Source organism: Lolium perenne, chromosome 1 (genome assembly GCF_019359855.2).
Source record: "Lolium perenne isolate Kyuss_39 chromosome 1, Kyuss_2.0, whole genome shotgun sequence".
Lineage (NCBI taxonomy): Eukaryota > Viridiplantae > Streptophyta > Magnoliopsida > Poales > Poaceae > Lolium > Lolium perenne.
The window spans coordinates 90,375,561-90,447,649 of NC_067244.2; the positions used below are offsets into that span (position 1 = coordinate 90,375,561).

General features: G+C 43.5%; 1 protein-coding gene across 1 annotated transcript; it reads left to right on the forward strand.

Annotated features, from left to right (window-relative positions):
- Positions 1-23,366: 23,366 nt before the first annotated feature.
- Positions 23,367-24,866, forward strand: LOC127305184 (uncharacterized). Its single transcript, XM_051335569.2, has 3 exons — positions 23,367-24,067; positions 24,147-24,279; positions 24,375-24,866. Exons 1-3 carry the CDS (start codon positions 23,619-23,621, stop codon positions 24,471-24,473), a joined length of 681 nt encoding a protein of 226 aa, XP_051191529.1. The 5' UTR covers positions 23,367-23,618; the 3' UTR covers positions 24,474-24,866.
- Positions 24,867-72,089: the final 47,223 nt, after the last annotated feature.

Here is a 72,089-nt window from a genome sequence, read left to right on the forward strand (position 1 = left end):
TTATAAGAACTAAAAATGCATAAGACATAATACTTGCCACAATAGTTTTTTAGACTACTTTCCCATGAGCTATAATTTACACAAAACAGGTGATAAATTTTCAAGATTTAAAGGTAGGACACATGCAATTTACTTTGGAGTGGCGGTAAAATACCACATGTGGGTAGATATGGTGGACACAATTCGCAAATTTGGTTTTTGGTGGTTGGATACACGACTAGAGCTCATACTCAGTATAGGTGAAGGCTAGCAAAAAGACTGGAAGCGACCAACTAAGAAGCAATAATGGCCATAAATCATGCATAGCGACAAAACATTATCAATCAAAGCATAAAGTGATATTAACAAGTCAAAAACTAAATGATCATAGAGGCTTTAGTTGACTGGTTATAGTCATAACATGGTATAAGCATGTGCCAAGTGAAAGTGCATGGAGCCCCCATGTGTGGTTTTGGTAATTAATGACAATCCCTATGGACTAATGTTTGCATTGAGTTATATTTGTAGGAGTTGTCCATAGGCAGTTCTTGAACCATATGTTGGCTTCAAGGTTGCAATAAGAAGAAATTGATGAAGGATATCAAGTGTCAAGTATGTCTTGAAGATGAAGATGAAGATGAAGTGAGCCCTCAAGTTACTTCAAGACATCAACATGATGAAGAATGAAGAAATGAAGTGCAAGTTCGAGATGAGCCAACTCTAAGAGTTCATAAGCTTGAAGCTTGCCATGGAGAAATGAAGTGCAAGTTAAAGATGAGCCATCTCGAAGAGATCCTTTGCTTGAGTCTTGCCATCCATATGGTGATCATGGATATGTGAAGTTGCGCCGAAGAAGAAGCTCTCCCATGGTGGTTTATGGGGGAGCAATCTACAAGACTTCGTCAAGCAAGCACAAGCAAGAAAGGTGTTCCATCTTGTTGCGGTCAAGATCGTCATCATCGAGCTCAAGTGGAATGCGCAAGTATAAGGTTTGCTCTTGATAGGGTTTCTTTCTCACCGGTCTCATAGTGTAGTTGGAGAAAAGTTTATAGTTAGTTGCCGTACTATCAAGAGGGCTCTCGAGTAAGTAACTCGATCGTATCCTTCGGAGAGCTTGATACGTCTCCAACGTATCCATAATTTCTGTCGTTCCATGCTTGTTTTATGACAATACTTACATATTTTGCTTGCACTTTATAATGTTTTTATGCGTTTTCCGGAACTAACCTATTAACAAGATGCCACAGTGCCAGTTCCTGTTTTCTGCTGTTTTTGGTTCCAGAAAGGCTGTTCGGGCAATATTCTCGGAATTGGAAGAAATCAACGCCAAACATCCTATTTTTCCCGGGAGGCTCCAGAACACCGAAGAAGAGTCGGAGAGGGGCCAGAGGGCCACCAGACCATAAGGCGGCGTGGCCTGGCCTGGGCCCGCGCCAGCCTATGGTGAGGAGCCCCCAGGCGCCCCCTTGCGCCGCCTCTTCGCCTATAAAACCCCTTTCGACCTAAAAACGCAGTACCAATTGACGAAACTCCAGAAAGACTCCAGGGGCGCCGCCGCCATCGCGAAACTCCAATTCCGGGGACAGAAGTCTCTGTTCCGGCACCCTGCCGGGACGGGGAAGTGCCCCCGGAAGCCATCTCCATCAACGCCACCGCCTCCACCATGCTCCGTGAGTAGTTCCCCCATGGACTACGGGTTCTAGCAGTAGCTAGTTGGTATACTCTCCTCCATGTACTTCAATACAATGATCTCATGAGCTGCCTTACATGATTGAGATTCATCTGATGTAATCGGTGTTGTGTTTGTTGGGATCCGATGGATGATACATTATGATTAGTCTATCTATAAAGTTTGTGAAGTTATTGTTGCTGCAATCTTGTTATGCTTAATGCTTGTCACTAGGGCCCGAGTGGCATGATCTTAGATTTAAGCTCTATATGAATTGCTTAGATTGTATCTACAAGTTGTATGCACATGTCACTGTCCGGAACCAAAGGCCCCGAAGTGACAGAAATCAGGACAACCGGAGGGGATGGCGGTGATGTGAGGGACACATGTTTTCACGGAGTGTTAATGCTTTGCTCCGGTACACTATTAAAAGGAGTACCTTAATATCCAGTAGTTTCCCTTGAGGCCCGGCTGCCACCGGCTGGTAGGGTAAAAGATGTTGTGCAAGTTTCTCATTGCGAGCACGTACGACTATAATTGGAAAACATGCCTACATAATTAATAATCTTGATGTTCTATCTTAATGCTTTGATTCCTATCAATTGCCCAACTGTAATTTATTCACCCAACACTTGTTACTTGTTATTGGAGAGTTGCCACTAGTGTAGATCGCTGGGAACCCCGGTCCATCTCTCATCATCATATACCCGTTCTACATGTCATTGGAAGTAGTATCAACTATTTTCTGGTGCCATTGCTCCTGTGTTACTATTACTGCTGCTGTGTTACTGTTACTACTGCTCTCATATTACTGCTGCTTTCACATCACCCCTGTTACTAGTGCTTTTCCAGGTGCAGCTGAATTGACAACTCAGTTGTTAAGGCTTATAAGTATTCATTACCTCCCCTTGTGTCGAATCAATAAATTTGGGTTATACTACCCTCGAAGACTGCTGCGATCCCCTATACTTGTGGGTTATCAAGACTGTTTTCTGGCGCCGTTGCCGGGGAGGCATAGCTCTACTCATAAGTTCACCTGGGGAGTACACTCTACCTCTCTCTCTGTTTTTATTTTATTTTGTTTTGTTTTGCTTAGTTTATTTCTGTCTAGTATTACTTTGTTTAGTTTACTTTTGTTTAGTTTATTTGTGCTTAGTTTATTTCTGTCTAGTTTTATTTTGCTTAGTTTACTTTTGCTTAGTTAGTTTTTGTTTTGTTTTATTTTCCTCATATATCCAAAAAATCCATAAAAATTTGAAAAATCAAAAAATTAAAAACTGCTGTTATGGGAGAACCAACAACCTACTTGGAGCTTATAGAATGTTATAATAATTATAGAGAATCAAGAACTGGTAAAATAATGAGTGCTATGATAGAAAAATTGAATACAATGGCTAGAATCTTGCTTAGACGCCATGATATAAACTGTTGCTCTCAACAGGATACTAAACATCTTAAATTTCAATGTGGCTTTAGTGAGGAATTTTTAATTACGAACTATAATCGGAATTGCTATATTCATTATGGGTTCGAAGAGGTAGAACAATTTGTCTTATTTATGGGAGCCTCCGAGATAGAATCCTTCATGGTTGAGAATTATGAAACTTGTGCTATTTGTAAGGACCTTAAAGATTATGTCTCTACTATCCTTAATTCTTGCATAGAATGCTACAGTGGTAATCCTTATATCATTGATTATAAAGAGAGACTCATTAATGCACAAGAATGCACTCACAATTTGCAGGAACTGGTGGAAGAAGAAATTGATGAACCTGAAAGCTCATTGGATGAAAAAGAGGAGGAAATTGATGAACTTGAAAGCTCATTGGATGAAAAAGAAGAGGGGAGTGATGAACAAAAGGAGGAAGAATGGATTAGCTACCCATGCCAACCTTCTAATGAGAGTAACTCTTTATCTCTTACACTATTTGATTGTCCTCCATGCTTACCGGAAGAGGTTGAATGTTATGTTCCTGTGGATTCTCTTGAAATATTCCCTATGAGTAAAACTTGTGAGAATAATTATGCTACTGTTATTTATGATAATCCATGCTACTTTGATAAATCTTATGATAATGCTTTGTTCGTGCCTGATGTCGAAATGCATGGTACTAAAGAATTTTGCTTAACAAATGTTTATGATAAAGCTCTAGATGATGGTCCTATGTTACTTGATAATATTAATTGCACTACTAATGAAAATGGGATTGGAGAAGTATTGACTTTATTTAGGAGTCCCATATCTCTTGAGATTGATCAACTACCTTGTTATATTATTAATAAAAGTAAGTTTGAAAGTTTTAATTCCACTATTCTTGAACTTGATAAAAATTATGTGTTTGGAAATCATGAAAAGTATGCTGCATGTGATAGTTATATTGTTGAGTTTATTCATGAAGCTACTGAAAATTATTATGAGAGAGGAAAATATGGTTGTAGAAATTTTCATGGTGCTAAAACACCTCTCTATATGCTTAAAATTTTGAAGTTACTCTTGTTTTATCTTCTTATGCTTGTCACTTTGTTCTTCATGAATTTATTTGTGCACAAGATTCCTATGCATAGGAAGTGGGTGAGACTTAAATGTATTTTGAATTTGCTTTTTGATGCTCTCTTTTGCTTCAAATACTCTTTCTTCCGAGTGCATCATTAAAACTGCTGAGCCCATCTTAATGGTTGTAAAGAAAGAACTTCTTGGGAGATAACCCATGTGTTATTTTGCTACAGTACTTTGTTTTATATTTGTGTCTTGGAAGTTGTTTACTACTGTAGCAACCTCTCCTTATCTTAGTTTTGTGTTTTGTTGTGCCAAGTGAAGCCTCTAATCGAAGGTTGATACTAGATTTGGATTTCTGCGCAGAAACAGATTTCTATCTGTCACGAATCTGGGCTGTTTTCTCTGTAGGTAACTCAGAAAAATATGCCAATTTACGTGCGTGTTCCTCAGATATGTACGCAACTTTCATTAGTTTTGAGTTTTCTGATTTGAGCAACGGAAGTATTTATTTAAAATTCGTCTTTACTGGCTGTTCTGTTTTGGCAGATTCCGTCTCTGTTTTTTGCATTGTCTCTTGTGGACTTTAAGCAAGGCTTTCTAGACGTAGAGGGCTGTAGCTAATGTTTTATTGAGTTCTTGCAATGTGCCACTACAGGACCAAGGTGGATTCAAATTTTTTGAGTACTACCCCTCTAATGAAGTTTATGAGAAGTTTGGTGTGAAGGAAGTTTTCAAGGGTCAAGAGAGGAGGATGATATATGATCAAGAAGAGTGAAAAGTCTAAGCTTGGGGATGCCCCCGTGGTTCATCCCTGCATATTTCAAGAAGACTCAAGCGTCTAAGCTTGGGGATGCCCAAGGCATCCCCTTCTTCATCAACTTATCAGGTTCCTCCCCTGAAACTATATTTTTATTCGGTCACATCATATGTGTTTTACTTGGAGCGTCTGTGTGCTTTTATTTTTGTTTTTGTTTGAATAAGATTGGATCCTAGCAATCCTTGATTGGGAGAGAGACACGCTCCACTTTTTCATATGAACACTTGTTCTTTGTTTACTTCTAATGTTCAATGATAAAAGTTGGAAGCTACAATACTTATGGTTATTTCGTTGGAAAAAGAAAATGCCTCATATGTCTTGGATAATTTGACACTTGGCAATTGTTTTGAGCTCTCAAATAGATCATGATTAAGTTTTTTTCATGTAGTTTAAACCTATTAGTGGAGAACTACCGTAAAGCTTGTTAAAATTGGTTTGCATAATTAATCTCTCTTAAGGTCTAGATATTTTCTGGTAAAAGTGTTTGAGCAACAAGGAAGACAGTGTAGAGTATTATAATGCTTGCAATATGTTCTTATGTAAGTTTTGCTGTACCGGTTCATACTTGTGTTTGCTTGAAACAACCTTGCTAGCCCAAAGCCTTGTACTGAGAGGGAATGCTTCTCGTGCATCCAAAACCTTGAGCCAAAAACTATGCCATTTGTGTCCACCATACCCACCTACTATGTGGTATTTCCTGCCATTCCAAAGTAAATTGCTTGAGTGCTACCTTTAAACAATTCAAAATGCTTCTCAATTTGTGTCAATGTTTTATAGCTCATGAGGAAGTATGTGGTGTTTATCTTTCAATCTTGTTGGGCAACTTTCACCAATGGACTAGTGGCTTCATCCGCTTATCCAATAATTTTGCAAAAAGAGCTGGCAATGGGATTCCCAGTCCCAAATTAATTAACAAAAATAGACACTCCTCCATGGTATGTGATTGTTGGACGGCACCCGAAGGATTCGGTTAGCCATGGCTTGTGTAAGCAAAGGTTGGGGGGAGTGTCATCATAATAAAACTAAAATAAAAAGGCACTCCTTCATGGTATGAGATTGTTGACAGGCACCCGAGGATTCGGTTAGCCATGGTTTGTGAAAGAAAGGTTGGAAGGAGTGCCACCCAAAAATAAAATAAAATGGGAGCCGCTCTTTGAAGGTTTGTCTGGCGAGGGGGTTAGAGTGCCCACTACCATTCGTTGACAACAACAAACACCTCTCAAAACTTTACTTTTATGCTCTCTCTATGTTTTCAAAATAAAAGCTCTAGCACAAATATAGCAATCGATGCTTCCCTCGTAGAAGGGCCATTCTTTTACTTTTATGTTGAGTCAGTTACCTAATTCCTCCCACCTTAGAAGCAAACACTTGTGTCAACTGTGCATTGATTCTTACATACTTGCATATTTGCATTCATCATATTACTCTATGTTGACAATATCCATGAGATATACATGTTGAAAGTTGAAAGCAACTGCTGAAACTTGTATCTTCCTTTGTGTTGCTTCGATGCCTTTACTTTGAATTTATTGCTTTATGAGTTAACTCTTGTGCAAGACTTTTGATGCTTGTCTTGAAAGTACTCTTCATGAAAAGTTTTGCTATATGTTATCTATTTGTTAGCAACTATAGATTATTGCCTTGAGTCACTTCATTCATTTCATATGCTTTGTAATAGTATGATCAAGGTTATGTAAGTAGCATGTCACTACAGAAATTATTCTTTTTATCGTTTACCTGCTCAGGACGAGCAGGAACTAAGCTTGGGGATGCTGATACGTCTCCAACGTATCCATAATTTATGTCGTTCCATGCTTGTTTTACGACAATACTTACATGTTTTGCTTGCACTTTATAATGTTTTTATGCGTTATCCGGAACTAACCTATTAACAAGATGCCACAGCGCCAGTTCCTGTTTTCTGCTGTTTTTGGTTCCAGAAAGGCTGTTCGGGCAATATTCTCGGAATTGGACGAAATCAATGCCAAACATCCTATTTTTCCCGGGAGGCTCCAGAACACCGAAGAAGAGTCGGAGAGGGGCCAGAGGGCCACCAGACCATAAGGCGGCGCGGCCTGGCCTGGGCCCGCGCCAGCCTATGGTGAGGAGCCCCCAGGCGCCCCCTTGCGCCGCCTCTTCGCCTATAAAACCCCTTTCGACCTAAAAATGCAGTACCAATTGACGAAACTCCAGAAAGACTCCAGGGGCGCCGCTGCCATCGTGAAACTCTAATTCGGGGGACAGAAGTCTCTGTTTCGGCACCCTGCCGTGACGGGGAAGTGCCCCCGGAAGCCATCTCCATCAACGCCACCGCCTCCACCATGCTCCGTGAGTAGTTCCCCCATGGACTACGGGTTCTAGCAGTAGCTAGTTGGTATACTCTCCTCCATGTACTTCAATACAATGATCTCATGAGCTGCCTTACATGATTGAGATTCATCTGATGTAATCGGTGTTGTGTTTGTTGGGATCCGATGGATGATACATTATGATTAGTCTATCTATAAAGTTTGTGAAGTTACTGTTGCTGCAATCTTGTTATGCTTAATGCTTGTCACTAGGGCCCGAGTGGCATGATCTTAGATTTGAGCTCTATAATTATTGCTTAGATTGTATCTACAAGTTGTATGCACATGTCACTGTCCGGAACCAAAGGCCCCGAAGTGACAGAAATCGGGACAACCGGAGGGGATGGCGGTGATGTGAGGGACACATGTTTTCACGGAGTGTTAATGCTTTGCTCCGGTACTCTATTAAAAGGAGTACCTTAATATCCAGTAGTTTCCCTTGAGGCCCGGCTGCCACCGGCTGGTAGGACAAAAGATGTTGTGCAAGTTTCTCATTGCGAGCACGTACGACTATAATTGAAAAACATGCCTACATAATTAATAATCTTGATGTTCTATCTTAATGCTTTGATTCCTATCAATTGCCCAACTATAATTTGTTCACCCAACACTTGTTAGTTGTTATTGGAGAGTTGCCACTAGTGTAGATCGCTGGGAACCCCGGTCCATCTCTCATCATCATATACTCGTTCTACATGTCATTGGAAGTAGTATCAACTATTTTCTGGTGCCATTGCTCCTGTGTTACTATTACTGCTGCTGTGTTACTGTTACTACTGCTCTCATATTACTGCTGCTTTCACATCACCCCTGTTACTAGTGCTTTTCCAGGTGCAGCTGAATTGACAACTCAGTTGTTAAGGCTTATAAGTATTCTTTACCTCCCCTTGTGTCGAATCAATAAATTTGGGTTATACTACCCTCGAAGACTGCTGCGATCCCCTATACTTGTGGGTTATCAGAGCTCAAACCTTTGCATCCTTGCATCATCTTTCTTGGTTGTTATTTGGATCTTATCCATGTGGTGTTTTAGAGCTTGTGCTTATTCTCATGACAAGCTCTAGTTCATCGAAAACGGATTCCGCATGAAACACTTGTTGCGTTTTCGATATTGGAGTTTTTCTCGGTTTCTCGTATTGAGAGGTTTCACTCTAAAATACATAGAAAAACCTATCCCACTTGTTCTTAAGCTTTTCACTCTTTGTGGGGTAGCTCTTTTCATCTTCTTTACAACAAAATTGGTTTCACCTAAATCCGAGTTTCCTAACTCAACTTGTTGCATTTTCGAGGTTGGAGGTTTTACCGGTATGTCCTTTTTATATATGTCAAACCTTTCGTGTTTTATTTATATCCTACCTTACTGGACTATGATGGTTCCCTGCATGATCTTGTAGAGCTTGTTACTAGCTTCGAAACGAGCCCAAGATCATCAAAATCGGAGTCCGGATGCAAAAGTTCTTGAGGTTTTCGTATCGGGTGTTTGGGAAAAAACAGGGGGGCCAGAACTGCCGCCGGGAACACCCCGGCACTGCCGCCGGGCCGGCACTGCCGGTGGAAAAAGGCTGGCACTGCCGGCCTGTCGCGATTTTGGCCCCAACGGGCAGAAATCTAAGACCCATATTTAAGGCCTTCTTCCTCCTCTTTCTCCCCACTTCTTCTTCCTCCTTTGGCTCTCCACCATTGCTGACCTTGAGAGCTTTCCACATCCCTCTACTCCTCCAATGATTCTTGAATCCATTTGAGGGAAAAGGAAGAGGAGATCTAGATCTACATTTCTACCAATCAAATCCATCTCTTTGTGAGTGGAACTCTCTAGATCTTGATCTTGGTGTTCTTTGTGAATTCCTTTGTTCTTCCTCTCTTATTCCCCCAATAGCTTTTGTAGCTTTGTTGGAATTTGAGAGAGAAGGACTTGAGCATCTTTGTGGTGTTCTTGCCATTGCATTTGGTGCATCGGTTTGAGTTCTCCACGGTGATTCGTGGAGGTGAAAGCGAGAAGGTTGTTACTCTTGGGTTCTTGGAACCCTAGACGGATTCTAGGCCTTTGTGGCGGTTTGTTGGGAGCCTCCAATTAAGTTGTGGATGTGTGCCCCAATCTTTGTGTAAGGCCCGGTTTCAGCCTCGAAGGAAATCCCTTAGTGGAACCGTGACCTTGGCCTTTGTGGTGAGGGTCACCGGAGATTTAGGTGAGGCACCTTCGTGGCGTTCGGTGTGTGGTGTGAGTACCGCATCTTGGGGTGAGGCCTTTGTGGCGTTGGTGTGCATCGAGCAACCACACCTCAAGGTGAGCCTCTTGTGGCGTTCGGGAGCACTAAGCCACCGCACCTCTCCAACGGAGATTAGCACTCGCAAGAGTGTGAACTTCGGGATAAATCTTCGTCTCCCGCGTGCCTCGGTTATCTATATACCCGAGCTCTTTACTTATGCACTTTACCTTGTGATAGCCATCGTGCTTGAAGTTATATATATCTTGCTATCACATACTTGCTTGTATTGCTTAGCATAAGTTGTTGATGCACATAGGTGAACCATAGTATATAGGCTTTGGGCTTGACAAACTAAACGCTAGTTTTATTCCGCATTTGTTAAGCCCATCTCGTACAAGTTTTAAATCGCCTATTCACCCCCCCCCTCTAGGCGACATCTGTGTCCTTTCAATTGTTATCAGAGCAAGGTCTCTCATTCTTAGGCTTCACCACCTTGAGAGTAAAGATGTTGGTTAGGGGATTAGCGCACAATAGCTTGTTTATATTTGATGGCACAAATTATGATCTATGGAAAATTTATGTGCTTAAAATCTTACGGGGTATGTCCCCGGACATGGAGCGATTTCTTGGCATGGGTTTTTCTTCTCCTAAGTATCCTCAAAATTTATCTCTTGAGGAGGAGAAAAACTCTTGCCTCGATGCTCTTGCTTCTCATGTGTTTTCCATTGTTGTGAGCAATGTAGTTACTTCGTCAATCATGCCTTTTGGGAGCTCTCATGAATTATGGACAAAGCTTCAAGACAAATATGATGTGTCCAATATTATTAAGGATGATTGTATTGCTTCCACTTCCGGCCGTGATGAGTTCTCATCTTCATCCACTTCACCAAAGTGTGGTAAGACACAAGGTAATGATATGGTGAGTGGTGATGAAAATTGCAATATTGATATTGAGCTTACTATTGATGATTCCTCATCTCTATCTCATTGCAATGCTTCATCTTCGGACTTGAACACATCTAGCACTAGAAATGATTTACAAGCTTCTGTTGATAGTCCTTGCATATCATGTGTAAGTTGCTTGAATAAATCTCATGATGATATGCTTGATTTGTCTTGTGGCCATGATAAAAATGCTTCTATTTCCTCTAGTTGTTGTGTGGCTAACAATGTAGAGGAAACCAAAGATTCTATTGGTCAAGACAAGATCTTGAAAGGAGCCTCAAGTAACTCCTCATCTTTATCTCACGGTTCTCATATATGCCTTATGGCCAAGGGTTCCACGGTACCTCCTACCATGGAACCTAATATTTCTCGTGGGGATAAGGATGAGGATGAATATGAAGAAGATGATTGGGTTGTCTCTCTACGCGATAAGGGTAAGAGTGTTTTCAAGGTTATTTGCAAAGATAAAATTGCTTGCTCTCACTTCTTTGAAATCTTGACTACCGCTATTGAGAGCCAAAAACTTATTTGGATGCATGAGAACACCATTGATAAAATGGGTGCTCTTGAACGAGAGTATGCCAATGATGTGGCATCTCTAAAGGATGAACTTGAAGAAGAACAAACCACCAAGGAAGCTCTTGAGGAAACCTTTGCTCTAGAATTGTCTAGAGAAAAGGAAAACCATGATAGAGCTCTTGAGGTGGCAAATGAACTAAAGCTAAAAAATGATAAGCTTGTGTTTGTTAATGCTAAACTCCTTGAGGATTTTGAGCAACTCAAAAAGGGCTCAAGGGTTATTGAGAGTGCGCTCACCAAACTCACCGAGTCGCATGAGCAACTTAAAGCTTCTTATCTAAAAGAGCATGCCAACTTGCCTTCTCCCATTTCTATTAATAATGATGCTTGTGATACTAACTCTACTTCTTGTGAAGCATCTATATTGAAGGAGAATGTTGAGCTAAGGGCTCAACTTAAATTGCTAACTAGCAATTATGGGAAATTGGAAGAAAATCATGGAAAGCTTTCTAGCTCCTATGAGGATCTTCTAGCCTCTCATGATAGGCTAAAGTTAGCTCATGAGGCTATAATATCTAAGGCAACACCTTATGAGCATCATGTGGGTACTAGCACTACTACTCAAAATGTTATATTGCCATGTGCTAGTTCTAGTAATTCATCCACTCATAATATTGCTAAATCTTGTGATGAATTATCTTCCTTGCCTTGTTGCTCTAACAATGAAGGTTCTACTTCCTCTAGTACTTGTGTTGTTACTAACCATGTAGAGGAAATCAAAGAGCTCAAGGCCCAAGTCTCTTCTTTGAAGAACGACTTGGTAAAGAGTCATGAAGGGAAATGCAAACTTGACAAGATGTTTAGTGTGCAACAATCCCCCAATGACAAGAGTGGACTTGGATTCAACTCCAACAACAAGAACAAGTCCAAGAACAAAAATAAGAAGAAGGGCCAATTACAAGTCAAAGACCCGGCCAAGATTGTTTGCTTCAAGTGCAAAATTGAAGGGCATCATGTTAGATCTTGCCCTTTGAAGAAGAAGCAAAAAGGGAAGCGGCCTCAAGCTCAAACTCATATTCAACCTCAAGTTGAAGAAATGCCACTTCCCAAGAAGAATCAAGCCAATGCTCCCATTGTGGAGAAATCTAGTGAGAAGAAGGAGAAGAAAAGAACTTGCTACATATGCCGTGAGAAGGGCCACATCTCCTCCTTTTGCACTATTGGTACCTCATCCAACTCTATCACCATTGATGATGTTTATTCTCTTCGTAAGGATGAGGGTGGCAATGTGTTTGCCAAATATGTTGGTGCTCAAAGTGGTGTCAAGAAAAGAACCATTTGGGTTGCCAAGCCTATTGTGACTAACCTCTTAGGACCCAACTTAGTTGGGGACCAACAATCCAAAACTTGATCAATAGGTGCTTGTTGGAGGGCATTGGAGACTTGGCTACTTCATGAAGAATTAAGGGATCTTCATCATTTATATAATATCAAGCCAAGTCTTTTGATTATCTTGCTACAATCATATATCCAATGTTCCTCCTTGCGGTAACATGTTCTCAACTCATTTATATTGAAAGTTACTCGCCCCTTTGCATGTGTTAGTTCTTGTTCCTAACATGTGTTTTTTATATGTTGTGCTTCCTACTTGCTTTTCTTGAGAAATCAAGTCTATGCATGTTGGGTTGCACACCATGTATTTGTGTTTGTGTTGGAGCCACTTTGCATCTTGTTGTATCTTATATGGCTCTTATGAGCGATTAATGGACTATCCCATTTTGGGGGAGTGATATTCCTTTGGGAATTTCATGATCCTAAACAATGTGTGTACATGAGGAATATCACTTAGAATTGATATTGCGAGATTATCTAGTCGCTATGTGGTATGTCATCTTCATGAGAAATTCAAATTCTAATGTCCATTAATATCTCTGGTTGGATCTTATTTGCCTCTTGTGAAAATAAATTCCTTATCACATTATGGGGGAGTAATAAGCTTTGTGCATATTACAAGCCTAGAAAATGTGAACATTTGAGGTTGTGTCACATAGAATTGATACCGTAATTTATCTCTCTCCTATGTGGCATGTTTGCTCAAACAAAGCTCCAATTTGCTTAAATGGCTTCATTGCTAATATCTTTGTGGATCTTATTTGTGAAAGTCTTTCTTGGCATGGTTTTTCACAACGTGTCCCTCAATACATTTTTGGAAAACCATGTGCTTCAAGTCATACTATTAATTGCTTTGCATGTTGGTATGAATACTATTAATTGCTTTGCATGTTGGTATGAATACTATTAATTGCCTTGCATGTTGGTATGACTAAATGAAGCTATCAAGAAACTATCTTTGCATGATGGTTAACTCTTATCTTTTACCATATGCTTTGTTCGTTGTAAATATGATCTTATGTATACTTACAAACTACCACCGGGAAATATTTCCTAATACCTCTTGTCCTAGGACAATTGGTAATCAATTATGAGGTAGATATTTATTGATCATATCTACATTGGCTCTTATGATCAAATTGCCTTATTTATTGCCATGAATTTGTTTTGCTTTGACTCCCATGTGTCTTCCTTGCATCTTATGGATCTAATTTGTCTATTCAAACTTTCTTAGCATTTTAGTAGATATAGGTAGTGTGATGATCCTAGTTTTGTGCATTTTGTATTCATATGAAAAATCCTAGATAATGCACCAATCTTGGGGGAGCTCTTCTATATTTGTTAGAATGCTTAACATCTCTTGATCATTATCAAAACTTTGGTTTTGGGAGACATAAAATTTTCCTTTTTGGTACTTTGTGCCATCATAAAAAAATGTTGAGGGTTTGGTTTATTTGTTGGAACCTTGCTATCTTGGGAGTTGGTTATCTCATTCCTTGTGTTTAGGTTTAATTAGCTTCTTATAATGAGATAAGTATTTGGAGTCAATCTTTTGTTGATTTGATTCTTTGATATAAGTTGGACAACCATTGTCTCTTGATTTATTTGGTGTTTTGTCCAAATTGTATCTTCCTTTGGTTCTTGAAAGTATTGTGCATGCATATTTAATATATGTATATCTTATGGCATGTGTTACTTTCTTTGATCCAATATATATGGTAAACTCCATCAAATCCTAATTTGGCTAAGATGTGCATGAAATTCAATTTCATATCTATATGCACATAGTATTGTGGAGTTTGTACTATATGTTGTAGTGTGTCTAACTACTTCGGACCCAATTAGTTTGGGGACCATTCTGTACTTACCTTTGTGTTAGGTACAATGGATATGCATTGGATGCTTGTCTCACTCTTGGGAATAAGTGGTGACTCAATGGTAACTTAAGGCAAGCTAGGATGGTCAACGAACACATATCTACTACATACTCACCAATGCTATCTCGGTAACAAGTATCCTCTCATGCATATTTTTCTAGAATCCAACCATGTGGTTGCATCTTGGCATGAATCTCTTGATTTGCAAATGTTGTGCTTCTTGCTAAAGTCTTAATGAAACCTCTTTATTGCGAATGTGAGTAATTTGAGATGAGTACATATGTTGGGAAGTATATAAAATCATGCTCATGATTCATCCATCCCAACTATGCCTATCTAGCAATTTTATTGCATATCAATTCCTCACGGCTCTCACATGTGCAATATATATGAAAGTGCAAATTTAGTTATTTCTTTTGGTATCCTCGTTTGTGATACTTGTTGACTTTCTCAATGCATCCCAACTATCTTATTTCCCTTGTTGATATATGTGATGTATTTTAGATGTTTGTGGTTGAAGTTCATGAATGTACAATAAGATAAAATTGAGCCTTTGGCCATTCTATTAAGCAAAAATTCTTATTGGTATATTGCATGACTTCATCTTGGATATCATGCTATATTTGTTGCGTATCTATTTTGTGTGTGCATGTTTCTTTGTGGATAAATATCTTTGTGATATAGCCCACTTAGAGAAACTTATACACATAAGAAATGATACATCTCCTTTTGATATCTTATTTATTTATTGCGTGTTGATTGGTCATGCTAAGCAATATAATTCATTGAAGACTATGATGATGCTTTTTGCTCATCCTTGTAATAGTCTTATAATATGCTTTATCATGCCTTTCACATATCATCTTGGTTGAGCCTTTTATTATGGTGCATGTTACTTGTTGCTCAATCATTTGTTTATTGCAAGTGTTAAGCTTATTTTTCTATCTATGATCTATTGCAAATGTTTGTGTTTTTAAATGGTAATGAGGAAGTGAGGATTCCATGTTATGCATATTGTATTCAAATGCAACATTTTAATTTATGCATGTACCTTGGGGAGCTTTCTCATTTTATTTAAGGCACTATTTTGTGGTGATCATTATAGTTTGATTCACTTGGTATCTTTTGTTTTGAATGATATTATGGGAGTGATGATTCCATGTTTGTGCACTTTATACTCCAATGCAAATTGTTTAGTTTTGTGCACAAACCTTGGGGAGTTTCCTCATATTATTTAGAGCAATCTTCTTGATCTTATCATAATATCTATCTTTCTTTTGGTATCTTCTTTATGGTTCATTTGGTTGCTTGCTTCATTTGTTGAAGCTTCTAGACTTTGTTATCTTTTTGCAATCTTTGATCCTATCTATAGTGTGATTCCTTCCGAATATTCGTCATTGGATACGTGCATTTGATTCCACTCAAATTATGAGAAATGCACACGCTATGGAGGAACTCTCACTATATTGACCTTCTAAATTTTTCACCCATTTCGGCAATTGGTGCCAATGGGGGAGAAGTTTGGAGGGTTTAAGGGAATTTGGTTATGTCTTTGCTTTGTGCTTAAGCATGTGCCTTTATTGCATTGCATCTTGTTGCTTTGCATAGTTGAATAGTTAGAGAAAACTCCACTAGGCTTTGAATGCCAATATATGCAATGAAAGTCAAGATTATTCACACACGCATATATTATGGGGGAGTTTGCTCTATATATTCAACTTGCTTGCTACTTCAATTCCTTATATAAACCCTCTCAAAGAGATTGTCATCAATTACCAAAATGGGGGAGATTGAAAGTGCATGGAGCCCCCATGTGTGGTTTTGGTAATTAATGACAATCCCTATGGACTAATGTTTGCATTGAGTTATATTTGTAGGAGTTGTCCATAGGCAGTTCTTGAACCATATGTTGGCTTCAAGGTTGCAATAAGAAGAAATTGATGAAGGATATCAAGTGTCAAGTATGTCTTGAAGATGAAGATGAAGATGAAGTGAGCCCTCAAGTTACTTCAAGACATCAACATGATGAAGAATGAAGAAATGAAGTGCAAGTTCAAGATGAGCCAACTCTAAGAGTTCATAAGCTTGAAGCTTGCCATGGAGAAATGAAGTGCAAGTTCAAGATGAGCCATCTCGAAGAGATCCTTTGCTTGAGTCTTGCCATCCATATGGTGATCATGGATATGTGAAGTTGCGCCGAAGAAGAAGCTCTCCCATGGTGGTTTATGGGGGAGCAATCTACAAGACTTCGTCAAGCAAGCACAAGCAAGAAAGGCGTTCCATCTTGTTGCGGTCAAGATCATCATCATCGAGCTCAAGTGGAATGCGCAAGTATAAGGTTTGCTCTTGATAGGGTTTCTTTCTCACCGGTCTCATAGTGTAGTTGGAGACAAGTTTATAGTTAGTTGCCGTACTATCAAGAGGGCTCTCGAGTGAGTAACTCGATCGTATCCTTCGGAGAGCTCAAACCTTTGCATCCTTGCATCATCTTTCTTGGTTGTTATTTGGATCTTATCCATGTGGTGTTTTAGAGCTTGTGTTTATTCTCATGACAAGCTCTAGTTCATCGAAAACGGATTCCGCATGAATCACTTGTTGCGTTTTCGATATTGGAGTTTTTCTCGGTTTCTCGTATTGAGAGGTTTCACTCTAAAATACATAGAAAAACCTATCCCACTTGTTCTTAAGCTTTTCACTCTTTGTGGGGTAGCTCTTTTCATCTTCTTTACAACAAAATTGGTTTCACCTAAATCTGAGTTTCCTAACTCAACTTGTTGCATTTTCGAGGTTGGAGGTTTTACCGGTATGTCCTTTTTAGATATGTCAAACCTTTCGTGTTTTATTTATATCCTACCTTACTGGACTATGATGGTTCCCTGCATGATCTTGTAGAGCTTGTTACTAGCTTCGAAACGAGCCCAAGATCATCAAAATCGGAGTCCGGATGCAAAAGTTCTTGAGGTTTTCGTATCGGGTGTTTGGGAAAAAACAGGGGGGCCGGAACTGCCGCCGGGAACACCCCGGCACTGCCGCCGGGCCGGCACTGCCGGTGGAAAAAGGCCAGCACTGCCGGCCACCCCGGCACTGCCGGTGGAAAAAGGGCGGCACTGCCGGCCTGTCGCGATTTTGGCCCCAACGGGCAGAAATCTAAGACCCATATTTAAGGCCTTCTTCCTCCTCTTTCTCCCCACTTCTTCTTCCTCCTTTGGCTCTCCACCATTGCTGACCTTGAGAGCTTTCCACATCCCTCTACTCCTCCAATGATTCTTGAATCCATTTGAGGGAAAAGGAAGAGGAGATCTAGATCTACATTTCTACCAATCAAATCCATCTCTTTGTGAGTGGAACTCTCTAGATCTTGATCTTGGTGTTCTTTGTGAATTCCTTTGTTCTTCCTCTCTTATTCCCCCAATAGCTTTTGTAGCTTTGTTGGAATTTGAGAGAGAAGGACTTGAGCATCTTTGTGGTGTTCTTGCCATTGCATTTGGTGCATCGGTTTGAGTTCTACACGGTGATTCGTGGAGGTGAAAGCAAGAAGGTTGTTACTCTTGGGTTCTTTGAACCCTAGACGGATTCTAGGCCTTTGTGGCGGTTTGTTGGGAGCCTCCAATTAAGTTGTGGATGTGTGCCCCAATCTTTGTGTACGGCCCGGTTTCCGCCTCGAAGGAAATCCCTTAGTGGAACCGTGACCTAGGCCTTTGTGGCGAGGGTCACCGGAGATTTAGGTGAGGCGCCTTCGTGGCGTTCGGTGTGTGGTGTGAGTACCGCATCTTGGGGTGAGGCCTTTGTGGCGTTGGTGTGCATCGAGCAACCACACCTCAAGGTGAGCCTCTTGTGGCGTTCGGGAGCACTAAGCCACCGCACCTCTCCAACGGAGATTAGCACTCGCAAGAGTGTGAACTTCGGGATAAATCTTCGTCTCCCGCGTGCCTCGGTTATCTATATACCCGAGCTCTTTACTTATGCACTTTACCTTGTGATAGCCATCGTGCTTGAAGTTATATATATCTTGCTATCACATACTTGCTTGTATTGCTTAGCATAAGTTGTTGATGCACATAGGTGAACCATAGTATATAGGCTTTGGGCTTGACAAAGTAAACGCTAGTTTTATTCCGCATTTGTTAAGCCCATCTCGTAAAAGTTTTAAATCGCCTATTCACCCCCCCCCCCCCTCTAGGCGACATCTGTGTCCTTTCACCAAGTCAACCCAATAAAGCATCAAAGGAGAATACCACAATACTATGCTTTTATGATAGAAAGAACACATGATTTTTCTAATGACACATTATGCACTCTCAACCATTTGAAACAAGTAATGCTAAAACAATAAATACTAAGCATATGACAATAATAACATCCAACATGGCATGCCAAAGTCTATTCCATAGTCTAGACAAGCTTCCTTTTGCATCACTATAGTCATGAAATATTTTACTCGTATCCAACACCAATCAACTTATTTGAAATAACTCTCAGAGATGAAATGCAAATATGGACCAGAGAGCTAATAATACATAAATAAACAATACTAACGTGCTCTGAACAAAATTCAAGTGAAAGAACAAGAGCTAAACGCAGTACCAGAAAACTAGAACACTCGCAGAACAATAACAATGAACACCAGAGTGTTCTATGCAATTAAAAAGGAGCGGGTCTTTCTCCAAAATAAATGTGCCGAGATCCAACATATGCTACGGTAAACAAAACAAAACAAAAACAAAAATAAAGACGCTCCAAGAACAACACATAGCGTATTAAGCAATAAAAATATAGAGTATAGAGAGATGACATGTTGTTTTGTTGATGAAGAGGGGATCCCCAAGCTTTGACGCTTGTACCTCTTGAATATGTATTTGGGGTGCAGGGCATCCCCAAGCTTGAGATTTTGTCCATTCTTCATCCCATCACATCATTCTTCTCTCCCTACACTTGAAAAGTTTCTTCATACAAAAACTTCGCACAATTCTTCATTAGCAGCATTAGTACAATCAAAATAAACAAATACACTTGTGTTCAGTACCCTACTAACATATATCAAACATCTACTAAATTATAAGCTACTGTAGCAACCTTTCAAATAGTTCTCTGATCAAAATTACTCAAAAAGAAAGAGATTTAAGAGGCGAATGCAAATAGTGCTAAAATCTGTCAAAACAGAACAACAGGTAAAGATCGAAATTTTTGAAAATCCTCTGTGGCTTATCTCGAGAAGTGGTCAACTAACGAAAGTTATATAATAACCTGGGGCATATGCATAAAGAAATGACAGCTCAAAATTACACTCTGGCTATTTATACGAATATTTATGGTAACAACACAGAATCTGTTTTCAGGATAGCAACTTCCCCAAACATTACTTTCTTCCTATTAGAGGCTATTCTTGGCACAAAAATGAAATAAAAATGATAAGGAGCGGTCATTACAGTAGTAATAACTTCCAAGACTCAACAAAAATGAAAATTACAGTAAATTAAACATGGGTTGTCTCCCATAAGCGCTTTTCTTATCAATAGCGAGCATCAAGTATTATCAAGTGAAGAAGCATCAAGATCATAATTTGTTCTAATAAATTAATAATAGAGTCATAATATGACTTCTTTTTGTTTCTAGGGAAGTGTTCCATGCCTTTCTTGAGTGGGAATTTATATTTAATAATCCCATCTCTCATATCAATAGCAGCACCAATTGTTCTAAGAAACGGTCTTCCCAATATAATCGGACAAGAAGCATTGCATTCAATCTCCAAAACAACAAAATCAACGGGGACCAGGTTATTGTTAATCATAATAAGAACATTATCAACTTTCCCCAAAGGTTTATTTGCAGCAATATCAACAAGATGAACATCCAAATAACAATTTTCCAGTGGTGGTAATTCAAGCATATCATAGATTTTTCTAGTCATAACAGAAATACTTGCACCAAGATCACATAAAGCATTGCAATAAAACCATCTATTTTCATCTTAATGATGGGCTCCCAGCCATCTTCTATCTTTTTAGGAATAGAGGCTTCGCGTTTTAATTAGTCCTCTCTCATTCGCATAAGAGCATTTGTAATGTGCTTTGTAAAATCCATACTTATAGCACTAGCATTAGGACTTCTAGCAAGCTTTTGTAAGAACTTAATTACTTCAGAGATATTGCAATCATCAAAATCAAACTCATTTTTATCAAAGGTATAAGGAATCTTGTCTCCTACACTCCGAAAAATTTCAGCACACTTATCAGGAGCAGTTTCAGTGGTTCTAGGCAATTTTGTAGAAGGAGCGGGGACTTTTCCTACACCATTTACTTTATTATCAATAGTAGGAGAGTGCCTAGCATTTTAAACTTCATTACTAATGGTGGTGGTGATGGTATAAACTTTAGTCAAATTATTGTTTGTAGCAGTTTCATCTTCTTTTTCCCACCTAGCATGCAATTCCGCCAACATCCTAACATTTTCATCAATTCTAACTTGAATGGAATTCAATTTTTTACTTTATCTAACATCATGAGGCAACACTTTGAATTTAAGAAAATCAACATCATGAGCAAGGCTATCAACTTTAGAAGCAAGAATATCAATTTTGCCAAGCTTTTCCTCAACAGTTTTATTGAAAGCAATTTGTTTACTAATGAATTCTTTTAGCATGGCTTCAAGATCAGAGGGTGCACTTTTATTATTGCTGTAGGAATTACCATAAGAATTTCCATAAGCATTACCATTATTAGAAGGATATGGCCTATAATTGTTGCTACCAAAATTATTCCTATAATCATTGTTGTTGAAATTGTTGGTTTTAACGAAATTCACATCAACATGCTCTTCTTGAGCAACCAAAGAATCTAACAGAATATTATTTGGATCAACATGTGCTTTACCATTAACACGCATAGACATAATAGTATCAATCTTATCACTCAAGCAGGAGGATTCTTCGACAGAATTTACCTTCTTACCTTGTGGAGCTCTCTCGGTGTGCCATTCAGAATAATTTATCATCATATCATCAAGTAGTTTAGTTGGAGCCCCCAAAGTAATGGACATAAAGGTACCTCCAGCAGCTGAATCCAGGATATTTCTTGAAGAAAAAATTAGTCATGCATAAAACGTTTGGATGATCATCCAAGTAGTCAGTCCATGAGTGGGACAATTTTTTACCAAAGATTTCATTCTTTCCCAAGCTTGAGCAACATATCAAATTGTCTAAATTTCATTAAGTCGCTTCTCAAAGATATAATCTTAGCAGGAGGATAATATATACCCAAGAATCAATACTATTTCTTGGCAAAAGATAGCAACCAATGTTTAGCTCTACCTCTCAAAGAGAAAGGAAACAATTTCAGTTTTATAATGTCACCTTATATACCATTATAATTTTTCATCTAACAAAGTTCAACAAAATTATTAAGATCAGAAGCGGCATCTTCAGTACTAACACCAGAAAATTGCTCTTTCATCATAAGATTTAATAAAGCAGGTTAAGGCTGCTTCGGGAGCAGGTGGAGCAATAGGTGTACAAATAAAATCATTGTTGTTTGTGCTAGTAAATTCACACAACTTAGTATTTTCAGAGGAACCCATTTTAGCAAAATTAAAACTAAGCAACTGAAATAACAACTATAATAGAAACTATTTTTTATTTGTTTTAGATATAAAGCCAACTATAAAAGTAAACTAATTTTTGTGTGTTTTTGATATAATAATGCAAACAAAACAAAATAAAGTAAACTAAGCAAACTATAACAAAGTAAAGAGATTAGAGATGAGAGACTCCCCTTGTAGAAATCCTCTTTCTCCCCGGCAACGGCTCCAGAAAACAAGCTTGATGGCGTGTGCTCGTAGTACGCAGGCACGCTGTTGGGGAACCCCAAGAGGAAGGTGTGATGAGCGCAACAATAAGTTTTCCCTTAGTATGAAACCAAGGTTTAATCGACCAGTAGAAGAAAGGCGTGACTTCTGAAGGTGTTGCTAGCTGACTAGTGGTAGGACGCACTACCGGCGTTAGCAACAACGTGGAACCTGCACACAACACAACCAAAGTACTTTGCCCCAACTTACAGTGAGGTTGTCAATCTCACCGATTTGTTGAACACAAATGATTAGACGTATCGAATGGAAGGAGATGTTTGCAGAAAGTAAACAGAACAAGATTGCAGTGGAATCTATCAGTAAAGGAAATATTACCGGGGTCCACAGTTAACTAGAGGTGTCTCTCCATAAAGAAATATCATGTTTGGTGAACAAATTAGTGCTGGGCAATTGACAGAATATCGACCATACATGACAAGATGATTACTATGAGATTTGATATTGGGCATTACAACATAATACATAGAATGTAATCCAACTGCGTCTATGACTAATAATCCACCTGCATGTTAGCGTCCGCACCCCTTCCAGTATAAATTTGCAAGAAACACACTGTCGCATTAAGCAATGTGTGTAAAGTAAACAATAGAATAACCTTTGGATAAAATATTGTTGTTTTCTCAACATAGTATTCAATATTCATTGGATCCTAGCAAACCAAACATATAGGATTACATAAAGATGATCTTGATCATGTAGGGAAGCTCATGTAGCGACCTAGGAAAATCCTCATAATAGAATTGCTTGTTCTTTTTTCTTTTATGCATAATCATGGCATCATGCATATTTTCAACCCTAAAATTATTTTACTAAAACACTATTTTGTTGTATCCACTCCCTTTTATTTCAAATTAAACTCCTCCTTTTCTCTTCTTATTTTCCTTGCTGAAATCTATTTAGAAATGGGTTTAAAACAAAGCAGAAAATAAAAACAGGAAAATGTTTTATAAAAAAAGGGGGAGGAGACAACCTCCAACCGACCAGGCCAAGTGGCCCAGTCGGCAGCCCGCCCATCGGCCTAGCGTGGCCTAGCTTGGCCCACCTAGGCGCACCCCTGTGCAAACCCTAGCCCCACCGGATCCTCTTTGGCATCTTGCAATCACACCCTCCCGCCGCCAGCACCTTTTGCGATCCGGTCCCTCCCCTCTCACTCTCTCCTTCTCACGCAGACGGAACTCGACGCCTCCATCTCGCCTCGCTCCTCCTCGCCCCGAGCTCGCCTCCACCCCCGCCGGCCCGCGCGCCTCGCCTCTTAACGACGCTGGCTGCCGCCGCCATGTTCCACGCCGCCCCGTCCTCTGGTCGCGCGCCGCTCGACCCCGAGCCTGCGGCCCCGCATCTCTCTGCCCGACCGTGGCCACATCCGTCGCCTCTCCCTTCCCCACCGAACGGAGCCGCCGTGCGCCACCTCCCTCTTCCTCAACCGCCTCCTGCGCAAGCTCGAGCGCCGCTGCCACCTGTTCTCCGCCGCGTGCGGCCCCGCTTCTCCATCCTCCAACTACCGACCGATGTCACCGCCTCGCTCCTCCTCGCCTCAACGCGGACCTCCTCCATGTGCTCTGTTCTGGCCCGAGCGCCGATGGTCACCGCCGCTCCATGAGCCTCCTCGACCCGCCACGTCCTCTAGCCACGTCTCTGCCTCATCCGCGCGGCCCTTCTGCGCTCGGCCGCCGCCTCCTCATGCTCTGCTTCGCCTCGTGTGCCACGTGCGCGCCGCCATGGCCTCGCCGTCCCCGACCTCGCCAACCGACGCCATGGCCTCGCCGTCCCCGACCTCGCCAACCGCCGCCGCCTCCTCATGCACCTGCCGTCGTTTCCTGGCTCTACTCCTCTACCTCACGGTGTTCCTGCACAAGCACGTCCTCGACCACCAACGCCTCTGCTTGCGCGTCTCTGATTCGGCCTTGACCATGCGTTTGTCCGCGGCCTCGTTGCTCTGCCGGCGCTGCTCACAGAGGTTTTCCTCTGCCGCTCTTTTATGTCGCCCGCGTGAAAACATCTTCCCTCAAACGGCCTGACCGCCCTTGTTCTTGCAGCGAGCAGTACCATGCCTCCACCGCCATGTACGATGCAGCTCCTCTTCCGTGTAACAGCAACAGTAACCTGGTGTTTGAAGATGCAAACCTGGCAACATCACCATCAAGCGCAGCCAACGCCAGTCCTCCATCAGTAAGGGTGTCAAGTGGGATCCCACTTTTGTCCCACTTGTAGTATAATTTGACTTTTTTAGTACAAATTTTGACATCAAAATTTGAACTATATAGTACAAAATGACATCCCACCGGGATCCCACCTTGACACCCTATCCATCAGCTCCATCCCGGTGGCCCAGCGTGCGAACCTTAGGCTCGCTAAGGAGATGAGGGTTGTCAGCGGCGAGGAGCGTTAGGTGGAGAACGCCGCCGCCGGCCCTGTTGGACGCTTCAAGGAACCTCTCTCCGACGTCGACATTGACGGCCTCGCGGTGCTGACCCACGTTGATCGTTATGCCCTCCATCGTGCAGCACAGAAGTCCGTCACGGGCAGAGCCGCCGCGCTGGCGAACTAGTTTCTCTAATGTTAGCTCTTTTAGTCATACAGCAGCAGCCATCGGTCCTAAACCGATGTTTTCCTTCTTCGTTTGGGTGGTGTGGTGTGTTCATCGCTGGGACGGCTCGTTTGAGGCGGTTTAGTTGGGTGCTGTCCCACGCCGATGTGTATGTAGGCTGGTGTCTTTCCCTTACATCAAATCTTGCTGCTGTCTCTATTGCTACGTTCGGCTCCTCGACTTGCTGCATTGCACGTTGCATTCCTCGCCCTCCTTGTCCGCCCCTCAACGCGTTCCCCTCGGTCATCAATGAGTGAAACCTTGTGTCCAATTCTCACTTGGAACCCTCGCGACCTCAACATGTCGGTGAGGCGGATGGCGGTGGCCGAGCTGGCCTCTGCAGCCACGTGCGCCATTCTCGGAGACGAAGCTTGCCATCATCGACAACACGTTGGCCGTGGGGATCGCGGGCCCTTCGAGAGGGAATTTCTTCTTCTTGCCTGCATCAGGCACAAGGGGCGGCGCGGCCATTTTTTGGGACGATTCAGTGGTGGCCCTGTCCAACGCTTCCATCCTCGCTCACTCCATCTCAGTTTCTGTCAAGATCTTGGAAACAGGAACTAAATTCCTCATGTCCACCGTCTACGAGTCCCTCAACAGCGGATGACAAACAAGCTTTTCTTCAAGAAATGGTGAGTATCAAACCAATGGCGGGCTCCCCTTGGCTGATCATGGGTGACTTCAACTTCATCTACGAGGCAAGAGACAAGAACAACCTCAACCTCTCTGGCCGGCTCATGGGCCAATTCCGTGCTGCTGTCGACGCCTCTGAGCTGATCGAGCTCCTTTGCTCCAACAGACGTTTTTCCTGGTCCAACGAGGAAGCTGACCCCACTTTAGTCTACCTTGATCGCATGTTCTACAACGTGGCCTGGGACGCCATCTTCTCGCCCTGCACGGTACAGGCCTTATCGTCCTCTCACTCCGACCACTGCCCGCTGCTCATCACCAGCATCTTCACGCCGCCGCGCAAGGCCAGGTTTCGGTTCGAGAACTTCTGGCCACGCCACGCGGGCTTCCTCAACACCGTCAGAGAGGCGTGGGCTCCGGGCATGCCATCGACCAATCCCCTCACTAGGCTGCGCGTCAAACTCGGGCGCACCGCGCGGGCCCTTCGCTCCTGGAGCAAGGAACTCTTTGGGGATGCCAGGTTCCAGCTTCACCTCGCCAACGAGATTATTCACCGCTTTGACATCGCCCAAGACTTCCGCGCCCTCAACCCGCTCGAATTCGGGCATCGTAAAATGCTGAAGACCAGAGTGTTGGGTCTTGCCGCCATAGAGAGATCACGGCGTCGTCAGGCCTCCAGGATTACCTGGTTAAGAGAGGGCGACGCCAACACCCGCTATTTTCACGTCAAGATGAACTCCAGGCGTTGCAAGAACTTCGTGCATGCGCTAACGACGGATCGTGGCACCCTCACCGCCCACGATGAAAAAGAAGAAACTGTTCACCGCCACTTTTCTAGGGTTTTGGGCACTCCCGCGACGTCGGCCCTCTCTTTCAACTGGGATGCCATGGACCTACCTGCGCTTCCTCCCGGCGGCGGTTTGGACAATCCCTTCACCTCCAAAGAAATTTGGGAGGCGATCAAGGATTCGCCGGCGGAAAAGGCGCCGGGGCCAGACGGCTTCACTGGCATTTTCTATCGGCGCTGCTGGGGCATAATCAAGCATGATATCTTGGAGGCCTTCCACCACATTTTCCATCTGGTGAGCGGGGACTTCGCTGCGCTGAACCGTGCCTTCATCTGCCTGCTACCGAAGAAGGACGGCGCCTCGTCGATCAGCGACTACCGTCCAATCAGCCTGATACACTCCGTCGCAAAACTCTTCGCCAAGGTGCTTGCTCGCCACCTCACAACGGTTATCGGAAGCTTAATCTCGGCGGCGCAGAGTGCGTTCCTTAAGACACGCACGATCCACGACAATTTCCTCTACGTGAGGAACCTGGCTCGCTCACTCCATCGCAAGAAAAAGCCTGCCCTTCTAATCAAATTGGACTTCGCGAAGGCGTTTGATTCGGTATCGTGGGAATACCTCCTGGACCTGATGCAACACCTGGGTTTTTCCTCACGCTGGAGGGATTGTATTGCCCTGCTTTTGTACTCGACCACATCCGTTGTCTCTCTAAACGGCGCCATCGGCTCTTCCATCCGGCACCGACGCGGCCTCCGGCAGGGGGATCCTCTGTTCCCACTCCTTTTCATCATCGCCATCAATCCTCTTCAGAAGCTTTTTCAATTTGCTACGGATCTTGGTCTCCTATCCCCGCTACCGGTGCGCGAGGCAAAATTCAGACTCAACCTGTCCGCGGACGACGCAGTTTTTTCCTTAACCCCATCGCCGAGGAGATGGAGGTGGCCCTTCGCATCCTCCGCTGTTTCGGCCAGGCGACAGGCCTACAGATCAACATGGCCAAGTGCTCCGTCGCTCCGATCCGCTGCGACAACCTGGATTTGGACGATGTGCTCGCCTCCTTTGCGGGAGACAAAGTGAACTTCCCCATTCACTATTTAGGACTTCCGCTTTGCCTGGGCAGGATTCGCCACGTCCACCTGCAACACATCATGGATCGGGCGAGATCTCATGATGCAGCCCGACCTTCGGTCTTCACCGCATCATATGCTTCATCGCCAAGACGACACGCAAAGGTGAATCTTCTCCTTTATGCGTGCCTACAATCGCCTATGTGGAACGATATACTACTTCATACTCCATCATACCTTGATGATAGGAACTCGACGACAAGTACGGAGGGAAGAGAGGATGCCATGGAGACCCGAGGACGCAAGGCCGATGTCACAGAAGCATGGAAGAGAAGGAGAAAGAGGAGCTGGACGCTCCAGGCCGGAACTTCCGCCCGACACAGCCGGAACTTCCGCCCAGATTCCATCCAAGACTGAAGATGCTCATGCTGAAGAGCTGTGATAACCCACAAGTATAGGGGATCGCGGCAGTCTTCGAGGGAAGTAAAACCCAAATTTATTGATTCGACACAAGGGGAGATAAAGAATACTTATAAGCCTTAACAACTGAGTTGTCAATTCAGCTGCACCTGGAAAAGCACTAGTAACAGGGATTATGTGAAGGCAACAGTAATATGAGAGCAATAGTAACAGTAACACAGCAGCTGTAGCAATAACACAGAGGCGATGGCACCAGGAAATAGTTGATACTACTTCCAATGACATATAGAACGAGTATATAATGATGAGAGATGGACCGGGGTTCCCAGCGATCTACACTAGTGGTAACTCTCCAATAAGTGACAAGTGTTGGATGAACAAATTACAGTTGGGCAATTGATAGGATTCAAAGCATTAAGACAAAACATCAAGATTATTAATTATGTAGGCATGTTTTCCATATATAGTCGTACGTGCTCGCAATGAGAAACTTGTACAACATCTTTTGTCCTACCAGCCGGTGGCAGCCGGGCCTCTAGGGAATCTACTGGATATTAAGGTACTCCTTTTAATAGAGTACCGGAGCAAAGCATTAACACTCCGTGAAAACATGTGATCCTCATATCTACGCCTTCCCCTCCAGTTGTCCCAATTTCTGTCACTTTGGGGCCTTTGGTTCCGGACATAGACATGTGCATACAACTTGTAGATACAATCTAAGCAATAAGTATAGAGCTTAAATCTAAGATCATGCCACTCGGGCCCTAGTGACAAGCATTAAGCATAACAAGATTGCAGCAACAATAACTTCACAAACTTTATAGATAGACTAATCATAATGTATCATCCATCGGATCCCAACAAACACAACACCGATTACATCAGATGGATCTCAATCATGTAAGGCAGCTCATGAGATCATTGTATTGAAGTACATGGAGGAGAGAATACCAACTAGCTACTGCTAGAACCCGTAGTCCATGGGGGAACTACTCACGGAGCATGATGGAGGCGATGGCGTCGATGGAGATGGCTTCCGGGGGCACTTCCCCGTCCCGGCAGGGTGCCGGAACAGAGACTTCTGTCCCCCGAATTGGAGTTTCGTGATGGCGGCGGCGCCCCTGGAGTCTTTCTGGAGTTTCGTCAAAAGGTATCGAAGTTTTAGGTCGCGAGGGGTTAAATAGGCGAAGGGGCGGCGCAAGGGGGTGCCTGGGCCCCCCTCACACTAGGCCGGCGCGGCCAGGCCTGGGGCCGCGCCGCCATGTTGTGTGGTGGCCCCCTGGCCCCTCTCCGACTCTCCTTCGGTGTTCTGGATGCTTCCGGGAAAAATAAGATGTTTGGCGTTGATTTCGTCCAATTCCGAGAATATTGCCCGAACAGCTTTTCTGGAACCAAAAACAGCAGAAAACAGGAACTGGCACTGTGGCATCTTGTTAATAGGTTAGATCCGGAAAACGCATAAAAACATTATGAAGTGCGAGCAAAACATGTAAGTATTGTCATAAAACAAGCATGGAACATCAGAAATTATGGATACGTTGGAGACGTATCAGCATCCCCAAGCTTAGTTCCTACTCGTCCTCGAGTAGGTAAACGATAAAAAGAATAATTTCTGTAGTGACATGCTACTTACATAACCTTGATCATACTATTATAAAGCATATGAGATGAATGAAGTGACTCAAGGCAATGATCTATAGTTGCTAACAAATAGATAACATATAGCAAAACTTTTCATGGATAGTACTTTGAAGACAAGTATCAAAAGTCTTGCATAAGAGTTAACTCATAAAGCAATAAATTCAAAGTAAAGGCATCGAAGCAACACAAAGGAAGATATAAGTTGCAGCAGTTGCTTTCAACTTTCAACATGCATATCTCATGGATAATTGTCAACATAAAGTAATATGATGAATGCAAATAAGCAAGTATGTAAGAATCAATGCACAGTTAACACAAGTGTTTGCTTCTAAGATGGAAGGAAGTAGGTAAACTGACTCAACATAAAGTAAAAGAATGGCCCTTCGCAGAGGGAAGCAGGGATTAAATCATGTGCTAGAGCTTTCAAGTTTTGAAATCATATAGAGAGCATAAAAGTAAAGTTTTGAGAGGTGTTTGTTGTTGTCAACGAATGGTAGTGGGCACCCTAACCCCCTTGCCAGACAGACCTTCAAAGAGTGGCTCCCATGATGTTTTCATTTTTGGGTGACACTCCTTCCAACCTTTGCTTTCACAAACCATGGCTAACCGAATCCTCGGGTGCCTTCCAACAATCACATACCATGAAGGAGTGTCTATTTTATTTTAGTTTTATTCAGTGATGACACTCCTCCCCACCTTTGCTTTCTCAAGCCATGGCTAACCGAATCCTTGGGTGCCTACCAATCATTCACATACCATGGAGGAGTGTCTATTTGTGATTAATTGGGGCTGGGAACCCCGTTGCCGACTCTTTTTGCAAAATTATTGGATAAGCGGATGAAGCCACTAGTCCATTGGTGAAAGCTGCCCAACAAGATTGAAAGATAAAACACCACATACTTCCTCATGAGCTATAAAACATTGACACAAATTGAGAAGCATTTTGAATTGTTTAAAGGTAGCACATGAAGTATTTACTTGGAATGGCAGGAAATACCATATAGTAGGTAGGTATGGTGGACACAAATGGCATAGGTTTTGGCTCAAGGTTTTGGATGCACGAGAAGTATTCCCTCTCAGTACAAGGCTTCGGCTAGCAAGGTTGTTTGAAGCAAACACAAGTATGAACCGGTACAGAAAAACTTACATAAGAACATATTGCAAGCATTATAATACTCTACACTGTCTTCCTTGTTGCTCAAACACTTTTACCATAAAATATTTAGACCTTAAGAGAGACCAATCATGCAAACCAATTTCAACAAGCTCTACGGTAGTTCTCCACTATTAGGTTTAAACTACATGATGCAAGAACTTAATCATGATCTACTTGAGAGCTCAAAACAATTGCCAAGTGTCAAATTATCCAAGAAAATATGAGGCATTTTCTGTTTCCAACCAAATAATCATAAATGCAACAGCTTCCAACTTTTATCATTGAACATTAAAAGTAAAACGAAGAACAAGTGTTCATATGAAAAAGCGGAGCGTGTCTCTCTCCCACACAAGGATTGCTAGGATCCGATCTTATTCAAACAAAAACAAAAATAAAAGCACACAGACGCTCCAAGTAAAGCACATATGATGTGACCGAATAAAAATATAGTTTCAATAGAAGTGACCTGATAGGTTGATGAAGAAGGGGAGGCCTTGGGCATCCCCAAGCTTAGACGCTTGAGTCTTCTTGAAATATGCATGGATGAACCACGGGGGCATCCCCAAGCTTAGACTTTTCACTCTTCTTGATCATATATCATCCTCCTCTCTTGACCCTTGAAAACTTCCTTCACACCAAACTTCTCATAAACTTCATTAGAGGGGTTAGTATTCAAAAAACTTGAATCCACTTTTAGTCCTGTAGTGACACATTGCAAGAACTCAATAAAACATTAGCTATAGCTCTCCACGTCTAGAAAGCCTTGCTTAAAGTCCACAACAGATAATGCAAAAAACAGAGACAGAATCTGCCAAAATAGAACAGCCAGTAAAGACGAATTTTTAAGAGGTACTTCCGTTGCTCAAATCAGAAAACTCAAAACTAATGAAAGTTGCGTACATATCTGAGGATCACTCACGTAAATTGGCATATTTTTCTAAGTTACCTACAGAGAACACTGCCCAGATTCGTGACAGATAGAAATCAGTTTCTGCGCAGAAATCCAAATCTAGTATCAACCTTCTATTAGAGACTTCACTTGGCACAACAATGCAATAAAATAAGATAAGGAGAGGTTGCTAAAGTAGTAACAACTTCCAAGACACAAATATAAAACAAAATTGCTGTAGTAAAATAAACACATGGGTTATCTCCCAGGAAGTTCTTTCTTTATAGCCATTAAGATGGGCTCAGCAGTTTTAATGATGCACTCGCAAGAAATAGTATTTGAAGCAAAAGAGAGCATCAAGAAGCAAATTCAAAACACATTTAAGCCTAACATGCTTCCTATGCATAGGAATCTTGTAAATAAACAAGTTCATGAAAAGCAAAGTAACAAGCATAGGAAGATAGAACAAGTGTAACTTCAAAATTTTCAGCATGTAGAGAGGTATTTTAGTACCATGCAAATTTCTACAACCATATTTTCCTCTCTCATAATAATTTTCAGTAGCTTCATGAACAAACTCAACAATATAACTATCACATGCAGCATACTTTTCATGATTCATAAACATATAATTTTTATCAAGCCCAAAAATAGTGGGATTAAAACTTTCAAACCCACTTTTATCAATAATATAACAAGGTAATTGATCATTCTCAAGAGATATGGGACTCCTAGATAAAGTCAAGAATTCTCCAATCCCATTTTCATTAGTAGTACAATTAATATTATCAAGTAACATAGGACCATCATCTAGAGATTTATCATAAACATTTGCTACGCAAAACTCCTTAGTACCATGCATTTCGACATCAGGCACAAACAAAGCATTATCATAAGATTTATCAAAGTAGCATGGATTATCATAGATAACAGTAGCATAATTATTCTCACAAGTTTTACTCATAGGTACTATTTTCAAGAGAATCCACAGGAACATAACATTCAACCTCTTTCGGTAAGCAGGGAGGACAATCAAATAGTGTAAGAGATAAAGAGTTACACTCATTAGAAGGTTGGCATGAGCTTTCAGGTTCATCAATTTCTTCTTCCACAGGTTCCTGCAAATTGTGAGTGCATTCTTGTGCATTAATGAGTCTCTCTTTATAATCAATGATATAAGGATTATCACTGTAACTTTCATTGCAAAAATTAAGGATAGAAGAGACATAATCTTTAAGGTCCTTACAAACAACACAAGTTTCATAATTCTTAACCATGAAGGATTCGATCTCAGAGGCTCCCATAAATATGACAAATTGTTCTACCTCTTCGAACCCAAGATGAATATAGTTATTCCAATTATAGTTCTTAATTAAAACTTCTTCACTAAAGCCACATTGAAATTTCAGATTTAGTATCCTCTTTAGAGCAACAATTTATATCATGGCGTTTAAGCAAAATTTTAGCAATTGTATTCAATTTTTCTATCATAGCACTCATTACTTTACCAGTTCTTGATTCTCTATAATTATTATAATATTCTATAAGCTCCAAGTAGGTTATGGGTTCTCCCATAACAGCAGTTTTTAATTTTTAGGGTTTTCAAATTTTTATGGATTTTTGGGTATATGAGAAAAATAAAACAAGACAAAAAGAAACTAAGCAAAGTAATACTAGACAGAAATAAACTAAGCACAAATAAACTAGACAAAAGTAAACTAAGCAAAACAAAATAAAAGAAAATAAAAACAGAGAGATAGGTAGAGTGTACTCCCCAGGTGAACTTATGAGTAGAGCTATGCCTCCCCGGCAACGGCGCCAGAAAACAGTCTTGATAACCCACAAGTATAGGGGATCGCGGCAGTCTTCGAGGGAAGTAAAACCCAAATTTATTGATTTGACACAAGGGGAGGTAAAGAATACTTATAAGCCTTAACAACTGAGTTGTCAATTCAGCTGCACCTGGAAAAGCACTAGTAACAGGGGTGATGTGAAAGCAACAGTAATATGAGAGCAATAGTAACAGTAACACAGCAGCAGTAGCAATAACACAGAGGCGATGACACCAGGAAATAGTTGATACTACTTCCAATGACATATAGAACGAGTATATAATGATGAGAGATGGACCGGGGTTCCCAGCGATCTACACTAGTGGTAACTCTCCAATAAGTGACAAGTGTTGGGTGAACAAATTACAGTTGGGCAATTGATAGGATTCAAAGCATTAAGACAGAACATCAAGATTATTAATTATGTAGGCATGTTTTCCATATATAGTCACACGTGCTCGCAATGAGAAACTTGTACAACATCTTTTGTCCTACCAGCCGGTGGCAGCCGGGCCTCTAGGGAATCTACTGGATATTAAGGTACTCCTTTTAATAGAGTACCGGAGCAAAGCATTAACACTCCGTGAAAACATGTGATCCTCATATCTACGCCTTCCCCTCCAGTTGTCCCAATTTCTGTCACTTTGGGGCCTTTGGTTCCGGACATAGACATGTGCATACAACTTGTAGATACAATCTAAGCAATAAGTATAGAGCTTAAATCTAAGATCATGCCACTCGGGCCCTAGTGACAAGCATTAAGCATAACAAGATTGCAGCAACAATAACTTCACAAACTTTATAGATAGACTAATCATAATGTATCATCCATCGGATCCCAACAAACACAACACCGATTACATCAGATGGATCTCAATCATGTAAGGCAGCTCATGAGATCATTGTATTGAAGTACATGGAGGAGAGAATACCAACTAGCTACTGCTAGAACCCGTAGTCCATGGGGGAACTACTCACGGAGCATGATGGAGGCGATGGCGTCGATGGAGATGGCTTCCGGGGGCACTTCCCCGTCCCGGTAGGGTGCCAGAACAGAGACTTCTGTCCCCCGAATTGGAGTTTCGCGATGGCGGCGGCGCCCCTGGAGTCTTTCTGGAGTTTCGTCAAAAGGTATCGAAGTTTTAGGTCGCGAGGGGTTAAACAGGTGAAGGGGCGGCGCAAGGGGGCACCTGGGCCCCCCTCACACTAGGCCGGCGCGGCCAGGCCTGGGGCCGCGCCGCCATGTTGTGTGGTGGCCCCCTGGCCCCTCTCCGACTCTCCTTCGGTGTTCTGGATGCTTCCGGGAAAAATAAGATGTTTGGCGTTGATTTCGTCCAATTCCGAGAATATTGCCCGAACAGCTTTTCTGGAACCAAAAACAGCAGAAAACAGGAACTGGCACTGTGGCATCTTGTTAATAGGTTAGTTCCGGAAAACGTATAAAAACATTATAAAGTGCGAGCAAAACATGTAAGTATTGTCATAAAACAAGCATGGAACATCAGAAATTATGGATACGTTGGAGACGTATCAAGCTGCGGCCGGAACTTCCGCCCCTGATGGCCGGAACTTCCGCCCAGGACGGCCGAAACTTCCGCCCCATCGAACTTCAGCCAGATCTCAGCCCCTTTTGGCTTGTAACTTACCCCTTCATCCCCTTGCCTATAAATAGACACCTACCCCCACCTTCATGGGAGAGATGATGTTTTAGATGAATTGGCTTATGCCTCTATTATCCCTTAGTGGATTTGGGAAACCCCCACCTTAGATGATCCATCTATTGTATCCCTCCTTATCCGGATCTTTTCCATTCTAGTAATTCTATCAATTGAGAATCTCTTGCTTTGCAACTCTATTCTTAGTTGGTCTTTTACTCTTTGGACTTCTATTTGGATTTGTCGATATTTTGCAAGAGATTCTACCTTTGGTCTTTCTCTCGCACTTCTATCGAGTTGGTGGTTTGGGCCAACGAGGATAACCGATTTGTGTGTGTGCGTGTGTTTGTATCGTGTTCTTCGCGTTTATCCACTTCCCCGCGAATCCCCCTCTGCAATCACACTCACCCGGGTCAAACCGTGAAGATTGGGCACACCCTCGGGCTTAGCCCGCATCATATGGTATCTGAGCAAAGGTTGCCACGGATTTGACCCTCCGATTCCACCGATTTCGCCCAAAATTTCCCCAAAAAAATTTCCCCAAAAAATAGCTCGAATTTGGATCTCAGGATTTGTTGCGTTGTTTGTGGTTTTGGTCCACAGATCTGTTGTCTTTGGTGTTGATCTATCATCCCTCCAAATTTCACCGGCTAATTCCACCGTTTACCCCTCTAATCCGATGATTTTCTGCCCATTTTTACGCCCGCGTTCGTGCTGTTCGTCGCGCAGATTCAGATCTGAAATTTTCTGGTATTTCCGGAACTTCCGCCCCTCAGGACCGGAACTTCCGCCCCTCAGGACCGGAACTTCCGCCCGACCGGAACTTCCGCCCAAGTTCCGGCCTAGTTCCGAAATTGCGCCAAAACGCCCCGGGATGGTTCTGTAACGAAATCGACCATTTCCGGAACTAGACCGGAAGTTGGCCGGAACTTCCGCCCCGACCGGAACTTCCGCCCCTCAGGACCGGAACTTCCGCCAGCACGACTTTCAGCACAAAAACTGGCAGATTCAGCATGTAACTTAACCAACTTTCCGGAGCCCGTTTGACCTCAAATTTCGACCAGATTGACCATCCATCTTGACTCCAACTTTGACAACTTTGACCCCTCATTTTGACCAAACTTTTCGGGCATTGACTTTTGTGTTCGGTTTCCAATTTGGAGTGCATTGGTTGTCTATTACGCTTCCGCGCCTACACCAACACCGCGACGACACCTTTGGCACCCCGGATTCCGGCGCAACTTCGACATCGTCATCGACACCACCTCGATCATCGCAAGTTTGTGTGCTTGACACCGCCTAACATCAATAGGTATAACTTGCCCCACCCTTGTAACCCCGTTTCTTTCTTTGTGTACCTATCCCATTGAGAGTGGCTTTCCGAGTGTTGCGAAGCATTGCACAAGTGTCGCGACCGTGAGAGGGTGTGTGTGTGCGTTGTGTTGAGCAAAGCTCCGAAGCAAGCTCGGTGAGAAAGATACACAAAAGAAGAAAAAGTGTGACATAGAGAAAAATAAAGCTTCTAAGCATAGAAAAAAAAGAGAAAAAGAAATAGAAATAGAAAAAGAGTGTGTGTCCACCGATAAAAAAGAGTGCGAAGCTTGTAAGCACTAAGAGAGAAAAGAGAAGAGTGGCATTTGTGCAAATCTAGTTGCTTCGCTCATATGCAACCGAGCTACGGTCTCTCTTGTGTTGGCGCGACACCCAACTAATAGTCTTCGATAGGACCATCCTTGTTACTTGCTCACTTCCTTGGTCGCGCTAACCCCATTGTTCTTCCTTGTGTGTGTTTCCGTGTTTCCTTGATATAGATCACCGCTTTTGACATTTGACTTTGGATCTTACCCACATTTGACAATAGACATTTTCTTTGGTTCTTTTCGTTTGCTATCCACTTCCTCACCTACCACCATATAGAGTTCTTAGCCTTTTGCGTGTGCTTTGAGTGTGTGTGAGTACATATCGGTTATTCTCTAACTTGAACCATTTTCTCGATTTTGGTTTGCGAGTTTTGACCTTTTGGTAGTTCTCCTTCCACCATATATACACCAATCCTAGAGACTAACATGTATAGTGAGGATGAGACTACAGAGGACGACATGGAGTACTATGAGGGTGATAGCTCCGCAAGCACCGAAGATATGGAGGACCATGTGGAGCTCGACACCGACAATGGCTCCGCAAGCATTGGCGACGTGACCGACATCGAGCATCTCTACACCGACCATGACTCGCCAAGCATGGACAACATGGTGGACCACCACTCCGAGATCGACTACGACTACGACGACATGGTGGAGCAACACCTCGTCCACGACTACGACTACGACGACATGGTGGAGCACTACCTCCACTACGACTACGACACCATGATGGAGCATCGCACCGAGCACTACCTCGAGCATGACATCGACACCATGGTGGAGCCTAGCTTCGACCCCACCTTGAACAAGACCGGTGCCTACAAGTTCCCCACCTTGGCCAATGGAACTACATATGAATATAGAGGACCTTCAAGACGGCGCAACCATGAGAGTGCTTATGCACATGATCATCTACGTCGAGCTCATCCTATGGAACATCAAGAGCGCCACCATCATGATCGCCATCGACACTCTCCTCCAAGCTCAAGAAGGCGCCACAAGCAAAGTGCCAAGCCACATGAACCATCATCTAGGCATGCAGAGGATCGTCATCAACACACGTAGCCTCATGATCGTCGTCGACCATCACCACCTCATGACCACCATCGACATGTGTCACCACATGACCGTCGCCGACACAAGTCACCTCATGATCGTCGTCGACCACCACCGCCCCACGACCACCATCGACATGCATCACCACATGACCGTCGTCGACACAAGTCACCTCATGTTCGCCATCGACCAACACCTCCCAAGGATCTTCGACGACACCCCCAAGACATGGTGATGATGCAAGAAGACGAGAGCCTCGACATGAAGCGGCCAAGGCTACAAAGAACAACAACACCAACCATATGGTGTGCACAAAGCCTAGCGCCACCACCAAAATGGCATCTCCAAGACCGCCTACACATGAGAAGATCTCCAATGGTGCAAAACAAGGCGCTACACTAACAAGCAAGATGGTGCCAAGTGCAAAGAAAGAAGAACCACATATCATGGCGCTTCCCCTCCTACCGCCACCACCATAATGGCGCCTACAAGAAGCTCAAGCCTCAAGATGAAGACCATGGAGTCTACACTTCAAGATGAAGGATGATCTACCCATCTTTATGCCAACATGACAATGCGTTATCCACCAAGATCAAGTAGCTCCCAATGCTTTCGTTGCAAACAAGACGGTCATCTTTGGGAATGCCCCAATCTCCATTGTGATGTGTGCACATCCAACAAGCACATGACATGGGAATGCAACACACCACAAGCCCACAAGCTCTACTTCGCCCAATTGGATGCCGAAATCGCCAACAAGACACTTCAAGATACCATTGTCTTCAAAGAATGGTGCAAGGAAATGGACAAGATGACGACTATGTAGACCACACTTCAAGATGGAGCACGAGAAGGCCAAGACAAGAGTGACGTTGATTCGAGCCTAGCTCTCAACAACACCATAGCGTCATCAAATGGTGTCAACATGGGAGGCGATGGAGTTGAGAAGGTTGAGCATGGGATTTTCCCTTCAACCAAGGAGGCGAATGGAGTTGAGAATGGTGAGCATGGGATGATCCCTTCACCAATGGAGGCGCATGGAGATGAAAAAATCGAGCCTACTCCAATATGCTTGAATGAGGAGATGGTACCAATCCCATGTGAGCATGAGAGCCACTTAGCCCACTTGAGTGAGAGTGATAGTGAGTTGAGTGACTCCCACCCCATATGTGAGTTTGAGTGCTTCCATTTGGAGGATATGAGTGATACACCGAGTGAGTTGAGAGAGGTAGTTGATAGTTCTATGGAGGCCATTTCACATTCTAACAACTTAACCTCTACCTCTAGTGTGTTTTCTCATGTTGCAATAGGTTCCATGGAGGACGAGTTCCCGATCATGGAGAAGATGTACATGGTGCATGAAGATGATGCTATCACACCATGCTTGATTGAAGATGAACATGGAGGCCACATGGAGCCTACCTCTTCCACAACACCTACTTCAAAGGAGTCGGACTACAAAGGTACCAACATAGGTGTTGATGATGCCATGATCCCACTAGTGGACATGATGATTTGTGAGTGCATGCATGAGTTGGATGATCCTATTGCAATGTCATATGCTTCTTTCACATTCCCTTGTGATACTTGTTATACCATTATGGTTGATCATGTGGAATTAGTTGCTTATGATAATATCACCATGCCATGCTATGAGAGTTTCACTTTCTCTCCTATTGCTTGCAATATGTTGAACAATTGCTCTTTCCCATGTATTGCTTGCAATGAAAATGATGATGCTAATGCTTGTGTTGTGACAATCTTGATGAACAATTGCTCTTTCCCTAGGTTTGTCGACAACCATGATAAAATGTTGAACATGTTTTGTGCTAGATGCTTGCAATACTCTCCCATTAATGCAACCAAAATGTTGAATACTTGCTCTTTCCAATGCTTGGTTTGCAATGATGTTAATATGCTTGTAAATGAGATTGCCCCCATAGCTCTCTCAAATTTTGGAGACTTTGCCTATATCCATGATGAGCATGTTCATGTGTTTACCCCGCATATTCACCATATCTATTATGATGCTTTGCTTAATGCTAATGGTGATGTGCAAAAGAGGTGGACCATCATGATGGATGATGTGTTCATATACCATGCACACACGTTCTTTGCGTTGCCTATTGTGTGTGTAGGTACAAGAATGCCAATGTCAACCTCGATGGAGCACGAGTTGACAAAGAGAGCTCTAGAGAGCATAATAAGATCGAACCCGGCTCTAATACCTTTCTCATGCTTTGCATTGAACATGCCAAACAATTTCTCTTTCTTGTGGTTCTTTTGCAAGCATGATGATGTGATTTTTACCGTTGGTGTTGCCTCAAACAAGTTGAGCAATTTCTCTTTCCTTTGTTTGTTGGCACGCACGGTTGTGCAAATTTCTACTTGGTGAACTTTTTGGATGATATGTTGTGTGTTGCACAAAATATGAGGACCAATTTCTCTTTCCAATGGTTTGTGTGCACACATGTGTTTTTGCCAAACTCTCCACTTATTGCTTCAAGGATGTTGAACAATTTCTCTTTCCGATGCCTTGAGTGCAACAATGCACATGAGTTTCTACATGAGATGGACATCATGGTCGTCTCACAATTTGGAGTTTTTGTGTTCCCGCATTTGGAAGATGTTCATATGGAGTTCTTACACATTGACCTTGCACATGCATTATTCTTGATAAATTTGTGTTGTGCTAACGGTGTTGTGAACATCAAAGGACATGTAATCGATGATGTGCTCTAATATCACACACAAACATACTTTGCTTGGTCTTTGTTGTGTGAAGGTACACGTGACATGTGGATGAGCGTCAACGAATGGGTTCAACCCCATACATCTACTACACAAGATCTCTCAATGAGAGCACACCGACATCTTGCTAAGGTGACCTCCTTCTACTTGCGCTCTCTTGCTAAACCCGTGGAACATTGACTATGCTTTGAGTGTTGTTTGGCTTTTCTTGTGCTATTGATAGGGCTCTTGACAAGTGAAGTGACATTCAAGCATTGGTGTCAACTACCTCCTCTACACATTCATGAAGATTTATCGTCGAGGACGACTCTTTTTCAAGTGGGGGGAGATGATGCAGCCCGACCTTCAGTCTTCACCGCATCATATGCTTCATCGCCAAGACGACACGCAAAGGTGAATCTTCTCCTTTATGCGTGCCTACAATCGCCTATGTGGAACGATATACTACTTCATACTCCGTCAAACCTTGATGATAGGAACTCGATGATAAGTACGGAGGGAAGAGAGGATGCCATGGAGACCCGAGGATGCAAGGCCGATGTCACAGAAGCATGGAAGAGAAGGAGAAAGAGGAGCTGGACGCTCCAGGCCGGAACTTCCGCCCGACACAGCCGGAACTTCCGCCCAGATTCCATCCAAGACTGAAGATGCTCATGCTGAAGAGCTGCGGCCGGAACTTCCACCCCTGATGTCCGGAACTTCCGCCCAGGACCGGAACTTCCGCCCAGGACGGCCGGAACTTCCGCCCCATCGAACTTCAGCCAGATCTCAGCCCCTTTTGGCTTGTAACTTACCCCTTCTTCCCCTTGCCTATAAATAGACACCTACCCCCACCTTCATGGGAGAGATGATGTTTTAGATGAATTGGCTTATGCCTCTGTTATCCCTTAGTGGATTTGGGAAACCCCCACCTTAGATGATCCATCTATTGTATCCCTCCTTATCCGGATCTTTTCCATTCTAGTAATTCTATCAATTGAGAATCTCTTGCTTTGCAACTCTATTCTTAGTTGGTCTTTTACTCTTTGGACTTCTATTTGGATTTGTCGATCTTTTGCAAGAGATTCTACCTTTGGTCTTTCTCTCGCACTTCTATCGAGTTGGTGGTTCGGGCCAACGAGGATAACCGATTTGTGTGTGTGCGTGTCTTTGTATCGTGTTCTTCGCGTTCATCCACTTCCCCACGAATCCCCCTCCGCAATCACACTCACCCGGGTCAAACCGTGAAGATTGGGCACACCCTCGGGCTTAGCCCGCATCATCTCATCTGGCTGCTTGGAAAGGCAGATGGATTAATGCGGGCGGGCGCAAGGCTCTCGTCTCCTCGGTGCTCAGTTCCTTACCAATTTTTGCGATAATGGTCCTCAAAATTCCACCTAGTTTTCTGAAGGAGTTCGACAGACTAAGACGCAACTTCATCTGGGATATTGAGGACAACACGACGGCGGGAGGGAAGTGCAAGGTTAGCTGGAAGAGAATCTGCTCGCCCCTGCAGCATGGAGGTCTCGGGCTTCCCAACCTTGCTCTTTTCGCCCGTGCCCTCCATCTCCGTTGGCTCTGGTTGGAGTGGAGCGATGAGCCTAGGCCATGGCTTGGATCGCCCTCACCTTGCGACGAGGGGGATCGGGCCCTTTTCCACCCGGCAACTAGGGTCTCTCTTGGCGACGGTAAACGGGCACTCTTCTAGCGGTCTACCTGGCTTGGAGAGGCTCCCCTTGGTCAACAGTTCCCAGGGCTCTTCGATGCCTCACACCGAAAAAACAAAATTGTCGCGCCGCCCTGGACAACAACAGCTGGGTACACGATCTGGCCAGGAACTTCTCTCTGCAACTCCTCCACAATTTCATCAAGATGTGGAGGCCGGTCCAGGCCACGGCGTTGCGTCCGGATGCTCCCGACACCATCTCCTGGTTGTTGTCCAAGGGTGGCTCCTACACAGCCAGCTCCACGTACAAGATCCACTTTGAGGGCCAGATTCGTTCGGAGGCTCCAATCAATGTCTGGCAACAATGGGCGCCGGCCAAGTGTAAGCTTTTCCTCTGGTTGCTGCTCCACGACTGTCTCTGGTGCGCCGATCGCCTGCAACGTCGTCGATGGCCAAACGAGTACTTCTGCCCGCTCTGTGTGCGGAACCTCAAAACCTCCTGGCATCTTTTCTTCGAGTGCCCCTTCGCACAACAGATTTGGGGAGGCATGGCGGCATGGACAAATTGTGGCTCCTTGGCTCCGACAGTGTGGGCCAATGAGCGGAACTTCTCTGCAGTTTGGCATCAGATCATGGAGAAGGCGCAGCTGCGTCACAGAAAAGGCATCAAATCCATATTCACCCTTGTCTGTTGGGGCATCTGGAAGGAACGGAACTCGCGTATTTTCAATAACAAGCTATCGCCGAAGTCGACCATCATTGCTTGCATTAGAGATGAGGCTCGGGAGTGGGCTTTTGATAATTCCAAAGCTCTCAGAGAAATCTTGTTTGATCCGCCGTGAAAACCCTTGGCTTCACAGTTCCCTTTTTTCATGTTCTTCTCCTTTTCTCTTCCGTTCTCCGCCTGTCCCGTCATGTAATTTCATTTTCGAGCATGCACTTGTAAAGTTTTCCCTCTGCTTATCAATGGAAGCCAACATTCGCAAGATCTTTCGAAAAAAAACCTGATGCAGAAAATAAATTATCGCAGTACTTCTGCGCTTTGTTCTGATAATGCTCATCTACCTACGCGGTTCTCCTGCTGTGAAGATGGCATGACGGAAAGTGTTCTTCGGTAACCTCTCTGCGAAACCGAGAATGCCATCTTCGAAGCAACCAAGTGCGACCTTGACCGGCCACCATAGGTGCAAAGTCAAGTTCGCCACAGACAAATGAAGCCGAAACCTCATGTTCTTCATCACGAATGCGAAGACCATCCCCGTTCCTGAAGGCGCCTTCTTCCTCTTCGAACCCGAAGACATCGGCGACTTCCGCCACTTCACTTCTTCCCGGCGATCATCTTGTTTTGATACCGTGAGACCTCGAGCCAATCCTATCCTATTTTATAAATGTGACACATATAACTTGTTGCATCTCTTATCATGTTGCATCGCATATCTTGTGGGTTCGGGTAAATAGCGAATTACTAATTAAATATGGAATTGTGCGGGATTGCTTATCTCTTGTATCGGTTCCATTTAAATTTGCGTAGCTCACCCATGTCATGCTTATACCATGCTAATCAACATTTAATATGCGGGGTAGATAAACAACTTGAACCTAAGATTTAATTGCCGGGATTCCAATTCCGCTTAAATTGGATAAGTTGCACCGCATCATGTTTGCCATGTCATGTATATCATCTTGATCATGCCGATTCTTCCACCGTAGTAGTAAAGTTGTGCATCTGTTGGTTGTTGTAGCACTTTGCTTCTTTCCGGATAGGATCACGAAGTGGTGCGGTGAGATACGACGAGTTCTCCGGATGTTCCTCAGCAAGCTTTAACAGGCAAGCATTTCCTAAACTTCTGTCTCTGCAGGAGTCGCTCACCTATTTTATTTTGCCTTTTCCCTTATGCTATTCTTGAGTTGCGTTCTTGTCACGTGTCCCTTCCACTTGTTACCTCAAGCAGCCTATATTGCCTCCACCAACCTCCTACAGCTGTTGTTTGCTTATCGGGCCTGCCTTGCGAGTCGTAGTGCATGCTAGTGTTGTTTTATCTCGTTACCGTTATCGCTATTTTATCGGGTTATCAGTTGGGAATCATGACACATGGTTTATGGATATATCTGTTGAGAGTATCATGGTTCCTTGTTAATAGTTGTTAGCAGAGGTATCGGTGGGTCAACTGATCATTTTATGACGGCTCACTTGTGTTTCTTTAAAATCTAGGACTCAGAGTTCTTGCTATCTGTTCCGAGACTGAGCGCTCTAACCACACGTGGGTATGTTTATTGGGTCTCCCCTCGACCACTGCCGGAATCTACAGCTTTGTTCAGTGGCCACAACTAGTTTAATTGTTTTCCTTTGGTTATTGCGTGCATGCCAGCTTGTTACTTATTTACCTAGGGAAGCCCCTGGGTGCCTTGTATCCCTTGTTTCTGGTACGCACATATAGGTTTGCGGCCTGAGCGTTTATCGCATGCTGAAGCGGGTCATTCGCCCCTGTGTGTTTTGACCCTCGGAAGCCGTGCACGCAATAGCTAGGTCCGCTTCAGAGATTCGGCCGGACTTCGATACAGGTTCAACTTGGTTAGGTGGCTTCCTGGACATTGTTGTAGTGAAGGAGAGTGCGAGTCGTGATATCCACCTGTCGCAAGTGGGTTGAGCGTGCGTGTGGGCACATTTGGGCACCCCTGCAAGGTTACATCTTATCGATAAGCCGTTCCCGCGGTTATGGACGACTTGGAGCTGTATGACTCGACCATAGACAACTTACACCTGTTGTTTCAATACTAATAACTTGCATAGTAAGATTGAACAACTTAAATAATAACTGGTTAAAACTTGACAACCGTGTGAGTGCCTTTGTAAGTACTTCTTTGCGAAGGGGGAACACATCAGCTGTGTTATGTTTGCAGAGTATAGAACTGTTAGTTTATGCGCTCTCTCCCCTTCTCTGGTAGATGAATGTTGTAGAATGTCTCTATAGGTTTTTAGTGCTTGCGCGCTGCCGCTTAATCCCACCATATTTCCTATGACGTTCCTCTTGCATCCTCTAAGTCCCCTGCGTGCCTCAAGTACAAAGGACGACTGGTTGACGAATGGTTATACGTCTTGGAGTCTTGTTAAGTATGAAACCGTAGTTATTGCTGCTTTGGGACATAACAGGGCAGGTATGAAGATCGGTACAATGAAGAACGATGTTAGCAACGTTACCTTTCCGGCTTGGCCTGGGCAGGGTTATGGACGCCACTGGTTATCTTCAGGACTCTTAGTCCAATTTGTATCTTGTCCGTACTCGGACGTATTCGATCTTTTGTAGGATTTGGATCTTGTATTGTATAGCACAAGGTGGAGAAGACAACCATCTAGCTACTTCTATGGACCCATAGTCCAGGGATGAACTACTCACGCATCACTTCGGAGGCGGGCATGGCGATGTAGATGCCTCCGGCGATGCTTTCCCCCTCCGGCAGGGTGCCGGGAAGAGCTTCAGAACCCCCCGAGATGGGTTCTGCGATGGCGGCCACGACGAAACTTTTCGTGGATGGAGGCTCGAGTATCCAGGGTTTTCCCGAGAAGATGTATAAATAGGCACATGATTGAGGTTGGCTGGGCTCCTGGTGGGCCCAGACCTACCCTAGGCGCGGGCCAGGTCCAGGCCATGCCTAGGGGTGGTCTGGCTGACCTGCTGCGCCTCTTCCTCCCCCATCTGGACTTCGTCTTCGTTTCGGTAAAATATTGACTTCAGCTTTTGTTTCGTAAAATTCCGAGAATATTTCCTGTACAACTTTTCTGAAATAGAAAAACAGCAGAAAACATGGAACTGGCACTATGGCATCTTGTTAATAGGTTAGTGCCGGAAATCATGTAAAATTGCAACGAAGTGTAAACAAAACACATATGAAATGGTGTAAAACAAGCATGGTGCATCAAAAATTATAGATACGTTTGAGATGTATCATCCATATTCACCACATTTACTATGATAGTTTGATTAACTCTAACAGTGATGTGCAAAAGAAATGGAACATCATGATGGATGATGTGTTCATATACCATGCACACACATTATTATTTTTATCTATGGTGTGTGTAGGTACAAGAAAGAGAATTTCAACCTCGATTGAGCACGAGTTGACGAAACAAGCTCTAGAGAGCTACATCCACACGTGTTTCTGATGCAGCCCGACCTTCGGTCTTCACCGCATCATGTGCGTCATCGCCAACACGTCACGCAAATGTGAATCTTCTCCTTTACACGTGCCTACAATCGCCAATATGGAATGTTATGCTACTTCATCCTCCGTCATATGTCTATGATAGGGACACATCTAAAAGTACGGGGGAAAGGGAGATTGCCACGGATACTCGAGGACTCAAGGCCGAGGTCGCCACGGAGCAAGAAGGAGAGGCGCCAGGAAGGCCGGCACTGCCGCTCAGGATGATCGGTACTGCCGCCCAGGTGCCGGCACTGCCGCCCATCTCCACCGGTACTATCGCCCTGTCACTATGCCTGACGACGACGGCACTGCCGCCCTACCAGCACCGGCACTACTGACCTAACTACATTTAGGGAAACCCCCTCCTCTCTTAGACATCAATCCTAGAGTTGTATCAAGGCACTCCTTATATGATTTGTATTTCGCACTTGTGATTCTATCGCGGCCTTTCACACGTGTGACTCTACAGATCGTATACCGATCTTTCTCTCGCGGAACCTTGTGTCTTTCTTTCAAGAGATTCTAGAAAGATAGTGGTTCGGGCTATCGGGAGTAAACCAAAACTATATCGGGTTGTGTTGCGTGTGTTTATCGTGTTCTTCGTGTTCATCCTTCACCCCCTTGTGTTCTTGGTCAAATTCATGAGATCGGGCAACCCACGTGGCCTTAGGCCGCATCATATGGTATCAGAGCTCTAGGTGGTCGTATCACATGGTATCAGAGCTCTGCGAGAAACAACATCTTGCATCTATTATAGACGACCTCGAGGCTCTAGCGGAAGTTCGGGAATTGGATGCATCCGAGATTGAACTTAAGAATCAATCAAATGCGTACATTACGAAACTTTTACGTGAAGAGGAGCTTAAATGGTATCAAAGGTCCGAATCCCAATTCATTCTTGAAGGGAATTCGAATACTAGATACTTCCATAGTATTGCCAATGGCAGACATAGGAAGAGACATATTCATTCTCTTATTCAAGATGATGGTACAATTGAGGGCCATGAGCACCTGAAGTCGTATATCACTAATTACTACAAAGGGTTGTTCGGTGATCCCTAAGAAGGTAACTTCTCCATGGATGAGTCCCGAACACATGATATCCCCCAGGTTTCAGATGTGGAAAATAGTTTGCTTACGGCTCCTTACACTGAGGAAGAAATCAAGCAAGCTGTTTTCCAAATGGAACATAATAAGGCTCTTGGTCCAGATGGTTTCCCAACTGAGTTCTATCAGTGTTTTTGGGACATCATTAAGCCGGATCAGCTTGATTTATTTGGCTCTCTCCATGCCGGTCAACTTGAGTTGTTTCGCCTAAATTTTGGTGAGATAATTTTATTACCTAAAATTAATGAAGCAGAAAGGATCTAACAATATAGGCCTATCTGTCTTCTTAATGTTAGTTTAAAATTTTAACAAAAGTTGCTACGATTAGGCTGAACTCTGTGGCCGACCATGTGGTTCGTCCATCTCAGACTGCTTGCATGCAAGGACGGAACATCCTAGATGGGGTGGTTATCCTTCATGAAACAGTTCACGAACTACATAGGAAACTAAATGGGGTGATATTAAAGATCGATTTTGAAAAAATATATGATAAAGTTAAGTGGTCTTTCATTCAACAAACTCTCAGAATGAAGGGGTTTTCTGATGAGTGGCGTGGTTTAATTCATAGCTTTGTCTCGTGCGGAAGTGTTTCCATTAAAGTCAATCATGACGTTGGCAAGTATTTACAGACCAAAAAGGGACTTACACAAGGCGACCCGCCATCATATCACCAATGTTATTCAACATTGTGGTTGATATGCTGGCAGTCATGATTGAACGCGCAAAGGCCGATGGCCAAATTGAAGGAGTAATTCCTCATCTAGTTGATGGTGGGTTATCCATTCTTCAATATGCCGACGATACAATTGTTTTTTTATGGAACATGACATTGAGAAAGCAAAAAATCTGAAGTTAATACATTTAGCGTTCGAGAAATTATCAGGTTTGAAGATTAACTTCCATAAGAGCAAATTGTTTTATTTCGGTGAGGCTCAAGCCAATGTTGACCAGTATGCCGAGTTGTTCTGCTGTGGCCAAGGCCAGTTTCCTATTAGATATTTGGGTATCCCGATCCATTATCGGAGACTTACAAATGCTGAATGGAAAATGGTGGAGGAACGGTTGCAACTTAGGTTAAGTATTTGGAAAGGCAAATTGCTATCCCTAGGAGGAAGATTGGTTCTCATTAACTCAGTACTAAGCAATATGGTGATGTATATGGTTTCCTTCTTCTAATTGCCTATAGGAGTTTTGAAGAGATTGGATTATTTCCGATCTCGATTCTTCGGGCAAGGGGATAGCGACAAGCGTAAATATCGACTGGAAAAATTGAGTATGGTGTGCCGACCAAAAGACTAAGGAGGACTTGGTATCGAAGACCTTGAGGTTAAAAACATGGCCCTTCTTGGTAAGTGGTTGTTTAAGGTACTTACCGAGGATGGAATTTGGTAGACCCTCCTTAAGAGAAAGTATGTTGGCTTAAATGAATTGTCTCAGGTTCATTGGAAACCTGGAGATTCTCATTTCTGGGCTAGCATTATGGCGACAAAGCAAGTCTTTTTCCCATATGGTTCTTTCTGTATTAGAGATGGATCGAAAATTAGATTCAAGGAGGATACATGGCTTGGTAATACCACCCCCACGAACAATATCCAGCTTTATACAATATTGTGCGACACAAAGGTGATACACTTGCAAAAGTAATGGAGACATACCCACCAAATGTGTCATTCAGAAGAACTCTCATTGGTCCCAGACAGGCATCTTGGAATGCATTGTTATAGCGTCTAGAGTCAGTTCATTTGACGCAGGGATCTGATGTATTTCGTTGGAATCTAACTGAGAATTATAATTTTTCGATGGCCTCCATGTATAAAGCTTTAATCCAACATGATATTCCAGTCGATAATAATAAGAAGATTTGAAAGATGAAGATTCCACTAAAAACTAAGGTTTTTGTGTGGTATCTCCGTCGAGGGGTAATCCTCACAAAAGATAACCTTGCAAAAGCGTAATTGGCAGGGAAGTAAAATGTGTGTTTTCTATCATCAAGATGAGACTATAAAACACCTTTTCTTCCAATGTAAAGTTGCCAGGTCTATATGGTCAGCCATCCAGATAGGTTATACCTTATATCCACCAAAAAGCGTTGCGAATATATTCGGTAATTTGCTAAATGGTGTAGATCCTAGGTTCAAGATACTTATTAGGGTGAGAGCGATTGTCGTTATTTGGTCGCTCTGGCTATGTAGAAATGACAATGTTTTTAATAATAATATGTTTCTTTTATGCAGGTTATCTACAGATGCACCGCTACACTCCATTTATGGTCACCTCTACAGCGTGTGGAGCACCAAGACCTCTTTACGGAGATGTCTACATGATTGAAGGATACAGCGAGGGATATCTTTTCGTAACATGGATGGCAGCGTGATTTTCGGATAGGATCATCTCCTCATTAGCTCTGTTTTGTTTCGATTTTTCTGTATCACACTCTTAGTTCCCTTATGATGTTCTATTTTGGATTTGTACGGCTGTGTGCATCTTAGTTATGCAGAGGCTGGGTGTCATGCTTAAATTTAAGTAATAAAGCGCCCATTATCGAAAAAGGTTGCCACAAATTTGACCGCCACCCCACCGTTTTCGTCTAAAAAATACCCAAAAATAGCTCAAAATTTGATATCCGAATTTATTGCGTTCTTTGTGGTTTTGGTCCGCTGATCCGTTGTCTTAGTGGTTGATCTACAACTTCGCCAATTTTCTCTGGCCAAGTCTTCCTATTTTGCATGGAATCGACGGATTTCTGAGCCGTTTTTCGTCAATTCTTTTTTTTTTGAACACGGAGTGCCCCGAAGGGCATAGAAGCTTCATTAATAACCAACGGTGGGTGTACAATACATTACAAAGGACCCCATGAAATAGAAAATTACACATAGGTCCCTGATATTTGCAGAAAGGGCCTCACTGAAAGAAAGGGAAAAGCAATCAAGCCCTTCTCTTTCCCCACCGACGAGCAGGAGATCAACCATGTCGCCATCGAGCTCCAAAGCGGGGACGAAACCACTTGCTTTACAGTCGACGTGGGATGCAACCGACAATCTCAGAAGGGGCCTCCGATGGAGGTTGAAGATTTTCCAGATCTCACTGGCTTGGATAACGGCCAACATCTGTGCTGCCGATGTTGTGCTCCAAGAAGGTGCTTCAGAAGGACTTCGGTGCCAATTCCTCAGCACCACCACTCTGCATCCTCCTTTGCCTGACGCCACCATGACGCCAAGAGCTCGGGAGAGAGGAAGAGGAGGTAGAGATGAAGAATTAGCAGGGTCATACCAAGGCCACGGCAGAGAGACCGGCTCGCCGTCAATCCCGAAGGGCCTGCCATGGACTCGGGGAGGCGGGCGTTGAAGATGGCGGCGTCGGTGAACCCGGGAGAGATTATTAGGGAAGCCATCCTCAGATCCTCCACTTCCTTCGTCCATCCACCATGGATGAGGTCGGAGAAATGAACGATCTGGACTTTGGTTGCTTCTCCAGCGCAACCAAAGCAGATGACAAGGGTAGGAAGAAAAGGCCTTATTGCTGGAGATGCCACGCCACCCCTTCGTCGCCTGCCACCGCCCCTGCCACCGGAGCCGAGCAGCAACGAAGAAGGAAGCTTGGACGGGCTGGATCTGGCCAAGAAGATCCCTCCTCCTACTCCAATACTCCACGAGGGTAGACAACAGGACTAGATAACCTAGACTAGTATATACAGCAGGCCAAGCTCCTCTCCTTCCTCTTCTCCGGTCGTCATTGCCGACGAAGAAGGATCCGGATCGGGCCGGCAACGGGGGAGAAGAGCGGCAGACTCTCAAAACGCGTGGCTACTGTAGCGCCTTGAGAGGGGAAAAGGGGAAAAGTTTCGTCAATTCATACCCGTGTTCTTGAGGAATAGCTTCATGCCTGATTCAACAACCGCGCGCCGCTTGGCCCCACCCCCGCCACGACGTGCCCCCGCAACCACCGTGTCTTCTCCGCTGTGCGCGAACCCACCACGCCACAAGTCCGGATGTAAATGGAAGCGGCACACCGCGTGCCCATATACGCCGCCCGCCAATTTTAGCCCATATGGCATAAGCGGCCTGCCACGAAATTTATGTGGCGTTTGTGGACAAAAACACAAAGTCCATGATTCCCAGCGGTTGACCACCAAAATCCCAGCGACAACCATCAGACCGACACTTCTCCCTCCTCGCGTCGCTGCCTCCTCCGCGCCTCCGCCGCGCCGGTCTCCTCCGTGCTGCCATGCTCTCTCGCTGCCTCCTCCGCGCCCCCACGCTCCGGAGGACCGGATCTTGTGCTCCACCACGCGCCGACGGACCAGATCTTGCGCGTCCTCACCATCACTTCGCGAGCCGCCGCCGTTCGGATCTTCTACGTTGACCTGGGGGCGAGGTTGATTCAGTGGCCGGCGGGAGCAACGGCCGCGCGGAGGACATCCATGGATGAACCAACAGTAACCAGGATCTCCACCATGCCTAACACCGCCTTACCACAGACAAGCTCATCCCCTGTTGAGCTCATCCCCTTCTTCTAGCTTCTCGCCTCTTCCTTCTGGACTTGAATCCCAACTTGTATCTGAATTCGTATGAACCAGTGATCAATTCTAAGAGTACCTTACAGAAGAAGGCAGTATGGATGCCATTTGTGCAAAAAACCAAGGACGTTTATTTCGTTCCAAGATAGAAAAAAAGTTTCAATCGATCGAGCTAGCAGGCCGTAACACGACTTGACAAGCGAAGCGGACAATCTGTTTTGCAACTCGAATCGACCGGTGCACTAGGAAACTCGGTGAGGAACATATCGTGGAGCGGTCGTGGTGGCGCCGCTGAACCGCACAAAACCACTAGAAATCATAGGTGGCTGCCACAAAAACTGCTAACCATATATGTGGCCGAAGCCGCACATCCGTTTATGTCCAGTGGAAGAGCCACTTAGGGCATCTCCAACGGGGCGACCCATCCCGCGCCCGCGTGTCCGGATGGATCCAGTCGGACAAAAATGCGGCCCAACGCGGGGACGCACTGCAAAAGCGGATGGCCGCGGCATCCGGAACGACGCAAACTGATGAGGATATCCCTACTACACCACTACCTCCGTCATTGATAAATGAAGATGAACCTGCTGTGAAGCTCAAGTCCAATGAAGTTCGGATTGGACCAATTACAAGGGCTCGTGCGAAGCTACTTAAACAACAGGTGAACTTGTTTCTAAACGATACTTTAATTGATGAGAACTTTATACTGCCTAAGTCCTATTACTTATGTATCATCAGGTATCAAGAGGAGACGAGCATCGCACGAGGAGTAGAGGAGCAGCTGGACATGAAGACGAACGTCAAGATGGACGTGAAGCTGGACATGGAGCTGGACATGAAGATATCTCATGGACGCGCGAGGGAGGAGCGGGAGGCATGCGCGAGAGGAGAAGTCGACGTCCAGGCCGGCCCAGCACCCGGTTAGACCGGCCTCCAGACCGGCGCGTCTGGTCCCTGGCCCGGTTGACCGGGCGGCAGACCGGATGCGTCGTACCGGGGCCAAACCGGACGAAGTTTTGCGAACTTTCCGATTGCCGCCCGGTTGACCGGATGCCAGACCGGCCAGCCCGGTCCCTGGCCCGGTTGACCGGATTCCAGACCGGATTTGTCCGAGTCTGTCTCGACCAGATCTATTCTGGGTCGGTTTTACTTGTATCTTTCGACCAGAACTCGTCCCGGACGCCTATATAAGTGCCTTGGACGACCCCTAGCGGCTTTAGACCATGTTTAAGATAAACCCTAGTTCATAGTTGTTTGCTAAGCAAAACTATTGTTCCCCAACTCTCCAATTCGTTGCGATCTGGAGTTTTATGATACTGAAAGTTTGTGTGATCTTCTGTTCCATTGGGGATTAGAAGATTGCAATTTACCGCTTCGTGGTCGGCGGCTACGTGCGCAAGTGTGTGGAGTTGCGAATATCTTGCAGGGTTAAGAGCTGTTGCATTGGCATCAGGAATCAATCGAGAGACTTCGTCGGCTTCATACAAGTTATCTTCCTCATCATCATTGATTCCATCCGTTGCTACCATCGTGTGTTCATCACCACCCGTCGCTTACTGAGAAGATCGGGCCACCCCATATCATCTTGGTATCAGATTTCCCGTTTTCCTCATAGTTGAGTTGTGAGTGTTTTCCTATCCAGAAAAAGCCATAAAAAGTTAGGGTTAGGGTTTGCCATAGCCTTAGATTGCACTAATTTCAAGTTTTAGTTGCTTTTCGTAGTTGTTTTTGCGTATCTTTTCTTTCCAACTAGTATTTTAGGGTTTGAGTTTACTCTTTCATCTTGTGTTACTTTATCTAGAGGTGTCAGTTTTGTTACTCTGAGTCCACATAGCGTACAGTGTGCTTGTTCCCAACCATAGACACAGCCTATCGATATAAAGTGACTAGGAACTTCCCCAGAAGAGACTAGTTTTACCGCTCGACAGGCTGCTCGTTAGGTTATCAGTGCTTTGCATTTTCCTGTTGGCCGTGTTATCAAGGAGTTGTGTCCTATATTTAAAAAAAATGAAAAGAAGCAAAAAGAGCTACATAGCTGCGTGTGTTATACAAAAAGAAAAATCCAAAATAAAAGTGAAGTGCTAGTTGAATCAAGTGAAGGCCTAAGTTTACTCTACTGCACCCGTAGTTGAGCAATCTTGTGCCTGTCTCGTTGAGCTTTGCTAGCGTCTCTCTAGTGCATTGCAACCTTTCCTACATATAGTTGCATTGCCCCAATATATCGCCTTGTGTGAGTATCATTGGTTGTCTACGGTCAGCGCTAGAGCTTGTTATTGGTGCAAATAGGTAGCCCACCTACAGCCCCACATATATCCTGCTTTGTCGTGCGATTGTTCTTATACCCTTGATATTCGCTTCGCTACATCTGTGCACTAGTCCGTCAATCCAAGTTGGTAAGCAATACTAATTCACTTTGGAGCGGTAAGATTTACCTTTCTTATCAGTTTTGAGTGAGTTGTGAGAGTACCACCAAAGATTTTTTTGTTTAGTGCACTAACCTACTAATCATGTCTTCTACGGAGAATGTTGATGTGATGAAGAAAAAGGACGCCGCTACATGATACGCGTAAAGCACACGCCCGTTGGGAACCCCAAGTGGAAGGTGTGATGCGTACATCAGCAAGTTTCCCTCAGTAAGAAACTAAGGTTTATCGAACCAGTAGGAGTCAAGGAGCACGTGAAGGTTGTTGGTGACGGAGTGTAGTGCGGCGCAACACCAGGGATTCCGGCGCCAACGTGGAACCTGCACGACATAATCAAAGTACTTTGCCCCAACGTAACAGTGAGGTTGTCAATCTCACCGGCTTTCTGTAACAAAGGATTAAATGTATGGTGTGGAAAATGATGTTTGCGAAGAACAGTAAAGAACAATATTTGCAGTAGATTGTATTCGATGTAAAAGAATGGACCGGGGTCCACAGTTCACTAGTGGTGTCTCTCCAATAAGAAATAGCATGTTGGTTGAACAAATTACAGTTGGGCAATTGACAAATAAAGAGGGCATAACAATACACATACATATCATGATGAGTAGTGTGAAATTTAATTGGGCATTACGACAAAGTACATAGACCGCTATCCAGCATGCATCTATGCCTAAAAAGTCCACCTTCAGGTTAGCATCCGCACCCCTTCCAGTATTAAGTTGCAAACAACAGACAATTGCATTAAGTATGGTGCGTAATGTAATCAACACAAATATCCTTAGACAAAGCATTGATGTTTTATCCCTAGTGGCAACAGCACATCCACAACCTTAGAACTTTCTGTCACTGTCCCAGATTAAATGGAGGCATGAACCCACTATCGAGCATAAATACTCCCTCTTGGAGTTACAAGTATCAACTTGGCCAGAGCCTCTACTAGCAACGGAGAGCATGCAAGATCATAAACAACACATATATGATAGATTGATAATCAACATAACATAGTATTCCATATTCATCGGATCCCAACAAACACAACATGTAGCATTACAAATAGATGATCTTGATCATGATAGGCAGCTCACAAGATCGAACAATGATAGCACATGAGGAGAAGACAACCATCTAGCTACTGCTATGGACCCATAGTCCAGGGGTGAACTACTCACACATCAATCCGGAGGCGATCATGGTGATGAAGAGTCCTCCGGGAGATGATTCCCCTCTCCGGCAGGGTGCCGGAGGCGATCTCCTGAATCCCCCGAGATGGGATTGGCGGCGGCGTCTCTGGAAGGTTTTCCGTATCGTGGCTCTCGGTACTGGGGTTTTCGTGACGAAGGCTTTAAGTAGGCGGAAGGGTAGGGTTGGAGGCGGCGCGAGGGCCCCACACGCCAGGGCAGCGCGGGCCCCCTCCTGGCCGCGCGGCCCTAGTGTGGCGGTGCCTCGTCGCCCCACTTCGTAATCCTTTCGGTCTTCTGGAAGCTTCGTGGAAAAATAAGACCCTGGGCGTTGATTTCGTCCAATTCCGAGAATATTTCCTTTGTAGGATTTCTGAAACCAAAAACAGCATAAAACAATAACTGGCTCTTCGGCATCTTGTCAATAGGTTAGTGCCGGAAAATGCATAAATATGACATAAAGTGTGTATAAAACATGTGAGTATCATCATAAAAGTAGCATGGAACATAAGAAATTATAGATACGTTTGAGACGTATCAAGCATCCCCAAGCTTAGTTCCTACTCGCCCTCGAGTAGGTAAACGATAACAAAGATAATTTCTGAAGTGACATGCTATCATAATCTTGATCAATACTATTGTAAGCATATGTACCGAATGAAGTGATTCGAAGCAATGGTAAAGACAATGAATAAACAACTGAATCATATAGCAAGAACTTTTCATGAATAGTACTTTCAAGACAAGCATCAATAAGACTTGCATAGGAGTAAACTCATAAAGCAATAGATTCTTAGTAAAAAGTTTTTAAGCAACACAAAGGAAGATATAAGTTTCAGTGGTTGCTTTCAACTTCAACATGTTTATCTCATGGATAATTGTCAACACAAAGTAATATGATGAATGCAAATAAGCAAGTATGTAGGAATCAATGCACACGGTTGACACAAGTGTTTGCTTCTAAGATAGAAAGAAGTAGGTAAACTGACTCAACATAAAAGTAGAAGAATGGCCCTTCGCAGAGGGAAGAAGGGATAAAATCATGTGCTAGAGCTTTTCAAGTTTTGAAATCATAAAGAGAGCATAAAAGTAAAGTTTTGAGAGGTGTTTGTTGTTGTCAACGAATGGTAGTGGGCACTCTAACCCCCTTGCCAGATAGACTTTCAAAGAGCGGCTCCCACGAAATTTTTATTTTTGGGTGACACTCCTTCCAACCTTTGCTTTCACAAGCCATGGCTAACCGAATCCTCGGGTGCCTTCCAACAATCACATACCATGAAGGAGTGTCTATTTTTTTTAGTTTTATTTAGAGATGACACTCATCCCCACCTTTGCTTTCTCAAGCCATGGCTAACCGAATCCTCGGGTGCCTTCCAACATTTCACATACCATGGAGGAGTGTCTATTTGCAAAATAATGAAAGTTAATTAATTGGGGCTGGGAACCCCATTGCCAGCTCTTTTTGCAAAATTATTGGATAAGCGGATGAAGCCACTAGTCCATTGGTGAAAGTTGCCCAACAAGATTGAAAGATAAAACACCACATACTTCCTCATGAGCTATAAAACATTGACACAAATAAGAGATAGTAACTTTTGAATTGTTTAAAGGTAGCACACGAAGTATTTACTTGGAATGGCAGAAAATACCATGTAGTAGGTAGGTAGGTATGGTGGACACAAATGGCATAGTTTTTGGCTCAAGGATTTGGATGCACGAGAAGTATTCCCTCTCAATACAAGGCTTAGGCTAGCAAGGTTGTTTGAAGCAAACACAAGTATGAACCGGTACAGCAAAACTTACATAAGAACATATTGCAAGCATTATAAGACTCTACACTGTCTTCCTTGTTGTTCAAACCCTCACCAGAAAATATCTATACTTTAGAGAGACCAATCATGCAAACCAAATGTCAACAAGCTCTACAGTATTTCTTCATTAATAGGTGCAAAGTACATGATGCAAGAGCTTAAACATGATCTATATGAGCACAACAATTGCCAAGTATCAAATTATTCAAGACATTATACCAATTACCACATGTAGCATTTTCTGTTTCCAACCATATAACAATGAACGAAGCAGTTTCGACCTTCGCCATGAACATTAAGAATAAAGCTAAGAACATATGTGTTCATATGCAACAGCGGAGCGTGTCTCTCTCACACTTAAAGAATGCTATGATCCAATTTTATTCAAACAAAACAAAAATAAAACATACAGACGCTCCAAGTAAAGCACATAAGATGTGACGGAATAAAAATATAGTTTCACTAGAGGTGACCTGATAATTTGTCGATGAAGAAGGGGATGCCTTGGGCATCCCCAAGCTTAGATGCTTGAGTCTTCTTGAAATATGCAGGGATGAACCACGGGGGCATCCCCAAGCTTAGAGTTTTCACTCTTCTTGATCCAATTGTATCATCCTCCTCTCTTGACCCTTGAAAACTTCCTCCACACCAAACTCAAAACAAACTCATTAGAGGGTTAGTGCATAATAAAATATTCATATATTCAGATGTGACATAATCATTCTTAACACTTCTGGACGTTGCACAAAGCTACTGAAAGTTAATGGAACAAAGAAATCCATCAAACATAGCAAAAGAGGCAATGCGAAATAAAAGGCTGAATCTGTCAAAACAGAACAGTCTGTAAAGACGAATTTTTCTGGGGCACTTAACTTGCTCGGATGAAAATTCTCAAATTGAATGAAAGTTGCGTACATATCTGAGGATTACTCACGTAAATTGGCAGATTTTTCTGAGTTACCTACAGAGAATACTACTCAAATTCGTGACAGCAAGAAATCTGTTTCTACGCAGTAATCCAAATCTAGTATCATCTTTACTATCAAAGACTTTACTTGGCACAACAATGCGATAAAATAAAGATAAGGAGAGGTTGATACAGTAGTAACAACTTCCAAGACTCAAATATAAAACAAAAGTGCAGATGTAAAATAATGGGTTGTCTCCCATAAGCGCTTTTCTTTAACGCCTTTCAGCTAGGCGCAGAAAGTGTGAATCAAGTATTATCAAGAGATGATGCATCAACAGAGGGGTTTGGAGTTTTCTCAACTATGCATTGTATCCTATCTATGTAAGTTTCAGAGGCTCCTTTTTCATTACTCTTAGGCTTGCTATTCTCATTAAACAAATTTTTAGGAACAATCCAATCAAAATTCTTTTCTAGTGCCTCGCACATTCCTAAGTGCTTGCAAGGTATTGATGTTTTAATCTCCCCCTCACAATTAACTTTATTGGTCTACTTTAATCTATCTTTTTCCATCTTTTCAAGGGTATTAGCAAAATTGGTATAAAAGCCAAGCATCTTATGTTTAATAAAGACTTTTCTAGCTTCTCTAGCTACATCACCAAATTCTTTAAGAAGGGTTTCTAAAATAAAATCTTTCTTTTCTCCTTCTTCCATATCACCTAGTGTAAGAAACATATGTTGCATTACGGGGTTGAGATTAACAAATCTAGCTTCTAACATGTGTACTAAAGAAGCAACAGCAATTTCATAAGTAGGAGCAAGTTCCACCAAGTGTCTATCTTCAAAATCCTCAACCGTACTAACATGACTGAAAAAATCTTCTATATTATCTCTTCCAATGATAGACCCTCGTCCTACCGGTATGTCTTTCAGAGTAAACTTAGGGGGAAACATGATGAAATAAGAAAAAGGTAAATAAAGTAAATGCAAGTAACTAATTTTTTTTTTGTCTTTTTAATATAGAGAACGCAAACAAGACTATAAATAAAGTAAAGCAAGTAACTAATTTTTTTGTATTTTGATATAAGAAAGCAAACAGAGCAGAAAATAAAATAAAGTAAAGCAAGAAAAAAACAAAGTAAAGAGACTGGAAGTGGAAGACTCCCCTTGCAGCGTGTCTTGATCTCCCCGGCAACGGCGCCAGAAATTTAGCTTGATACGCGTAAAGCACGCGCCCGTTGGGAACCCCAAGTGGAAGGTGTAATGCGTATAGCAGCAAGTTTCCCTCAGTAAGAAACCAAGGTTTATCGAACCAGTAGGAGTCAAGGAGCACGTGAAGGTTGTTGGTGACGGAGTGTAGTGCGGCGCAACACCAGGGATTCCGGCGCCAACGTGGAACCTGCACAACACAATCAAAGTACTTTGCCCCAACGTAACAGTGAGGTTGTCAATCTCACCGGCTTGCTGTAACAAAGGATTAAATGTATGGTGTGGAAAATGATGTTTGCGAAGAACAGTAAAGAACAATGTTTGCAGTAGATTGTATTCGATGTAAAAGAATGGACCTGGGTCCACAGTTCACTAGTGGTGTCTCTCCAATAAGAAATAGCATGTTTGGTGAACAAATTACAGTTGGGCAATTGACAAATAAAGAGGGCATAACAATGCACATACATATCATGATGAGTAGTGTGAAATTTAATTGGGCATTACGACAAAGTACATAGACCGCTATCCAGCATGCATCTATGCCTAAAAAGTCCACCTTCAGGTTAGCATCCGCACCCCTTCCAGTATTAAGTTGCAAACAACAGACAATTGCATTAATATGGTGCGTAATGTAATCAACACAAATATCCTTAGATAAAGCATTGATGTTTTATCCCTAGTGGCAACAACACATCCACAACCTTAGAACTTTATGTCACTGTCCCAGATTAAATGGAGGCATGAACCCACTATCGAGGATAAATACTCCCTCTTGGAGTTACAAGTAGCAACTTAGCCAGAGCCTCTACTAGCAATGGAGAGCATGCAAGATCATAAACAACACATATATGATAGATTGATAATCAACATAACATAGTATTCCATATTCATCGGATCCCAACAAACACAACATGTAGCATTATAAATAGATGATCTTGATCATGATAGGCAGCTCACAAGATCGAACAATGATAGGACATAAGGAGAAGACAACCATCTAGCTGCTGCTATGGACCCATAGTCCAGGGGTGAACTACTCACACATCAATCCGGAGGCGATCATGGTGATGAAGAGTCCTCCGGGAGATGATTCCCCTCTCCGGCAGGGTGCCGGAGGAGATCTCCTGAATCCCCCGAGATGGGATTGGCGGCGGTGTCTCTGCAAGGTTTTCCGTATCGTGGCTCTCAGTACTGGGGTTTTCGCGACGAAGGCTTTAAGTAGGCGGAAGGGTAGGGTTGGAGGTGGCGCGAGGGCCCCACACGCCAGGGCGGCGCGGGCCCCCTCCTGGCCGCGCGGCCCTAGTGTGGCGGCGCCTCGTCGCCCCACTTCGTAATCCTTTCGGTCTTCTGGAAGCTTCGTGGAAAAATAAGACCCTGGGCGTTGATTTCGTCCAATTCCAAGAATATTTCCTTTGTAGGATTTCTGAAACCAAAAATAGCAGAAAACAGCAACTGGCTCTTCGGCATCTTGTCAATAGGTTAATGCAGGAAAATGCATAAATATGACATAAAGTGTGTATAAAACATGTGAGTATCATCATAAGAGTAGCATGGAACATAAGAAATTATAGATACGTTTGAGACGTATCACTACACCAGTTACTTGGCGTGAATTTGAGGCACTTCGTGATCATATGCAACGTGAAATACGAGTTGCTAGTGATGTGTTGGACAAGGATATTCAAGGTGTTCACTTGAAGGTCGATGAGGCTACTACAGCGGTTAACACTGTTCAAATATCCATGACGACTCTTCAAGCATCTATCCAGACATTGACTAACGCCGTTGGTGGGATACGTACTATGGTGCAACCACAACAACTACCGCATGATGGCGATGGCAGTGTGCAAGGCGACAATGCTGAAGCTGCTAATGCTCAAGGGCGTGGTATGGGTCGTGGTATTGGCCGTGGTATTGGTGATTTCCGTGGTCGTGGTTTTGCCCCCGTCGGAGCCCAACATGTTCCACAACAACAAGAAGATGGTTTGGGTAAGCCCAAGTTCTCAATTCCCAGATTTGAAGGAGGTACTGATGTTGAAGAATATCTTACATGGGAGCTGAAGATTGAGAGATTATGGCGTTTACATCCTGACTATGCTGAAGATAGGAAGATCAAGCTTGCTTCCTCTGAATTTGATGGCTATGCATTGCGTTGGTGGGATGGACTTGTGCGTGCTCGCGAAGAAGATGGTGAGCTACCTATTATCACATGGCGTGCTATGAAGGCGGCAATGAGAGCTCGTTTTGTGCCTACCAATTACTTGCGTTCCGTCTTTGACAAGTTGACCCAATTGAAGAAAGGTGTGTTGACGGTTGATGCTTACTACATGGAGATGGAGATGCTTATGCAGCGTGCCCGTGTCCGTGAGTCTCTTGAGATGACACTACAACGTTTTCTGAATGGTCTGCGGTTTAATATCAAGGGCATTGTACGTCATCACAGCTACGCTACTATGAATGAGCTACTACATCATGCAAGAGAAGCTGAGTTACAGTTGGCTGAAGAACTGCAAATGAAGGGCCGTGCTACAGGCGCTGGGCGCTACACACCCCGCGCGGCGCCCTCCATGGCGCCATCATCGCGCCCTGCGGATGTCCCTACTTCGTCTAGCAAGCCGGTCTCCAATGTGTCTAACACAAAGAAGCCCGTCCCTGCAGCAAGTGGAACTAGTTCTAACATGTCGACAGCGCGCAATCGCGATATGGCTTGTCATACATGTGGTGGCAAGGGTTACTTCAAGCGAGATTGTCCTAACCGCAAAGTTATGATCATTAATGAGGACAATGAGTATGAAACTGGAGATGATGTTGATCCAAATGCTCTAGATGAGGATGATTATGACAGTGATGGGTTTGATGCTTTCCCTTCTGAAGCTCAAACTATTGTTGTCTCGCAGTGTGTTCTTAATGTGCAGTCAAGTGCATCTACACAGCGCTGTAATTTGTTCCAAACAAAGGCACTAGTTGGTCCTGATAAAGCTTGCAAGGTCATTATTGATGGCGGGAGTTGTCGCAATCTAGCAAGCAAAGAGTTATGTGCCAAGCTGAAACTGAAGTATCTACCACACCCACATCCATATTATATTCAGTGGTTGAGCAATAATGGTGAGATGAAGGTGAGCCACATGGTGCGAGTTGATTTTGAGATTGGACCGTATAAGGATTCCATTGATTTTGATGTGGTTCCTATGACGGTTTGTCACCTGCTGTTGGGCCGGCCATGGCTCTATGACCGTTCTGTGCAACACAATGGCCGTGCCAATACATATCACTTGGAGTTCAAGGGCAAGAAAATTAACTTACAGCCTATGTCACCACAGCAAATTGTCAATGAGTCTCGTCAGAAGATTGAAGTAAACTTGGAGGATGCATCCATAGATAGGCGAGAGAATTGTAATGCCGTGAGTGATATAACGAAAAGTGAGAGAGTGAATTCCTTAGTCTCATTAGCCACCAAACAAGACATGAGAGAATTTTGTGAGGATCCTACAGCCATGCCTATTGTGCTCATGTACAAGGGTACAATTTTGGTTTCTAACAACATGACCCCTCTTCCGCTTGGTGTTTCTAATGTTTTGCAGGAATTTAGCGACGTGTTTCCGGAAGAGGTACCCGCAGGACTTCCACCATTTCGAGTTATTGAGCATCAAATTGACTTGATTCCCAGAGCATCGCTGCCCAATAGGGCGCCATATAGGACGAATCCCGAAGAGACGAAGGAGATACAGAAGCAAGTACAAGCGCTACTCTACAAAGGTTATATCCGCATAAGCCTTAGTCCTTGTGTTGTTCCTGTTATTCTTGTTCCTAAGAAAGTGTAAGGATTCATAGCATAGAAAACAAAAAATTTCCTACCGCGAGAATGCAATCCAAGCCAAGATGCAATCTAGAAGATGGGAGCAACGAGGGGATGAACGAAACTAATGATGCTAGCACGCAATCGACGTGCCTGTTGGGAACCCCAAGAGGAAGGTGTGATGCGTACAGCGGCAAGTTTTCCCTCAGTAAGAAACCAAGGTTTATCGAACCAGTAGGAGCCAAGAAGCACGTTGAAGGTTGATGGCGGAGGAGTGTAGTGTGGCGCAACACCAGGGATTCCGGCGCCAACGTGGAACCTGCACAACACAACCAAAGTACTTTGTCCCAACGTAACAGTGAGGTTGTCAATCTCACCGGCTTGCTGTAACAAAGGATTAGATGTATAGTGTGGATGATGATGTTTGTAGAGAACAGTAGAACGAGTATTGCAGTAGATTGTATTCGATGTAAAAGAATGGACCGGGGTCCACAGTTCACTAGAGGTGTCTCTCCCATAAGAATAAGCATGTTGGGTGAACAAATTACAGTTGGGCAATTGACAAATAGAGAGGGCATGACCATGCACATACATGTTATGATGAGTAGTGTGAGATTTAATTGGGCATTACGACAAAGTACATAGACCGCTATCCAGCATGCATCTATGCCTAAAAAGTCCACCTTCAGGTTATCATCCGAACCCCCTCCAGTATTAAGTTGCAAACAACAGACAATTGCATTAAGTATGGTGCGTAATGTAATCAATAAATATATCCTTAGACATAGCATTGATGTTTTATCCCTAGTGGCAATAGCACATCCACAACCTTAGAACTTTCTGTCACTGTCCCAGATTTAATGGAGGCATGAACCCACTATCGAGCATAAATACTCCCTCTTGGAGTTACAAGCAAAAACTTGGCCAGAGCCTGTACTAGCAACGGAGAGCATGCAAGATCATAAACAACACATATATGATAGATTGATAATCAACATAACATAGCATTCACTATTCATCGGATCCCAACAAACGCAACATATAGTATTACAGATAGATGATCTTGACCATGTTAGGCAGCTCACAAGATCCAACAATGATAGCACAATTAGGAGAAGATGACCATCTAGCTACTGCTATGGACCGATAGTCCAGGGGTGAACTACTCACACATCACTCCGGAGGTGACCATGGCGGTGTAGAGTCCTCCGGGAGATGATTCCCCTCTACGGCAGGGTGCCAGAGGCGATCTCCTGAATCCCCCGAGATGGGATTGGCGGCGGCGGCGTCTCTGGAAGGTTTTCCGTATCGTGGCTCTCGGTACTGGAACTATTATCGACGAAGGCTTCTTATAGGCGAAGAGGTAGGTTTAGGGGCGACGCGAGGGGCCCACACAACTGGGCCGCACCGCCCTGGCGTGTCGCCGCCTCGTCGCCCCACTTCGTTTCCTCTCCGGACTTCTGGAAGCTTCGTGGAAAAATAAGATCCTGGGCGTTGATTTCGTCCAATTCCGAGAATATTTCCTTACTAGGATTTCTGAAACCAAAAACAGCAGAAAACAGCAACTGGCTCTTCGGCATCTCGTTAATAGGTTAGTGCCGGAAAATGCATAAATATGACATAAAGTATGTATAAAACATGTAGGTATCATCAATAAAGTAGCATGGACCATAAGAAATTATCGATACGTTGGAGACATATCAGCATCCCCAAGCTTAGTTCCTACTCGTCCCGAGTAGGTAAACGATAACAAAGATAATTTCTGAAGTGACATGCCATCATAATCTTGATCAATACTGTTGTAAGCATATGTAATGAATGCAGCGATCCAAAGCAATGTAAATGCAATGAGTAAACAATTGAATCATATAGCAAAGACTTTTCATGAATAGTACTTTCAAGACAAGCATCAATAGGTCTTGCATAAGAGTTAACTCATAAAGCAATAAATTCAAAGTAAAGGCATTGAAGCAACACAAAGGAAGATTAAGTTTCAGCGGTTGCTTTCAACTTGTAACATGTATATCTCATGGATAGTTGTCAACATAAAGTAATATGATGAATGCAAATATGCAAGTATGTAAGAATCAATGCACAGTTAACACAAGTGTTTGCTTCTTGAGGTGGGAGGAAATAGGTAAACTGACTCAACATAAAAGTAGAAGAAAGGCCCTTCGCAGAGGGAAGCATTGATTGCTATGTTTGTGCTAGAGCTTTTATTTTGAAAACAAGAAACAATTTTGTCAACGGTAGTAATAAAGCATATGTGTTATGTAAATTATATCCTACAAGTTGCAAGCCTCATGCATAGTATACCAATAGTGCCCACACCTTGTCCTAATTAGCTCGGATTACCTGGATTATCACCGCAATACATATGTTTTAACCAAGTATCACAAAGGGGTACCTCTATGCCGCCTGTACAAAGGTCTAAGGAGAAAGCTCGCATTGGATTTCTCGCTTTTGATTATTCTCAACTTAGATATCCATACCGGGACAACATAGACAACAGATAATGGACTCCTCTTTAATGCTTAAGCATTCAACAACAATTAATATTCTCATAAGAGATTGAGGATTGTTGTCCAAAACTGAAACTTCCACCATGGATCATGGCTTTAGTTAGCGGCCCAATGTTCTTCTCTAACAATATGCATGCTCAAACCATTCAACTCATGGTAAATCGCCCTTACTTCAGACAAGACGAACATGCATAGCAACTCACATGATATTCAACAAAGGTAGTTGATGGCGTCCCCCAGGAACATGGTTATCGCACAACAAGCAACTTAATAAGAGATAAGATGCATAAGTACATATTCAATACCACAATAGTTTTTAGGCTATTTGTCCCATGAGCTATATATTGCAAAGATAAAGGATAGAAATTTAAAGGTAGCACTCAAGCAATTTACTTTGGAATGGCGGAGAAATACCATGTAGTAGGTAGGTATGGTGGACACAAATGGCATAGTTATTGGCTCAAGGATTTGGATGCACGAGAAGTAATCCCTCTCAATACAAGGCTTAGGCTAGCAAGGTTATTTGAAGCAAACACAAGTATGAACCGGTACAGCAAAACTCACATAAAAACATATTGCAAGCATTATAAGACTCTACACTGTCATCCTTGTTGCTCAAACCCTTACTAGAAAATTTCTAGACTTTAGAGAGACCAATCATGCAAACCAAATTTCAACAAGCTCTATGTATTTCTTCACTAATAGGTGAAAAGTATATGATGCAAGAGCTTAAACATGATCTATAACAATTGCCAAGTATCAAATTATTCAAGACATTCTACCAATTACTACATGTAGCATTTCCCATTTCCAACCATATAACAATTAACGAAGCAGTTTCAACCTTCGCCATGAACATTATGAGTAAAGCCTAAGGACATATTTGTCCATATGCAACAGTGGAGCGTGTCTCTCTCCCACACAATTAATGCTAGGATTCATTTTATTCAAACAAAACAAAAACAAAAAACAAACAGACGCTCCAAGCAAAGTACATAAGATGTGACGGAATAAAAATATAGTTTCACTAGAGGAACCTGATAATGTTGTCGATGAAGAAGGGGATGCCTTGGGCATCCCCAAGCTTAAATGCTTGAGTCTTCTTGAAATATGCAGGGATGAACCACCGGGGCATCCCCAAGCTTAGAGCTTTCACTCTCCTTGATCATATTGTATCATCCTCCTCTCTTGATCCTTGAAAACTTCCTCCACACCAAACTCAAAACAACTCATTAAAGGGTTAGTGCATAATCAAAATTCACATGTTCAGAGGTGAAAAAATCATTCTTAACACTTCTGGACATTGCACAAAGCTACTGAAAGTTAATGGAACAAAGAAATCCATCAAGCATAGCAAAACAGGCAATGTGAAATAAAAGGCAGAATCTGTCAAAACAGAACAGTCCATAAAGACGAATTTCTAAGAGGCACCAGACTTGCTCAAATGAAAATGCTCAAATTGAATGAAAGTTGCGTACATATCTGAGGATCACTAACGTAAATTGGCAGAATTTTCTGAGTTACCTACAGAGAATTCAGCCCAGATTCGTGACAGCAAGAAATCTGTTTCTGCGCAGTAATCCAAATCTAGTATGAACCTTACTATCAAAGACTTTACTTGGCACAACAATGCAACAAAATTAAGATAAGGAGAGGTTGCTACAGTAGTAACAACTTCCAAGACTCAAATATAAAACAAAAGTGCAGAAGTAAAATCATGGGTTTTCTCCCATAAGCGCTTTTCTTTAACGCCTTTCAGCTAGGCGCAGAAAGTGTGTATCAAGTATTATCAAGAGATGAAGTATCAACAGCGGGGTTCGGAGTTTTCTCAACCATGCATTGTATTTTGTATATGTAAGTTTCAGAGGCTCCCTTTTCATTTGTCGTAGGCTTGCTATTCTCATCAAACAAATTTTCAGGGACAAGCCAAGCATAATTATCATCTAGAGCTTCATGCATTCCTAGGAGCTTGCAAGGTATTGGTGCTTTAATCTCCCCACCATCATTAACATTATTAGTATACTTTATTCTATCCATGTCCATCTTTTCAAGTGTTCTTTTAAAATCAGTGAACATACCAAGCCTCTTATGCTTAATAAAAACTTTTCTAGCTTCTTTAGCTATATCTTAAAATTCTCGAACAAGGACTTTTAAAACAAAATCTCTCTTTTCTCCCCTCTCCATATCAGAAAGTGTAAGAAACATGTGTTGTATCATGGGGTTGAGACTAATAAATCTAGTTTCTATCATGCGTACCAAACAAGCAGAGGCACTTTCATAGGTAGGGACAGTTTTTGCCAGGGGTATATCTTCAAGATCTTCATGCATACTAACATGGGTGAAAAATTCTTCTATATTATCTCTTCCAATTATAGACCCTTGTCCTACCGGTATATCTTTTAAAGTAAAATTAGGAGGAAACATGATGAAATAAACAAAAAGCAAATAAAGTAAATGCAAGTAACTATTTTTTTTGTGTTTTTAATATGGAGATTGCAAACAAGACAGTAAATAAAGTAAAGCTAGCAACTAATTTTTTTGTGTTTTGATATAATGCAGCAAACAAAGTAGTAAATAAAATAAAGCAAGAGAAAAACAAAGTAAAGAGATTGGAAGTGGAGACTCCCCTTGCAGCGTGTCTTGATCTCCCCGGCAACGGCGCCAGAAAATGTCTTGATGCTAGCACGCAATCGACGTGCCCGTTGGGAACCCCAAGAGGAAGGTGTGATGCATATAGTGACAAGTTTTCCCTCAGTAAGAAACCAAGGTTTATCGAACAAGTAGGAGCCAAGAAGCACGTTGAAGGTTGGTGGCGGAGGAGTGTAGTGCGGCGCAACACCAGGGATTCCGGCGCCAACGTGGAACCTGCACAACACAACCAAAGTACTTTGTCCCAACGTAACAGTGAGGTTGTCAATCTCACCGGCTTCTGTAACAAAGGATTAGATGTATAGTGTGGATGATGATGTTTGCAGAGAACAGTAGAACGAGTATTGCAGTAGATTGTATTCGATGTAAAAGAATGGACCGGGGTCCACAGTTCACTAGAGGTGTCTCTCCCATAAGAATAAGCATGTTGGGTGAACAAATTACAGTTGGGCAATTGACAAATAGAGAGGGCATGACCATGAACATACATGTTATGATGAGTAGTGTGAGATTTAATTGGGCATTACGACAAAGTACATAGACCGCTATCCAGCATGCATCTATGCCTAAAAAGTCCACCTTCAGGTTATCATCCGAACCCCCTCCAGTATTAAGTTGCAAACAACAGACAATTGCATTAAGTATGGTGCGTAATGTAATCAATAAATATATCCTTAGACATAGCATTGATGTTTTATCCCTAGTGGCAACAGCACATCCACAACCTTAGAACTTTCTGTCACTGTCCCAGATTTAATGGAGGCATGAACCCACTATCGAGCATAAATACTCCCTCTTGGAGTTACAAGCAAAAACTTGGCCAGAGCCTCTACTAGCAACGGAGAGCATGCAAGATCATAAACAACACATAGATGATAGATTGATAATCAACATAACATAGCATTCATTATTCATCGGATCCCAACAAACGCAACATATAGTATTACAGATAGATGATCTTGATCATGTTAGGCAGCTCACAAGATCCAACAATGATAGCACAATTAGGAGAAGACGACCATCTAGCTACTGCTATAGACCCATAGTCCAGGGGTGAACTACTCACACATCACTCCGGAGGCGACCATGGCGGTGGAGAGTCCTCCGGGAGACGATTCCCCTCTCCGGCAGGGTGCCGGAGGCGATCTCCTGAATCCCCCGAGATGGGATTGGCGGCGGCGGCGTCTCTGGAAGGTTTTCCGTATCGTGGCTCTCGGTACTAGAACTATTATCGACGAAGGCTTCTTATAGGCGAAGAGGTAGGTTTAGGGGCGACGCGAGGTGCCCACACAACAGGGCCGCGCGGCCAGAGGCTGGGCCGCGCCGCCCAGGCGTGTCGCCGCCTCGTCGCCCCACTTCGTTTCCTCTCCGGACTTCTGGAAGCTTCGTGGAAAAATAAGATCCTGGGCATTGATTGATACGCGTATAGCACGCGACCGTTGGGAACCCCAAGAGGAAGGTGTGATGCGTACAGCGGCAAGTTTTCCCTCAGTAAGAAACCAAGGTTTATCGAACCAGTAGGAGCCAAGAAGCACGTTGAAGGTTGATGGCGGCGAAGTGTAGTGCGGCGCAACACCAGGGATTCTGGCGCCAACGTGGAACCTGCACAACACAACCAAAGTACTTTGTCCCAACGTAACAGTGAGGTTGTCAATCTCACCGGCTTGCTGTAACAAAGGATTAGATGTATAGTGTGGATGATGATTGTTTGCAGAAAACAGTAGAACAAGTATTGCAGTAGATTGTATTCGATGTTAAGAATGGACCGGGGTCCACAGTTCACTAGAGGCGTCTCTCCGATAAGAATAAGCATGTTGGGTGAACAAATTACATTTGGGCAATTGACAAATAAAGAGGGCATGACCATGCACATACATGATATGATGAGTATTGTGAGATTTAATTGGGCATTACGACAAAGTACATAGACCGCTATCCAGCATGCATCTATGCCTAAAAAGTCCACCTTCAGGTTATCATCCGAACCCCTTCCAGTATTAAGTTGCAAACAACAGACAATTGCATTAAGTATGGTGCGTAATGTAATCAACAACTACATCCTTAGACATAGCATCGATGTTTTATCCCTAGTGGCAACAGTACATCCACAACCTTAAAACTTTCTGTCACTAGCCCAGATTTAATGGAGGCATGAACCCACTATCGAGCATAAATACTCCCTCTTGGAGTTACTAGCAAAAACTTGGCCAGAGCCTCTACTAATAACGGAGAGCATGCAAGATCATAAACAACACATAGGTAATAGATTGATAATCAACATAGCATAGTATTCTCTATCCATCAGATCCCAACAAACACAACATATAGCATTACAGATAGATGATCTTGATCATGTTAGGCAGCTCACAAGACCCGACAATGAAGCACAATTAGGAGAAGACGACCATCTAGCTACTGCTATGGACCCATAGTCCAGGGGTGAACTACTCACTCATCACTCCGGAGGCGACCATGGCGGTGAAGAGTCCTCCGGGAGATGATTCCCCTCTCCGGCAGGGTGCCGGAGGCGATCTCCTGAATCCCACGAGATGGGATTGGCGGCGGCGGCGTCTCTGGAAGGTTTTCCGTATCGTGGCTCTCGGTACTGGGGGTTTCGCGACGAAGACCTTAAGTAGGCGGAAGGGCAGAGTCGGAGGGCTGACGGGGGCCCCACACGCTAGGGCCGCGCGGGCCCCCCTGGGCCGCGCCGCCCTAGTGTGGCGGCGCCCCGTGGCCCCACTTCGTCTCTCCCTCGGACTTCTGGAAGCTTCGTGGCAAAATAGGCCCCTGGGCGTTGATTTCGTCCAATTCCGAGAATATTTCCTTACTAGGATTTCTGAAACCAAAAATAGCAGAAAACAGCAACTGGCTCTTTGGCATCTTGTTAATAGGTTAGTGCCGGAAAATGCATAAATATGACATAAAGTATGCATAAAACATGTAGATATCATCAATAATGTGGCATGGAACATAAGAAATTATCGATACGTCGGAGACGTATCATTGATTTCGTCCAATTCCGAGAATATTTCCTTACTAGGATTTCTGAAACCAAAAACAGCAGAAAACAACAACTGGCTCTTCGGCATCTCGTTAATAGGTTAGTGCCGGAAAATGCATAAATATGACATAAAGTATGTATAAAACATGTAGGTATCATCAATAAAGTAGCATGGAACATAAGAAATTATCGATACGTTGGAGACGTATTAACTAACCCTTGAAGATTTCCAAAGCATACAAGAGGAGGCTCTCGTTGCTGCGGTAGACGATCACTTGCCGCTTTCAAAAGCGCGTAGAAGATCTTGACGGTGCCACAATCGGGCAGCACCTCCGTACTCGGTCACAAGTTCGGTGTTAATGAAGACGACGTCCTTCTCCCCATTCTAGCGGGCAGCAGAAGTAGTAGCTCCTCCTTAAATCCGGCAGCACGACGGCGTGGTGGCGGTGGTGGTGGAGAACTCCGGCGGAGCTTCGCTAAGTGTGCGGGAGAGGTGGAGGAGAGAGGGGGCGGCTAGGGTTTGGGAGAGGGGGTGGCCGGCCACTATGGGGTGCGGCCTCCTTGAGGGCCTGTGGTGGCTTGTGGTGGCTGGCCCCCTCCCCTTGGCCCCTCATTATATAGGTGGAACCCCCAAGTGTTGGACTACAAGTCTTCGAATAAGACCCCAACCCAAAACCTTCCATGTAGTAGGGAAACCTACCCAAGGTGGGACTCCCACCCAAGTGGGATTCCCACCCTTCCATGAGGGGGGGTGGCCGGCCACCTAGGTGGAGTCCACCTTGGAATCCCCCCTCTAGGGTTGGCCGGCCATGGGTGGTGGAGTCCCTTCGGGACTCCGCCTTCCAAACTGATTTCTTCCGGACTTTTCTAGAACCTTCTAGAACCTTC

Bases quoted from the DNA above. Each gene is read 5' to 3' on its own strand.
- LOC127305184 (XM_051335569.2), top strand. From the start codon at position 23,619: ATGTCACCGCCTCGCTCCTCCTCGCCTCAACGCGGACCTCCTCCATGT. The intron at 24,068-24,146 runs GTTTTCCTCTGC...TTGTTCTTGCAG, and splicing joins TGCCGGCGCTGCTCACAGAG to CGAGCAGTACCATGCCTCCA. The intron at 24,280-24,374 runs GTAAGGGTGTCA...TGAACTATATAG, and splicing joins CCAACGCCAGTCCTCCATCA to TACAAAATGACATCCCACCG.